The following is a 60,948-nucleotide window of genomic DNA, read 5'->3' as shown; positions in this document are numbered from 1 at the left end:
GCCGAATGCAGAGAACTGGAGCGAGAGGGTCATGTGCGTTACGCTGAGGAAGATGGGATTAAATGTTCATCACGATGTCTCCAGGTTAATTCACAGCACCAATGTTAAAACTGGAGCAACGTGACAGTGCTTTATTTGAACAGTTAATCATTTGGAAGCAAAAGCATTTATGATTTAGTTCTCTGAATATATAGATGCTGTAGGAAATACAAGAAGCAGCACTCAATATTTACATTATCTTCCTAATCAAAAAAGAAATATTACAACTCCTGAAGGACTACGAACTACTTGTTATAAAAAAGCTCCATGTTAGTTGCCTTGCCAATGAAAACACTCATCCTGCACTTGAATATTAATCTGTACTTTCTAAGACGGGCCCAATATGACACATCACATTCTGCTTGTAAATAAAGTACAGATGAGATACTAACTTTAAAGAGTTCAGAGTTTGATCCGGCTTTCAGTGAAGTCAGTAGGAAGACTTCAGAAATATAAAACGGCCTTCAGAAAGCAATTAGGATGGCCTCAGTTTCGGGGACAGGGGAGACTCTTGAAATGGTGAAATAAACTTCGATATCTGTTCTCTAAGTTTTCTAATCCAAAACCAAGTTAATTGATAGCAGTTTCTACAACTTTGTGGGACTGCACTTAGGTTTGGGCTGGACCTCATCTTTGCTTTGAAACCCACCCAGCAGACAGGGCTGTTAACGTGGTTAGCAGAGAGTGTCTTTGAAGCTTTATTTTTTTTCTTTTCTTTTCTCTTTCTCAGGCTGCTAAGAAAGTATGTAAAGCTCAAGTGAGAGGAACTGCCCCAAGTACCTGCTGGTTTCTGAGGTTTGGCAAGTTAAAGAGGGGACAGAGACTGGTCCTTGGCCATGGCTGCAGACACCATTAGGTCCGTAGGTGTGATTTCTGGACCTGGAAGTGCTCACACGAGTGTCATATGTCACAGCATGTTCCCTGGGCATCGCATCCTTCAGAGCCAGGCTGCTCTGCGCTCCTTTCTTTGGCCCACAGATACCACTTCAAGTAAAGATAGGTATGAGTGGTCAGGATAGAAATAACCCCAGCAGCTGAATGCTGAGTGAGCTAGCATTAATTCCCAGGGGCATTTCTAGGTGGCCAAGTAAAATATATATGGAGCTACTGGAGAGAGTCCAGTGAAGGACCACAAAGATGATGACAGGACTAGAGAATCTGACATATGAGGGAAGGCTGAGAGAGCTGGGACTGTTCAGCCTGGAGAAGAGAAGGCTCAGGGGTATCTCATCAATGCATGCAAATACCTGAAGGGAGGATGCAAAGAGGATGGAGCCGGGCTCTTCTCAGTGACAGGACCAGAGGCAATGGGCACAAAGTGAAACACAGGAGGATCTTTCTGAACACCAGGAAACATGTTTTTGCTGTGAGGGTGACTAGGCACTGGCACAGGTTGCCCAGAGAGCTTGTGGAGTCTCCATCCTTGGAGATATTCAAAAGCTGTCTGGACGTGGTCCTGGGCAACTGTCTCTAGGTGGCCCTGCTTGAGCAGGGGGGTTGGACCAGATGACCTCCAGAGCTCCTTTCCAGCCTCAACCGTTCTGTGATCGTGTGTGTGTGATTCTGTGTGAAAGCGAACAGCCTGAGGCTCTTCGCGACTTCTCTGTCCAGCCGCATCCCATATGCTCCAACTGCCTGCCGGCCCCAGGGCACCTCACCAGACAGGGACCCTGGCCAAGCTCTGCTGGGACAGGCTGGTGAGGGTCACGGCCACAGCCACCCTCCTCTGGCCGGCTGGCAGCTGACTACAGGTGGCCACTGTGGTTTGCTGTGCGTTGCGGCCCGGCGGCCAAGGTCCGACCAGCGGAGAATGGAAGAATGCCGTCCATAACTGTCGTCAGCAAGGGAGGCCGCTCCACTGAGGGAAGGGAGAGGCGTTCGGTGGCTGCACAGCAGACGCCTTTAGAAACAAACCCCGCAAGTAGGGGTACTGATGCAACGTCCCTGTGAGACACTCTGCCCGCCCAAGTCCCCGTGCCCAGCCATGGCTGCCCGCTCTCCCTGGGGAGCTGGTTGATGCTCTACAAACACTGTGCAAGTCCTTCACGTAAGCGCCGGGGAGGTCAGGCGCTCCTCAGAGCAGCTCTCCCACCCCGCTCCCGTCCTGCCCATGGTCACCCAGGCCCCAATTTTGGCTCCTGCGTGGCCTCGGGCCCCTCGCTACCCTTCCCCATTTGGCACGGCTCAGGGCTCAGGCAGCCCTGCCGAAAATGGCGGCTCTCGGGGTGTTCATGGCACAAAATGGCTGTGCAGCAGAGCTGCCGCGCTCCAGTCCGAACCGGAGGGATTAAGCCTTGAGCTGACTCAAACAGCCGCGGTTGTAACGCAGCCACAAGCGTCGGTCGGCCATCGTGTCTGGGTCTGGCCGGGACCCACCGACAGAGCAGGCGTTGCCTGGGCGGTCTGGGGGCAGCGAAGGACAGCTCTGGGATGCCCCAAAAGGGAGGTTGACGTCCTGCTGGCCGGGCCAGGCTGACGTGGGGTTTCTCCAGGAGGAAGGCAAGCTCAGGCTGCGAGGCGACACCGCACTGCCACAGATAAAATCGGATTTAGCGCTCGGCTGGGGGCACGCGCAGCTCCCAGCTGATTCAATTTTCCCTCCAGAAACGCGGGCAGTCATTCCCTGACAAGAGGAAATCAGTGCCTGGGTCACGGCTTCAACTCGTGACCGTAAAGAGGGGCTGGCGGAGCGGCGGGCACCCGGAGAGGGCCTGTCCTCGGGGGGGAGGAATGCCGGGCAGGCGGCTCCCTCCTCCGCCCCCAGTCCCGCAGGAAGGAGAAGCGGTGGCACTGCCCGAGCGAGGAGCTCGGGGTGGTTTAGACGTCCCTGAGCACGCAGGCTGGCCGACCAGGCATTAAGGCAGCGTGTGGTGGCAGCCCACGGACGCCTAGAGGATGAAGAGCTGCGCACGACTTGCAGCCAAGCCAGACTCCTCCTAGGGTTAAAGTAAGAAAATGTAGGCTAAAGATCAGGAAGAGCTTCTTGGCAGGGAAACGCGCTGAGGTGGGGGGGGACGGAAAGCGGTTGTAGGCTGGGGTGCGCAGCTGCGTCCAGCAGGCACGCCGGGGACCACCGCTGTGGAGCCTGGCACCGCGCCGACGAAGCGGCCAGCGTGGCTTACCGGGGCTCTTCGAACCCCACTGCGCTGTGCCATCAGCGCCGGCGTTACTGGGCTTTCAGGAGCTGTGCGAATACGTAGGGGTTTCAGCTTGTAGGAAAAGTGAGTTTCTGCTCCTTGGGGGTGTAGAGAGAAACTTGGAAGTGTCTAGAAGTCTAACCTAAAAGAAAAAAGCAGACGAGAAATCCTATTTTTGTTCTTTATATAGTTCTTACACCCATCATGTGATTGTCTTCAGTAGTCTGAATCACAGTTGGTTTAACGTTTGTCATTGACAGTAAGCGACTGAGGACTAAAAAGCAAAAGATGACTTTCCCGGCGAGGCACACTGTTTAGGAATCACACCGGGTTTCCCCTACAGTTATTTATCTGCAGGGCTCACGCAGAGACAGCCTGGCTTCCTACGAGAGAGGGGGTGAGCCACACGCAGGGATTTCGAGAGAGTTTTAAGCTTCAAAGTGTCACTCCCCCATGGAAGCTCTCCCACCGCCACCGCCGCCGCGTTGTGCCGTGCCGTGCCGTGCCATGCCTGCCTCTTCCACTTCCTGCTGCAGAGCCAGTTCTGCCGCTTACCTGGGAGAGGCAGGGAGAGTGTCGTAAAAGGAGGAGGAAAAAAAAAAAAACCACCCGGCTGGTCGAGGAAGGAGACCCGGGCACGCCAAGAGAGCGACGGGTTGCGCAGGAGGCACGCCAGCCCTCTCGCTTTCCTCGGTCAGCTCAGCGCAAGCCTCGCTCGCCCGCAAGGTAAGAAGTGTCAGAGATGCTGCCTTTCTCGGGCCCCGTTTGTAATTAGCTGTTGACCCACTTCTGGCTCTCAGTGGGGGGGGGTGTTCCCTCAAATTGTTGTCTCGCTCCCTTCCCCCCCTCCTCTCGTGTAACGATAGCCTGAGTTTCACAGATGGTTGCAACATGTTTCAGCCATTTCACTGCAGTTTTGTTGTGGGTTTTTTTTTTTAAATCAGGAGGGTTTGGGGGTAAACACTGGGAATGGATACACCTGGTGTCGAAATGTTGTCCTGCCTATTTACGTAGCTGCCTGGCAATGCCTGGCATCCAGGCCCGCTCCCGCTCCCGCCCTGCACGGCTGTGCAGCCTCAAGGTGGTTTGTGGGCCAATGGCCCTCTCCTCTCCTCTCCTCTCCTCTCCTTTTCTCTTCTCTCCCCTCTCTCCTCCCCTCCTCTCCTGCCCCTGCAGCACTGCTCAAGGCTGTGTAGGACAGGTCCACGGACCTGGTGAGAGAGAGGTGGCTGGAAAGCATGAAGAAAACAGGATCATAGACCCTGTTTGCACCATTCTCCATGGCGTTGGTATGGAAACAGTGGGAGCGAGCCGGTAGTACTTCTTTTTAATTAGAGTAAAATCAGCCATATAAAACCCGCTCCCATTTCACACAGTAACTGATTGTTCCAGGACTCAGGTTTTGTAGGGCAAATGTTGGCTGGGCAACGAGAATGGCAGATCTGAGCTTACTGGTCCCCGACCGCCACCACGGGCCACCAGACCATAAATTCCCATTTCCTGCAAGCCCCGGGCTTGTTCAAGGCTTGGCCTGGCCGCATCTGTGCCGTCTCAGGTGGGCGGCGATGCCCCATCACCGCTGGACGGGGCTATGACCCCCGCAGCGGGTGATGCCGAAGACGGGGGTGCGAGGGGTGCTGGCCGCAGGGCCGGTGCCCCAGCGAGCACTCGCCAATGCCCCTGGCTGCTGGCAAGCGTCTGATGATTGTGCTGCTGCCTGCAATGCCTTCAGCTTCTGAGGCCGGGCTTGCTCTTGCTGAGCACCAGCGATGTCTTGAAGCATGCTGTATTTTTTATTTTTTTTTATGGGGTTGGGTTTTCTTTTTGTCTTTCTAAGGCAGAAAAGAAGGCATGTGCAATTATGGCGTTCGTGTCTGTCTGTGTCCTCCACCCCCAGCAGTGACTTTTGAAGTTTGATAGAGGGTACACGTCTGAAAGAGATATAAATTTTTGCACGTTCCATGAAAGCAAGTGAGCGAAGCTGTTCTCACACCAGCCGAGGGAGACGTGTCAGGTCCCCCGGGCTTCCCCATGCCCTCCCACCACCCACACACCCTGCAGCCCTCATACTGCAGAGCAGGGAGAGCGGTTAGGGACGAGGGATACATCAGCCCACAAAATGCTGGAGGTTCTCCCTTATTAGGAACCACTGGTTCCTAATAAGGGGCCTTATTCATAAGGCATGAAGCTATAGGAAAGCAGACTGGAGAGATTTACACCTCTCGGGGTGGTCCCTCTGTCCAACCCCACTCAGCTAGCCCCAATTTTGTGCCAGCATTTTTAGACGTCCCAGGGCCATGGGATATCCCAGTTTGGGGGTTATTCAGTGCCTATGGGAGTTTTATCAGCATCAGAAATAGGTGGGAAACAATCTCTGAAAAACCAACGCATTTTTAAGGATACCTAAGATCACTGCAGACATTTTTATATTTCACAAATATTAGAAACCTAGCAGAGAATGCTGCCTATATGTGAGATGCCTGTTTGGATCCTTCCTGAAGATGTTTCATAGTACTTATTGCCTAGCATTCCTATTATGTGCATATCGAAGTCTACACTAAAGAGGTGAAAAATATCGGGTCTATGCTAGCCATTGCACCATGGATTGCCCAGTGAAGCAACATTAGTGCTGCAAAAGGGAACGTGATATTTGCCATGCAGGGAGGGTTGGAAGTATGTTCTCCTGTTCTCCCAGCGTATGTAGACCTTCATGCCATGGCTGCAGAAAATATGTAAAAGAGCAACATAGTCAGTGTGGAAGAGGAACATTGTTTTCATATTCTTTTTCTACTTTTTCCAGAAGTTGTAAAAATAAACATTACCTGCCCTAGAGGGCTTCAAATCTGGGCTAGGAATGTGACACGTTGCTTTAGTCTTCGCTGTGGAGGGTACCCAAGGGAGATGGTTAAGCACCTGTGATGACAGCAGCCAAAATTCTTCATGGTGAAGTGTGAAACTCTGGAGCTTGGATTTCCTTGGCTGTGTTTATTTAGGTTATAGACCCAAAACAGTTCCCACATTTGCACTTGCTCTTCCTAGAAGGATTTGTCTCTGGGTTTTTTTGAGGAAAGTTTCTTTCTAGTGTTTCTGTAGGGAAAGCTGCACTGAAGGCAAGTGTACTCACACGCTTAGGCTTATCTGACCCCATGGCAACAGCATTTGTTGTAATCGCAACATGTGCACCCTCACGGCAGCTTGCAAATTCTGCATCCGTTTACTCCCATCCTGCAGATGGATATCAGCAGCACCAGGGATTTTAAAGGATTCAGCCAAAGTACACAGGAATTATTTGGAAATCAAGAAATTCCTGTCTATCCCCACCCCTTGTGAACTCAGCTTTGCCTTAATCTATACCCGTGCCACTTCAGAAATGCCATGACTGGTGAATAAAAAAACCCTTCCCTTGTGTGTTGTGCACCAAGGAAGGTGAGGTTTCTTTCTCATCCTAATATTTTCTTTTTTAACAATGTAGACAAATATAACTTTGATCAAAAGAGCAAAGATATTTTCCCCCTCTCCGGAAGTGACAGGGACCACAGCTATGCTCGCATTGCAGAGTCTCTCTTCTGTTTCTTCACAACAGAAGTTTTCTAATCAAAAGCAGATAGATGGTTAGTGCGCGTTTTGGGACAGCGCACCCTGACAAGTCTTCGAGCTGGGAAACAGATGAAATACCTGACGGATTTTGCAATCAGCCGCAAGAAAACCTCACAGATGAGCCCGAGCCCAACACCCTTCCTCTCCCTGGGCAGCCCCTTGCCTCCGTCGAATGTTTTTTAGGGGAGTTGTGCCCTTGCTTCAAACTCGGGCGCTCAGGCCCGTCTCTACCGACCTGCAGAAGAATTTGTTCCCCTTCATTTAGGCTCTCCCTGCAGCCTCCTGGGAGCAGCCACCGCCAGCAGCGCCCAGCCGTGAGCAGGAGGGCTGGGCAGCCTCCCTCCGGGCTCCTTGGCAGGAGCAGCAGGAGAACCTCTCCAGGTGTGGGAAGCCTCGCAAGGGAGGTGGGATGGGGTTTCTTCCCAGGAACTTGAGTCACTGAGCACCCACCCGGGAAAGGTTATTTGCTGAATTAATGCATGTTGCAGAACTGGATGTATGAGCAGAGGAAGGAAGAGAAGGAGAAAGGGTGGGTTAAGGAGCTCCCTCGACATTTTTGAGAGCAGTCCAGGCCTGGCTGCTCTGTCTTTTAGGAAGGGCCTCTTCACTTTATTACAAGCAGGAATATAGGCAACAGCTCCAGCTGGTTATCAGTAATCTCCTGCATAGTCATAGGTGCAGGGGGGATATTAAATTCTCGAAGCTTTCTGGCAATATCATGATCTGACTTGAAGCTGCAGTGTCTTTGGAAATGAGATTGGGCACGATCTACGCTCTCCAGCGGTTTCCATGCCAGAAAAGGGATCAGGCTACAGGTTTCTGAGGGTATTTCAATATGCTGAAGCATTCCTTTACCCTAATTCTTCAACACGGGAGACCTAAGCAAGTAATTTTTGTGTCCTAACTATATTTGCAGGATAAGCTAACTAGAAAAGTCAAAGGAAGCCTAATGAAACTCTGCGGTACAAGGCAACATAAAATACCGGGATAATGGGCTCAGCGTTGGGTCTTTTTCCAAAAGCTGAGGGTCTTCAGCAGAGCAGAAACAATGTCTTGAAGCACTGCTGTTGGAGGAGGATGTTTCTGAATCATCTGTAACATTTCCAGCAACGTGGGGATTTCTCTCGGGAATTCCCATCCACATACCATTGCCAGCATTGCTCAAAAAAGTGTTCAGCACGTCCTGGGGTTAATTTATCCTCAGGGCCATCTCTACAGACAGAGCTCTGCTGTTTTAACAGCTTTTCTCTCCAACCAGAGCTACTGAGGGAGGAGGAGGATGAAGTCACTTTTTCTCCTTTTTAATGATGTGTCTGTTTTAACACCAAAGCCCTCGGCCCCTCAGTGCCTCCTACCTCCGCCCTGCGGGAGCAGGGGCTGTGCGTGGGTATCAAAGCTCAGCTTTCGCTGCTCAGCTATCCTGCAGCAGGGTCTAAGCAAAATCATATTTTAAAAAACTAGAAGCTTTTGCAGGTAAAAACACAAGTGATGGAATCAGGTCTTTCTTCTGTCTGACCAAATTATTTTTACTTAGATATTTGGAGTCATTTTCATAATGTTTAGCTCATGTTACACAGGAAAGAAATAAGGTTGTCATTTAAATATTAAATTGATTTGAGAGATAAAGAGGTATTTATCCTTTCAGAGGGCTAAACCAATAGGAGAGGCATTTTTAAACTATTCTGAAGTAAGCCATTTGAAGAGTTTGGTAGCTGATCATTTGCAATAAAGTTTAATAAAGTCTTAATATTCCTCCTCCAAAACACAGAGTAAATACACTAAACAACAAACTGAAGAAAACAAGCCTGAATTTTTTCTGCCCATATTGTGCCTTTCATTAGGTCCACACAGTCTGTGCGTGATCCATTTCACAGATAGCCAAATGTTAGCAATGGAACTAAAAAAAAAAAGACCCAAAACTTTGGAGGTTGTAGCCTCCAAAGGAATTCAGTAACTTTTAAATCCCATCTGACACCCAATCAAAAACCTGCTGAAGTCAATAAAGAGATTCCTATTTCCTTCACTGAGTTCTGGACTGAGTTCTCGGTTTCTCTGCGGAAATCTCTTCTTCTTGTCATGGTGCTAAACTAAAGGTGGTTGAATACAGAGGATCTGAGTTCAAAGTCTATTCTAGCAATTTGATCTGACTACTTCAGAGACCATCAAAGAAGCATCTCAGTGTATGAGGCATTGCAAATTTATTTCTGAAAAGCCATGTTTGGGTGTTTGCTAGGCATTATATCTAACAGGGGAGATGCTCAGACAACACATGTGGCTAAAGAGGTGGAGCTGTACCCCAGTACCCCACAGCTGAGCTTGTGCTTTGTGAACAACAGGGTGAATTTTGCACAAGGAACCAGTTCACTGGAGATGCTTGGGGCGGGGGGGGAGGGAAATAAGATTTTGCAATATGATTTGTGCTGCTCAAGTGCATGTCATTCAGCTTACAAGCAAATGGACAGAGATATCTACAAGTCAAAGCATGTCTGAGCAGGCACTTCGAGGCCAGATGATCCAAGGGTCAGGTTTACAAAGCTGTTGAGATGAGGGAAAGGCAGATGCCTTGCAGGGAGTTTGACACCTAACCTTCACAGGCTCTTCTCTAAGTCTGGCAGGGGACCACTCGGCAGCTTTACACCCTGATTTGCATAAATCTGACTTTGCGCTGTACTGTCCTGGTGAGTCACCACCACAGGACAGTCATCATTTAAATTGCCATCTGACCAAAGGTCCCAGGTAAGGGACATTTTGCCACCACCGCACAGGACAGCACAGCACAAGTCCCCGTCACGGTTCTGTGATTATGCGAGCTCGAGGTTTTCCCTTTCCCATCGCATCGGTTATGACTGTCAGAGAACCATGACTCAGCGAGCAGGGCCGGCGTTAGTGACGTGGCGTACAGGAAAAGCGATGCAACTGCAGGGAGACGTGTGTGGTGGTGGTGAGCTGACCGTCAGGATTTCAAGCCTGGGTGCTTGTATGGGAAGGAGCTGGTTTGGCACCAGACCCGGCGCGCTCACGCAGGGGGCTGCAGCTGTCAGAGCAGCAGCATGTTCACTGTGTTGGTGCAACTAATAGCTGCTCTGAGGACTTGCCTACATGGGAAAATTTACCAGCATAATTATCCCACTGTAATTATCCCAGGATAACTCTCCCTGTGGATGTGCTTATTATACCATAGGATATGTATGAATATATGGTAAATTTTCTGCATAGATGGGTTTTAAGTTACACTGAGGAGGAGTATTTACATTGCAGCCCAGCAGCAAAGCACAGTTTTTATCCTACTTCCCAGCAAATGTTACACCCAGAATTTTCTATGCCAGAGGTACTTTCAGTGGGAAATACATATCATTTGATCTGATCAGCATGAATGGAAAGCCTCACACTTGCCCTATAGCATGGGCACATCATTTGCTTTCACAGAATCGCTGTGGGAGCCAGGGTGAAGGTTGGGACACTGCCTTATACCTCTCTGTGATCCTGTTCAACTGTCTTTAATACTGTGGACATTTGAATATGTTCTTCATTTGACCTTTCTGTTCAAGCTACTGTGACTGAAGTTGGGAGAAATCCTTGGATAGCTAAAAGCTCCTCAAACGTGTTGTGGTTTTGACTTTCTTTACCAGGCTTTCAAGCCAGATCCTCTTCCCAAACGTTGTCATTCCTGTTGCTTGAGTGCTTAGTCCATTCTTCTCCGATAACTCTCCTGCTTGGGATTTTAGCTTCTCCAATGTGATAGAAGGAAAACAGCTGGGGAAATTATGAGCACTGGGCTTGTTTCTCTATACTCCACGGTAACAGATAAAATTTGCTGGGAGCAAGCCAATCGGCACCCCTGTATAAGAGGATGAAGATGGCTGCGCTTCCTGAAGCCCACTCAGCATTCACCCATCACTGCTGCTGTCATTCCAAGTGAAGGTGGAGCAGAGGCGTCCATCATCAGGGATCGCTTGGCTGGACCAAATTTGCTGACAGCACCCCCAAAAGGAAGTGGTAATTTTGATGTTTGGGCCCAAGCCAATTCCAAAGGAAGGGGGAAAAAAATCCAAACAGTAACTAATGTCTCTAAATTGTCTTTTAATTTTCAATAATTTGAAATAACAACAGCCATGTGGTAATAGGCTGGATGAAGTGGTTTGATAAAATAAGCAGCAACACTTGGAAACCAATTTGGAGTTGAAATTGCTCAGCTAGGTGTGTGGTGAAATTTAGATCCGAGGCATCGGTGTGAAGCTATTATTAGAAGGTCCGGAGTAAAATAATTGCAAGTGATTTTGTTCCCTGGAATATGCCTGAGCCAAACCTCCAGACCTAAGCAGCCTGCTCTTTTGCCAGGTGCAGAAATTACCTCTGAGAGACAGTTCATGTGCTTTTCCCCCCTCCAGTCTCAGCAGGAACAGTAAGTTCCAGAAATCCCATAAAAGCGTCTGTTTTGCGCAATGCGATTTCCAGAACTCTGACCGGTATGTCTTTTCCAGTCTCTGAGCTGGAGTTATTTTAGGATTATTGCCTGTGTGAAACTGTACCATGTTCACAAGACCCCTTTCTCTTGTTTTCCAGTTTGCTGGAAAATCCTGGCCTTGCAGTAAGGCAGCTGACTCTCGTTTCCAGTGCAACTACAAAACTTGGAAATGGCCTCTATGTCAGGTTAGTCCAAATTATAACTCTGTGCTAGCCACACTCCAGCTAACCCTCTGCTTTATTGCTTTGCCAAAATTCAGCCAGACCTTTCTTGCTGTTTCCTGCCTGTCTTTTTAAAAAACATAAAAATATAAACAATATAAAGCATACACATTGCTCTTCAGTATTCCAGCTCACAGTCATTGAGTTATGACTGACAACAGGCATTTGTCTGTATGGCTGTCCATCTACAGTGTTTCTTCTGCCACTTTTTCAGGCACTTTTGTAGGTCGAAGCATACCAGTTGAAGTGGATGAATCCATGCCATGGTCCCCACTTCCAGAACATGTCTTGGAAAAGGCTTTGCAGCCTTCTGGAGAGGATACGGAGGATGAGGAGTCCCAGAGGCCGTGTGTTGCTCAAACGTCTCAGCCTGTGGCCGATCCATCATGCCTCTGCAGAGCACCAGCACGTCATCAGTCAGCACCATCCGTGGAGGCGGACAGAAGCTTGTGGTCAAGATATACTGATCCTGATGGAGACGGACACTTCTGTTCCCCCGGTGAATCAATAGCTGTAGTAGTTCCCTCCAAGATGCATCTTGTAGCTATGGACAAACCAGGCATGCAGCCAAGATCACAGCTTTCAGCTGACACCGGGCACAACTCCAGTAAATCAGAGCAGAGCTTGTCTGATGCTCCCAAGGACTCACTGGAGGAAAGCGGCCAAGGGAGTTCACGGTCACAGCAACCCTCAGGAAAAAGACCCCCAGCAGAGCTGGGGACCGTGGACACAGGCTACAACTCCCAGTCACGAGACGTCATGGGCATCAAGCACCTGGAGCCCCCCTTACCGCTGGTGTCTGTGCTGAACCCCCAGGACCTCCCAGGACCACTGATCTCCAGAGAGTTTTTCGGACCTGAGCATCAGCAGTGCCCTATGTGCCAGCACTTGCCCCATCCCAATGCCTCCTCGCAAGCCCACGGCTGCTTTGGGCACCGCTGCCCGGCAGAGCAGCACCCCCAGGGCCCATGTGAGTAGCACTGGTCACCCCACGGGAGGTTTTCTGGGTGTATCACAGCCATCATTCACCAAGGTGGTGTTTTCCTGCTGTACTTAATGGCAATACACAGCATGCGATTATTAACCTTTTTAAACATCTATTTGCAGTCCATTTTGTATTTCCAGATTTTCGGGTTATGCAGCCAGACTCTCTGATGCAGAACCTCTGAGCCAGATAAAAAGTTAAAGAGGTCACAGTTACTCATCAAATGAAGGCTAATGATTTTGCCTAGAAACTAGCCTTTGTTGGTCATGCTGAGCATAGACAGCCTTCTCCCTGCTGTTATTTCATATTCTAGTCATTTCCTTCCTCCTTGCATCAGTCACTCAGCAGCCTCCTATACCGACTTAATTCCTGTTGTTTCCATAGATTTCCTTGCTCCCACTTGGATCCCCAAAGTTGAGAATTTCCTGCCAGAATCAGGATGGGCAGTTACCCTTGATCTCTGTAAATAGTATCTCCCAGCATTATGACCAAACTCACCCATGTGTTTTATTTCTATGTGAAAAGAGCGTGACATCCATCATCCTCATTTTTTTCTGTTGTCAGCTGAAATGAAAGCTCATTACTTAAAATGGAGCCCTCTCAGCTGCTGGTGATTGTATCACTGAACGCTGATGTGACTCCGTCAATATGGGTGTTTTGGCTCTTGGAGACTACGACGCAGTTTACAGCCTGCTATTAATTAGTATTCCTTTTCAGTCTCTGAGATTTTTATCTGTTATGAAGTGAGCTTTGAACATTCAACAGTAATATCATTGTTTTAATATAATTTATATTACATTAGACTCATGAGACCCCGACCTGTTTTGGGCTGGCTTTGTAATAAAAAGCTGTAGGCCTGTTCCGATAACCCTTTTTTTTTTTTTCTTAACCTTCTGTTGACTCCACAGCATTTATATTACATCCGTTTAAGGAGTTTTGTCATTCCAGCAATGTGCTATAATTAGGTATATGAAAGAGAGAGGGTATCAGAGCCTCAGTTTTCACCTCTGATCTTGGGACTTTGTAAAGGGGAAGGGGCTACAGATGGACTTTCGTCAATGTCTACAGCTGAACATTTGCAAAATGTCCTCTGGTTTTCTTTTCATACCTTCTCCTTTCCGTTCAGCTTTAGGCAGACAAAGAGCTGGTTGCACAACACCCCTCACTAGTTACCTCCATTTACCTCCTCCACACGCTGGCATCGTGAGAAGTAGGACATTTACTGAATGAGGCTATTTTGTTTTAAAGCAGGAACTCTGAAAGCCTTTCTTTAGAAAAATCACTACCGTTTCAACCACATCCAGAGGGCAAAAAGAATAAAATAAACTCAGATGGCTGGAGCAGATTTGGTCAGGACCAAGAAGCTGGCAACTGTACTCCTGTTTCTCACACGCCTGGTACAGCGTAAATCACCTCCTGACAGCTCCTTGCGTTTCAGATAATTGTTGGGCAGTGGCAACCCACAACAAAGCTCTGCAGTTTGTGTGTTGCAACACGCCTCTCCTGGGGAACAGCAATTGTGCCCGTAGGCTCTAAGCTGGCTCCGGACACCTGCTATTTGAGATACAACAGCAAAACTGCTTCTGAAGTCAAAGAAATCCTTGCAGCAACGCTACGTGCCCAGGGACCATTATTTCAGATACTTATATATGGGAGCTGTTGGTGTGTGCAGGCATGCATGCCTGGCCATACTGTGCTTCTGAATGGCAGTGGTTGCATCCGTTAAAATACTGTAGCATCAGATAGATCCAAAGGAAGCTGGTGAACCATTGGCCTAAAAACCTGTAAACCAAACTGAATCTCCAAAAGCCCAGACACCTTCCCTAGAGCTGGTCATGAGGAACCATATTTACTTTCAATTTTGCTCTCCCAGCCTCTTTCACCCTGTCCTGTTGCAAATAGTTAAGAGAGGGAGCAGGAAAATCTCCTGAAACAATCTCAACAGATTCGTCGGGAATCTCTTTGCAATTCTGGGGTTAGTTGGGTTTTTTTAAAGTATTGGCTCCTGGAATTGGACTATTTCATTGAAGCTTTGTCGTCTTTCTTTTTTTTTCATCCCCTTTAAAAAAAAATTTTAGTCCTCATGGCTACTATGAAAATGAAAGCACTACCCCAAAATAGCTAAAAGGATTTAAAAAAAACAGTCCAGGGGGGGAAAGGAAGAGTGTTTGAGTACTGCAGCTTTCAGAGCCAGCTCATAACACCGTAATCATGCAGCGCTAATAAGCCCTGCCAGGCTGGACTTTGATCTGCGCACAGCAGCTTGAAAGTGCACAGAGCTGCTGCCTAATGAACACTGCAAGCAGAAAGACTGAAAAAAAAAGAAAAATAGTTTTCTCCGTTTGAGAAACAAACGGCTTACATTGCTTTCTCTTTCAGTTTATGCCAACAGTTCCACCGTACGTTAGTTATTAAACAGCATTACGTGTGTGTGGCCAACAACAGTAAGGTTTTTCAGAATTACTTAAGCAAAACTGTAACTTTGGTCTTCCCCTACAGCCCCCTGGATAGCAACAGGAGCAGCAGCAAGACCTTAAAAGGTCACTTAGGCAGAAAATTCATACAGGGTGAAGTAACAAACCAAGAGATTATTTTTTCTCTTTTCATTTACAATAATCACAGTCTGTTTAGCCTTAGTGTTGCAAACTGATTTGTTCCAGGATTTTGCATCTGCTTTCATGAGAACGTTGGGATGATTCATTTTCGCAAGTTATTGCCAAAAAGAAATTAAAAAAAAAAAAACCCAACCACCAAAAAACACTGAGGCATGGTAAGTGCAGGGACAAAGCAGCCCTGAATGTTTAACTGTCAGTTGTCCCAACAGCCCAGCCCAGGGCAGGAATCTGAGCCATGCCATATATGAATGGGAAATAGGAAACTTCAGGCTGTAAAATGTTCCTTAATCTGGGTTCTTTTAGACCAAGATACCTGCAAATGCCTCCAAACTGCTCAGTTTCCCAAGACATGAAGGAGGACGTGCCTGGAAAGGATTAAACACAAACTGAGGCAAAAATGTATTGGCTGAACTGATAGTTGCTGCCTTTATTTTCTCACCCTCCCAGATGGCAGAGCTCCTTACCAACATTTTGCACACACGTCGCAACCGTTTCCTCCTGTTCCTGGACCTTGCATGAGAGTTATCCACCCAGCCCAGCAAGTCATCCCAAATTACTCAAACCTTCGTGCTCCCAAGGGCACCGGAGACCGACCACCCCAGAGGACATGCTCCTCCCCTGGTCCTCCTCGATTCCCGTAAGTACGCCTCGGGGGGGTGAGTTGTGCGCGGTAGAAGCTCCTCTGATCTGATTTTGTGGGCTTTCAACCAATAATTCTGAAGCCTTGTAATGTTAGCGTGCCCGGGCTGCAGGGGTACATGCGAGATGCTGGGTAGTTTTCTTTATTTGCTATTTTACACCCAACAGGGGCCTGACCTTACCCTAGAGAACTTCAAAGCCAGATACCTGATATGTTGTTACAGCGCACCCTGAAAAGCATGCATTAAGGAAGATAAACGCTTGAAGGTTAAAGGGATGAGGGGTTGAAAAATATCTTAGCTGAAACCTTAGAGCTCTCCTGCTCGAGAGCAAAGGTCAATTTGGTGGCTCACTGCAGTCTTCAGCTTTACGCTGTACCAGCCTGGGATGCCTCAATCACTGGCTTCAGTCATTTCCTTATCTCTTCCATAGTGCAGAGAAAAAGGGAGGAAATCTCGTCCATTGCTGATACATCTCTACCTTGCAGTTTGCAGCCTTTTCTATGATTTTTCATGTAGTAATAAACCACCCTGTCTAGCACTTCTCATCCAGGGCTTTTTGACTCGTTTTCAAATATTAACTTACCAGGCTTTATATCTCCCTCCTTATAAGGATGTCATTAACAGATGGGAAATACTATGCATGCAGGGTTTTCTCCAGACTCAGCTACTTGAAGACAAATTGAAGCTTCAGGTATCGAGGACATCTGAAATCAGACCATTTTTATTTAAGTGCCACAGTACTTTTAGAGGTGCTAAACTTACAGGTATCTGTGTTCGAAAATGTCCACTTACGTGACATGGTCTTGGAAGAAAACTGGGTGAATAGGTGGGACAAAAGAGGACAAATGGCTGAAATACCACACTGCTCTGGCCTGCGAAAAGTTAGGGGCTGTGACAGAAAAGTGACAGCAAGATAAGGCAGTACTTGCAGTAGAGATAATTGCACTGAAAAGTTTGTCTGAAAATGTAAAAATACTGAGGAATAGCGGGTATCCTTTGGAGTAGTAAAATTTAAAAATAGAGTCCTAATTTTTGGCGCATTCGTTAGATAAGGTGAAGTTTTGGGAAGATCTGTAAATTAGCCATAGGGTAGATTTTTGTGGCCGTTTATGAGGTACTTGTTGCTTTTCTTGGTATTTTCTTCTGCTAAAAGAAATCCATAATATGTGGGGTCTGTCCTGCGGCTGCGTGGCTGGTGTTTGAATGCTGATTCCAGGAACGGCAGTTATATGTTGGTAATATTTGCCTATAGAGTATTTTGTAACAGAAAACATCTGTACCGAAATGAATAAACCAAATCTTAATGTGACAACAGAAAACATGCTGTGACCAGCCTGTCATCATTCATTTAAGGAAGGCAAAGAAAAAAAAGAGAGTGGGCTTGATTGACTAAACATCACTGCTCTGTGGGGAAAAGCTCTCAGAGAAACCTGACACTCGTCCAACCGATTCAACCCAGCAGCTTCAAAGCACACCTCACATAAAAATTTCTATAGATTTCCCTTCCTATTGACTTAAACTGTGAAGCCAAAGTGTAGTGGGACAAGAACTGCTAAGCTTCCTAAAATCATCCCTTTCTGTTTGTCACAATGGAGAAGACATTAGGCAAAGTTATTGCAGGTCTGGAGCACAGATCCCTGACATGAGAAACCCTCATTGTGTCTCCTGTTGCTGGTCAAGAAATGAGCTTTGTTCCTTTTAGCAAAACTCTTGAGTTTTGCCCAAAAGTGGAGATGCTCCAAGCTGTGCCAGAGCTGGAGGTGGAGTGCCCTTGTACCCCAATTTTTCCCAATCCCCATCTTGCGCTGTGCCTCCTGTGCTGCACAGGACATTCTGAGAGCACCCGAGGTGCGATGAAGCACCCTTTAGATAATGGAAAGAGGTTACCCAAGTGCCACCCTGCTCCCATACATGCGTAACAACATCCATGACATCTCTCACTCAGAAACAGCCTTTGCTTCTGCTAATTGCAAACATAACAGCTTTCAGCTAAGAGGTGCATTTACTTCCTGTGGCTAATGCTGCTTCTGCAATAAACTGCTTCTTGTGGCAGACTGTCACCAAGGTATCATCTGTTCAAAAGATGCTGTGATAACTAAGTAGAAATGCCGAGCTAAGCATTTCTACAAGAACTTTTCCTAGCTAATATGCAGATAAAGTTCTTGGCATGTTATTAAAAGAAAGAAAAAATCTGAATTTTACCTGAAAATAAATATTTTTTAAATGTTCGCTTGCTTTTTTTGTAGAAACCAGCTATACAACCAGCTACCTAATGGTCAGCTGCCCCCCAAGGCATGCGGCCCAGATGAAGCATGCTGCTGTCCTTCTGACAATTTGCCCTCTCCAGCTGCCGTCCCGAGACCTCTCAGTAACCCTGCAGCCAAGGGAACTCTGAGAACCAGCAATTTGCCGGAGGAGTTGCGTAAGTGGTTAGCAAATTTGTTCTGTGCAAGATATTACAAAGCAGCCTGACAGCTTTAGGTGGGAAAGCTCCAGGGGGGGAGAAGGCAGGGGGAACAACATTAAGACACAAAGACAACAAGAAAAGAAAATATTGAGTGTCATCACATCTGTAGGGTGTGAGCATTTGTGTTTAGTGGGATGGAATTATCCCCTTGAATCCTGAAAACATAATTGTCATTAATTATTTGTTATTTTGTTTACAAAAAATAAACACTGTTTAGATTGCTTTGGTACTTCTTGCTAAACAGGATGTCCCTTTGAGGCAGAGGCACTGAAGCTTACAGTAAAAGACTAATAACAAACAAAGCCCTAGGGATAAAGTGTTTCTGCCTGTCCCAAACCAGACAAATATGTCGAGTCTCAACTTCAGTTTCTCCCTGACCTGGTGAGTGGAGAGGACTTTGGGCCGGGAGCCCACACGGAGGGCTGAGGGCAGCACAGGCGCTGGCTGAGGTGCTTCCCCTGCCACCAGCCCCTGAAACGCTTTCACCCTTCAACTCTTACGGGAAAGTAGGGTTTCAGAAAACTGGTTTCCTTCTTAATGCCGTGCTGGGTAGCAGGTGAGATATACCATTGCTAAGAAGCCTCCACATCTCTTCTGAGATTTTGATTTTTCCTGTATTCTTCATTTCGCACATCACCTTTCAAATCCAGAGACTTGCATCTCTCTGGCCTGTAGGAGTAAGTTATGGCACCGGATACCACTCTTGGCTAGACCCTACTTTATCAGTTAGTGTGTCCTAGATACAGGAATTACTGGATAAAACTGTGTCATTTGTGATACATGCACAGCTGGATTAGATTAGCCAGCTGGCTCACCCTGACCTGCAAACCCATGATTCTTTAGTTAGTAAGAAAACTCCTTCCACGATGGCAAGGACAGCTGAGAACATCGCTGTCATCAGACATCCTGCCTGCCTGCACAGGAGGGTAATGCTGCTCTAAGGTGAGGCAGTACGGCGTGCGTGAGGGTTCCTCCAGCTCTCAGTCAGATCAGTGAGGTCTGGAGGAAAGCCGTGCGGGGTTTGAGTTCAACACCAAGCCACTGCACCATCCAGCATCCATTTTGTAAATAATCCGAAGAGATGTAGGTGAGCAGAACCTGCAGCATGGTGGAAAAGGAGGGCTGCGAAAGTCTCACCCTCCAAATGGTGTATTTTAATGCATCACATATTCATATGGACTCTCTCTCCTAGGCAAGGTCTTTATAACCTATTCGGTGGATGCAGCGGTGGAGGTCATGAAATTTGTGAACTTCCTGCTTGTAAATGGATTTCAAACTGCTGTAAGTATTCCTTCCGGAGAAAATGACTTTCAACCAGGAGAGAAAAGAGACTTTTTTTTTAAAAAGCAGAGGCGATACACTGTCCATTTAAATGTTTTTCTTTTATCATCACATTTTGTAGGTTAAAGAAGATACAAATAGAACGAACTAGCTTTGGCTTTAAAAACTGTAACTTAAATGATTTGCCTTTTTGTTTGCTCATATTTTAACTGAATTTCATGCTTTGAAATGTGTTTTAATAATGACCCTGGAAAATTTCATTTCATGACACCAGATACCAGATGGGCAATAGTATGAGGTTTTGTGAGCTATTCCATTAACTTTGTCTCATATTTGATCTGTAATATTAATATTAAAAAAGGTCAGTTTTCATGTTCATCCCATTGCAGCTTTTTTTCTGTGATGCTATTACATCGTTGGTTCTTCAGATGTGAATACCTTTCTGCTAAAAAATCATCTAAAATCAGTGTATTTATTTCACACAGCTTAATGAAACAGCCCATCTCATGGTTTCATTTGCTTTGTTATAGTTTTAAAAGGGATTCTAAAATCACTGGCCTGAAAAGGTCTGTGTCCTACCGCTAATCCCATAAGCCCTCCAGATTTTCATTTAACTTCTCATGAGTTTGCTTCTTCATAACATCCTTCTCTTACGGGAGCCATCCACAGAGGCTCTAGGATTCAGTGTTCAACAAAATCTTGATTCATATTTTCTTATTTCAAGTGCATATGCTATCTGACCCCTCAACCTTCACTCTTTGGCTTCAATTCAGGAAAGCATTTAAGTAAGTGGCTATCATTAAACTAAATGAGACTCAGTGGGGGGCTTTGCACACGCTTATTTATTTCCATGAATCAAAGATTTTTTTGAGAGACTGCAATTATACTTCTATCCAGCAGTTCTGTACTATGACCAATTCATAAGAAAGCTTTGGGCACCATAGCAGTATGGAGTAGAAGGCTCATTAATGGCACCTTAGCTGGACAAGCAATTCTTGGAGCCTGCTGCAGCATAATAAATATAGCAAAATGGCCCCAAAGCAGGGAAACAAATATTCTCTCTACTTTCAAAAGGGGAAAAAGAAAGACTTGAGAGCAGAACATGACTCTTTTATCAAAAGGTTGGAGAAGTTAATACTTACTCCTTGGTCACAGTCATTGATTGCCAGTTTCTGGGCTTACTGAGTGTGCAGGGAACTGAGTGGTGTTGGTCGTATTCAGTCCTCTGAAGTCCTCCACCTCTCTGCTGTCGCTGAAGTCTGGGTTACTGCATCCAGTATCAGTAACCTGGTTGACTTCCCACCACACACCCTGAACATTTAGTTCAATATGAAGCTAAAACTTGACACTGAGTATATAACCTTGCAGCCAGAAAATAGTGGACGTTTGCAGCTACACAGATAGAAGAGGTGGGCAGCCATCCGCCTTCGTGAGCTGTTTAAAGAGGCAAAAAAGCCATTTTGCAAACTTCGCATAACTAACGTTCGCTGGCAGCGGCTGTTTCTTGTTCCGTTAAGCAAAAAATGCCTGGGAGTTGGGAGCTGGCAGGGCAGGGTGGCCGGTCGAACGGCCGGCTGCGCAGGAGCCCAGCAGTGTGCCTGCAGCAGCCCCACTCCGCCTGCCTGGGGTGCCCGTCCTGCTTGACTCCGGACTGCAGGGAAAGGGGAGAAGTTGTGCGTGCACACGTTTCTTTCCTAAGGGAATTAGGCACACATGTTAGAAACTAGGGAAAAGAGCAGGTGCCTTTTCAGTGCCACCAAATGGGGAGGAAAGGTGAAAGGATGCTCACCATAGGTTTTCATTCTCTTGCAGATTGATATATTTGAAGACACGGTACGAGGTATTGACATCATTAAGTGGATGGAGCGCTACCTAGGTGATGTATGTAAAGGCAATTTAACCTTGTGCATGGCAGAGGTGACCTGAGGAAAATGGTTGAATTATTCTAATAGTAACAGGAGCAGAATCAAAATGCAAGACCCTACTATCGTCTTCCCTGCCCCTACACAAATGGCAGAGGCCTTGCAGAGAGAGCATAGGCAAATCTCGCTCACTTCCATATCTTATGGTCCCAAAGCTCTTTCTTTAAGAAATGAAGTGCTAATCCTGGCATTCCTGCCAAATTCCAATGCTGGCTGTTACATTCAGCCTGAAGCTGCCATTGGACCAGTTGCTCCTCCATCTCATTTTTAAATAGTGGGGTTTAGCTATGCTTGGTTAAAATGATATCTGGTTTTCATCCCAGGCTGCATAGTAGTGGCTAATGTTCATTCTGCTTCTCACCAGTAGCTTTTACGTTGCTATCTAAAACACTAAAGGGTTCTGCTGGATAAACCATCTTATATCTAAACTGGAAATTGGTGTTCTGTTTGTTAGTCAAATGATAGATTTGCTCTCATCACTGTGTATCTATCTAAGCAGTAAAACAGAGATTTATGTTGCTGCCAGCACAGCCCCCCGCAGCAACAACTTCCTCTGAAGTTCAGCTGAGCAGTGAGTGCACATCTCCTTCAGGATCACGCCAAGTGGTCCCATTACCCCAGCACAGCTGGACACAAACTGGCGATTCTGTCTCTCGACACATGCCATCATGGGGTGGCTTCCTTTGATTCGTGCCTTGCTGGGTAGCCACCGGGCCTCTGACTCACTCTGGGCAGATCTCCATGGCTTGGGAACAGGATGACAAAGTGGTGGGCTCTCCCCCACCTGAGCAAGGAAGCTCAACCACCTGAGACAGCGGTACCCAGGTTTCCTAAAGGTATCCAGCAGGACACCTTGGCTCAGGTGCACTACCACGCAGGCATGGTACTACTGCATGTGGAGAAAGCTTGGGGCCTCTGTTGGGGCCATGCAGTTATCCCTTCTGGGACTTTCATCAGGGCAAATTAGGCTTCGGCTCACTATGTGCAATAGAGGTACTGAAATCAGAAGCCAGGGTGAATTTGCTTTTGCCAAAAACATCATTATCACTTAAAATGCAACCTGACAGATCTCCTTTGGGACTCCTGCACAGTCAGTAGGAGAGACCAATATGTGTAGGGAGCAATTCCCTGCCTCCAGATGAGGATCCTTCTCTGACTGCCCGCCCCAGAAATGTTTGTTTTCCTCCATTGACTGTAGAGGCAGTTTCTAACTTCAAAACCTTTATATGTGTGAGGAAGAAGGGACTGCTTGGACACAAGCAGGGGGATGTGTGCAACCGGGCATGTCTCTGCAAACCCTCAACATCTGTAAGTGCTTACATACATGTCAGGCAGAAGCAAAAGTAATTCTGGAGTATGTTAAGTTGGTGTAAGGGATAATGGCTCCTTACCGTATTTGACCCTGTGGTGGGGCAAATTCCCTTGATATTGCACAGAAGGAAGGAGTTAATTAGGTGCCAGGCTGACTATGAGGCACAGACTTGGAAGCCTTACACAGCCTGATGTGGCGGGGATGAAAGACAGGCCCTAGGTAAACACAAGTAGGAGGCTTTCATCTGCTGAGCCTCTTCACCGGCCCACCATTAAGGAGGAGAGATGTTTCCCAGATATGAAGGATGGCCCCTCTGTGGAAACCTGAGCTTAGTGGGGGCCTGGGATTAAACAGGTCACAGGCAGGATCCGGGCTGTCCCGGCAAGGCGAGGAGCATTGCCTTCAGCCTGCTGCGGCAAGGTGGGACAGAGTTGATAGGTAACCCTAAACCTGCCCAGGCCATCCCGCAGCAGCCCACCCCTCTGCACAGCCACCTCTCTGCACACTTTGCTGCTAAGCTCAGCAAGAAAGTTGTCATTTCTGTTGCAGAGAGCCCTAGATGCAGCTTCCATAGACAGCTGCCTTTAGTGGCTTTGTGCGTAAAAAGCCATAGATGGTTAAATAGATGCACTTTTACATAAGCTGTTGGAAAATATTTAGGTCTGAATTTGAAGATAAAACTTTTCTGTGTATGTACATAGACACTCTACACTGATAAAAAGTAGCTTTTTATTACAGGGATTCCAACTGTAAACTGGTAGCTGCTAATATATCTCTTGACATTTAGAATTTCTATATTATGAGATCTCGAGAAATAATGAGGAGAACGAGTGTGCGAGCTTCTCCTGTATTTCCTGCCAGAATGAATGAGATCCTCTCGTGTTTGCCAAGAACATAAAGATCACTTAAAACACAAACTGGCAGTTTTCCGATCTGCCTCTACCAAACACACTGCGTTTCCCAATTTCATAAAAGTGCTTTTCTCCCTAACAGAAGACGGTGATGATAATCATAGCAATCAGTCCAAAATACAAACAGGATGTGGAAGGGGCTGAATCCCAGCTGGACAGGGATGAACACGGCTTACATACTAAATACATCCACAGGATGGTAAGCAAGAACATGCATTTGCTGTTTTACAAAGACTCTGTCTCTTCTTCTCAAAAGACAAATCTGTCTCCAAATGGCAGGTTCTTTGCTTTGTTTTCCCTAATCCCCATAGTTAAACACCCCCCTTTGGAATTCATTAATCCTCCCTCTCATCAGCTCCGTATGCTCATTAACATCTGCTAAGAGGTTCAAGGAAGAAAAGTCCTATTAAACATGCTCATCTTGTTTCTCCATATTCTTTATTGTTCATTTTTTTTCCCCGCCTTCACCTTCTTGAGCCATTGTTGCCCTGCTGTGTAGCCCTGAGCACAATCTTATCTAACAGTGCCTGACCTTCCTCCCTATAAACGAGCCCCTATCGCTTCGGCCATCCTGTAACTGAGGTCTTTTTTCGGGCAGCAGTAAAGCTGGCTGAAAGGTGGAATTGCAAAGCGAAGGCCAGAGCTGCAAAGGGGGGGGCTCCTGGGGAGTGCAGGGTGGCAGGAGACTGGGGGGGTCACAGATTCCCATCTCTGCAGTCTGTCACGGGATGGACATTTAGCCCAGAAGAGCCCACAGAGCCGTGAAGCTCATCCTTTCTCCCTCAGTTTGCAGTTTGCTGCCTTTCTCAACCTATAACCCATCTGATTCCCCGGTTTGATCCTGTGGTCAGACTTCCCAGAAGCTGTCACCAACGAATGAGCTCTCAGCAGCACTTTGCTGTCCTTACCACCCACCCCCAGGATGCCTGTGTCTGGGGACATGGGGGACAGGCTGGGTCCCAGCTCAGACACGGAGCTGGCCTCCGGCTGAAATCTTTCACCCTGTTGGAGACTGAACAGGGGCCTTAGTCAAGTCAAGCTTCATCGGTTCTAGATGGATTTCATGGGACTGCAACTGCAGCTAAACCCACAATTATTTCACACCACAGAACTAAATGCTCAAGAAATGTTGACGGATCTTTCCTGTACCCTTTCTGTAGTAATGAAGAATCAGATTAAGTGGCCAAACAAAACGGTATCGAGTCCACCAGCAATAGACCAAATCAGTTAACAGAAGAGCAGTTTAAGTAAGCAACAAATGTTTTTACGCATAGGATTCAGATGCATGTGAAGAAAAATTAACATGTCATTACAATAAATCTGGCAATTTGTTCTATTCTAGATGCAGATCGAGTTTATACAACAAGGAAGTATGAACTTCAGATTCATCCCTGTGCTTTTTCCAAATGCCAAAAAGGTAACGTACATACATGCATATATACTTGTCACATGATTAAGCACATATTATTTTGATCACTGTGCACCAGATGAAATCTTAAAACCCAAGCTCTCAATTTCTTGGTTCTTAATATCCCACTAGTAATACTCCAAAGCTACATTTTACATTAAAAGTTTATAGTTCTATGTACATACAAATAAAAAACATTTCATCCACAATATAAATCAGCACATAAATGTATTTCTGATGATGAATGTACAACTAAAACTCACATCGTCTTGAGCATTGAAAGAATTTAAATGGAGAGAGACAATCTATCCAGCAAGCACGCTTTTTATATTAACCCTTTTATAATTTTCTCCAGATGTAATGCCGATGAGTGAGATGGGAGAGATTTATGACTGATGTGAAGTGAGGATCTGGAAGAGGGTGGGTTGAGAATACAAAAATAAAGAGGATAATAAATATTAAAGTACTAGGCCATTGCTTGAACTTTGATGGGCCCATCAAAGGCAAACTATAAGGTTTTTTAGGACTTGCAATTTCATCTGCCCTCCTTACTGGTTTTGAAGATTCATTTGAGAATAAGAAATAAGTAATGCAACAGATTCCCATCTCTTTTTCCTCACTCTGAGAGAATCTCTTGGATTTTTACAAGGCCAGAAAAGTTAAACAGGTTCAGTTATACTTGAGAAATTGCATTCTTCCCCAAACATAGAATGGATGTGTTGTATACATGTTCACTTTTTGTCGCCAAATGCCGTGCGCACTGTTGGGTAGCTGTCATGTTACCCCTAGGTACAGCTGCATATTGGAAAAGTATGGAAAGATTCTTTCTATTTCTTTAGGTCCCCAAATTTTGGAACGTGAGTCAAAATTTAAACAATGGTATCAATCACTGTAGGGCTGTGAAGTTCCACTGCACTTGTGGATTTTAGTGTAACAAAGTTCCTTATTTAGGCACTGATTTAATATAAGCTCAGAAATTTGAAATTATGTCCCTGGCTTTGTAAAATATGTGAGGTCTTCTGGAATGAGCGGTACCTCTGGTATTCCATGTCATTCAGCTCCCTTCCCGAATGATCTCAGTCTGGTATTTGCCTTAAGTGTGACAAGCTGGGAGGCAGCCCTGGTGGGAATTGGGCAGACCAAAGGCAGGGAACTGGTCAGCTTTTTCAGTCAGTCTTTGCAGCTTGGTCTGGGGGGAAAGGGCAGGACTGCTCCTAACCTTGGGGGCTCCTTGAGTGCCTGCTACATGAACCAACCATACAGCCTGGCCACTCGGCACCTTAAGGGTTGCAGAGAGAAGTGGCCCAGCAGGCACTACAGCTGCCTTTGGGCTTTGAGGCAGACACAAGAACAATACACTTACGTTAATTTTGGCTGAACTTTACGTATCAGAAGACTATTTAGCATATAGCGGCGGTTCTCTCAGACAGTGATCTATAAGGAATTTCCAGGGTTGGTTTATTCAGCTGCTGCTATCAAAGCATCAGGCTCCAGGCAGCCTTCCTGCCCATCCTCTGTAGTCCACATCACCCTTCAGTTTTTCAGGAGGTGCCTGTCTCATCTAAGTTATGCAGATCAGCATTTTCTATTGCCATTGCTTTGCTCTCTTTCTCCACACATTTCTTTGGTACATCATCTACCTTCATCTAACTAGTTAAATGATAATATAATTGAGGACGTCATGGGTGGAAGGAGAGCATCAGAGCCTGAACAAATTGCAGTAATGAAGTCTGTGGGCAGACAAAGCAAGGTACCTGAAAAATGCCATATCTATGTACAATTGGATGATACTGGTGGGAAAATCACTTTCGTTTTGTCTTTTTTGTGCTGTCCTTTACATGTTCAAGTACTACTGTAGCTGACAGTGGAAAAGAGCAGGAAAGCAAGGTTTGGAAGGTTTCATCTGGGGACGGGGCTATTATATGAGTTAATCTCATACGAAGCACATCATAAAGCACTGCTGGTATGTGAAAGTTAGTCAGCCTCCAACAGGAAGGGATCTATGTGATCCAAAGAGCATTCATTAGGAAATTGAATAATGAGGGGGAAAAGCACAACACACAGTTAAGGTGGAACTGGTATTTCCAGCTTCCCATCGTACACTGCTAAAGGAAACCTGGGTCTTGCTGGTTCAAGGCTTGCTTTGAGCCAAACCACAGAAATGCGTCCTCCTGACCTGGTCACCCCATGACCAAAGCATTAAGCCTAACTGCCCCACGCTGGAGGCTCTCTCTGGCAGAGCGGCAGCAGACGGCTGGGTGAGGTGAGCAGGGTCGGTGCCGGAGAAGCCAGGAGAGCTCAAACTGTGCTCCGCCAACATGGCCCTGAACACACAGCCCTGCCCTCTGCCCTCTTCCTACCAGTTTGATCCTCAGAGTTACCAAATAGTCTCTGTGGTGTAGAGAGAATTTCCTCTTGGCTTACATATACACAGCTGAATAAAAAAACATTAAAAGGGCAGTAACCATTTTCCCATTACTCCCACTCACAATGACAGCTGGTGTTGCATGGCAAAGAAAAGCCCCCTTCTCACTTTCTCTGCTCTCCTTCTGGATCAAAATAGCAGCTATAGTTACCCCTTTACCCCTACACACCTCCCTCAGGTTGAAATTCTTGCCAGAGTTGATAAGCATGCAGGTGGTTTTAGCACTGAGTTCATTATGGAGGATATTAAATGAAATTGGCCACAGGAGCAGTTCTGGAAGAAAGGAGCAGAGCCTGTCCCTGGATGTATAGTGCCTCTCTCATTATATTCCCACTTGCTGGTTTCTTACCTACTATACATTTCTCACACTAATTTCCATCTTTTCAAGCTTAACTAATGATTTCCCATGTGGACCAATATCAAATGCTTTACTGAAGTCCAGACCGACTATGCCTACCGCATTTCCTTCCTCCAAAAAATGTAGTTTCTTATCAAAGACAGAGAGACGGCTCATTTGGTAAACCCTTGCTGTATTTCATTGCATTTCCTTCTATAGCTCTTAACAAGATTCAGTAAAGAAACAAATTTTATGTAATAAGAGTGTGCACGTAAACATAATTATCTTTGTGTCTCCCAGTAACGTTCGAATCTCCTGGCCAATTTCAAACAGGTTTGTCAAAGGAGTAAAGTGCATAAAGATTAAAATCCATTCCTGTGCAAAAACAGACTTGCAGGTGGAGGCAAGAAACGTTATTCATGCTCCTACCAAAGGGAACGCTGCAGGATCTTACCCTTGTTGGGCAGTGAGGTGTCCACCTGGAAGAACAACATTTTAAAACCTCCACTTTGCGGAGATGGTTGACCAAAGCCTATACTTTCTCAGTCACTGGAGAAAGAGGAAAGCCAGGCTTGATAGATATCTCTGCCACTCACCAAGCTGCTTGCGCAGAAGCCTAGGTGAGGTCAGACTAATGGGTCTGTAGGTGCCTGTGTGACTTACCTCCTTCTTATACAAAAATCGTACAGATCTAACAAAGCGGTTGCATCAATTAACACAAACCGCTCCCTGCGCAGTGGAAATGATGCAGCCTCATTCCTACGGCTGTACAGGCCAAGGAAAAGACAGCCAATTTGAGAAGCATGAGGCTTTGGAATGAAAAATTTGGACTGCAGCTAGGCTGTTTGCTGGCAGGCAGGACGTGTGCTGCCCCTGCCAGGGCATCCCCTGGCGAGGAGCCAGAGACATGGTCCACGCCAGCAGCTTTTTTGCTCTGTCCCCTTGGAGCTAGCTCCACTCGCTTGACAGGGGTTGTGCTGCTCCTAACAGGGGCCACCCTGGGAGAATACTGCCCTGCTAAATAAGCTCTCCAAAAAGAAATCTCCACCTTCACGGTGGACATGAGCTGGTTTTGATCAAGGATCAGTCTTTGACCCTCTTAATGAGTGGTATAATAGCCCGTCACTCCTGCACATCCAGGCTGTCCATATGGAAGCCTCCCAAGGCTGTGGAGACATGAGAACATGAGGTCTGAGCAGGCTCCTCTCCATCAGCCCGCTGTCACTGTCCAAGGGCATGGTGGTCCCAGCTTCATTGTCTTAATGGACATAGCCAACCCCTCTGAAAGACTGCATCTTTCCAGGATGCAGGGAGTGGTGGAGGTTTGACCCTGCTAATCTGGAGATGCATTAGTCTCTCCTCGAGCTCAAGCATTGGCCTCAACCTCCTGCTGAGGAGGTGGCCAGAGGACACCACACTTGGTGAAGGAAGGTGCAAGGGGAGGGGGAAGAAGGCTACCAGGATAAGAAATGCTCCCCTGAGGTCCTGCTCTTTCCCTATTGATTCTCATCACAAGGTTGAACATGTTGTGTAGATCCTTCAGCAGCTACTAAAGTGGCAGCCTTTCCCTGGTAGGGGCACTGAAATGCCTCCCTTCTCTTCTCAATGTTTATTTTCACAAGCCTTTAGTTGCCTGTCATTGAGATCAGATTGCCTTTGAAACATGGTGAAATTAGCCAATGTGATGGCAGGAAAGAAAGAGAGACAGGCAAGCTGTGAGATCACACGAAGTTCATTTATTTAGGAACCCAAATACAATTCTGAAGCCAAATTAAAATTTCTTGTTGTTACGGGAAGTGCCTAGAACAGACAAAATGAAATCTTGCTTGGCAGAGTCTGATGGAATCTGCAAGGTTCTGGTACAGATTCAGGAGGATTTATGGGATTTTGCTTTTTTTCCATTTGTTTTTCAGGAACACGTGCCTACCTGGCTGCAGAACACTCACATTTATAACTGGCCAAAGAATAAGAAGAACATCCTTTTGCGGTTACTGAGGGAGGAGGAATACGTTGCTCCTCCAGTAGGACCTTTACCAACACTCCAGGTTGTGCCATTATGAACGTTATTACTTACAGTGCACGACAAGCAGTTGTTAAAGGGTTGTTCTTGGCAGAGAGCCAAGGCTCTTCCAGATGGCTCTTTTTGATGACAGAAGACACTCTTTCTGCAAAAGGAATTGGTTGTCTTGGGTAACTCAGGCTCAACTTGTTCTCTACCATGTTAAACATCTACTTCTGAAGCTGATGGGACAGAACTCTTTTCTCTAGATTTTTAAATAAGCTGCAAATGGAAAGAATGCCCAGTTTTATTTTAACATCTGTTTTTAACATATTCCTTTATTAGTTGATATAGCAAACAAATACCAGAAATAATGTTGCAATAAGTGTAAAATAAAAATTACATCCTCCTTTTTGCTCAGGGTTTCTTTAAAGATATTCCTGCCTTGTATAGCATTATCGAACAGTTAATTTGTATAAACACTATTAAATATATTTGCCTTTTGTAAGGCAACCTTATATATTGCGTCAGCTTTTATTATTGCTGGGAACAACGGAGGAATGGTAACTGTTGGGTAATGCAAGTTTTCCTTAGCCTGTCTTGCATAAAGACGCTGTCTTCAATTAGAGGACTCTCAGATCTGAAATCTCTGGAGTTCCATTTCCTTACAGCTTGGCCCCTAACACCTTCAGCATGTTGCAGCAATAGTTCACAAAAGGAGAGCTAAACGCATGACTACGTGTGTGCTGTCAGTACCGTGGAACGCTACAGTACTTTTTATAGCAGGCCTTTAGCTTCATTACTGCTCTTCGGCCATTATTTAAAACAGAGCATGTCAAAGGACAATTGGCATTTGGAAAGCCAGCAATTGTTAAGAGAAATAACATTGACTCCTACAACTTGTATGCAGTATGAAACAATAAAATAATCAAAGATGTTGGAGAGCCATGGGGTGTTAGCAACCAGGAAGGTTCAACAACATCACATCTGCTAAAATTTGAACTTTTTTTTTACAGAGCACACGACTTTGGTGAGGGTTCTTTTTTTAAAACTGCCTTAACCTTACTGAGGTAACAGTGGACCGCATTCTCTTAAAATTCCGCAGCCTTTATTCTTTAGAGTAGTTGTACAAGAATGTCCTGCTCTGACACAGAGCACTTCATGCCTGCTCAATGCAGGCTCTTTCCAAGATCCTCCTCAGCTTTATTATTTGTCATAGAATGACTCAAACACAGCTTTATAAAAAAGTACATGTGTTTGGTAGTCCAAAAGTAAATTAGCCCAGAAGTTGATACTCCTGCTACATTACCCAAATTATTTAATTAGCTTTCCATGAAGGTGATGCCAGTGTGGTGTGTTGATACAGGACGTGCTTTGTGGTGCTGATGAGAAACAACTGAAGAACCACATTGCAGATATATTCAGATTTTCCTTTAGCAGGCTTTTGCATAAAGAGTTGCAGCCATTTAAGAGAACTGGGAGAAGGGTGTAGCCAGTGTTGCCAACTCTTATAATTTTGATTGAGGTATTTATTTGCTGTGCTTCTTACAACTCCGATTCTAAAGGGAAGCTCAGCAACTGACATAGGCTAATACCTACCGTGCCAGCAGCTTCTCGACAAAGCACAATAAAGTTGTGTTAGGTAGTGGTACTGCTAGTTACCTACTTGCGTGTGGGGAGGGGAGATCCATTTTCCATGTGATAAAATGAAAAACTAAGCTTCCAATTAAGAAAATAACTTTCTAGTATATGGTGACAAGCCTCAAATCATGACAGAAATCCTTCTTAAAAGGTCAACAAAGTGAAGACAAAAGGAGTGGGATGTGGGTATCTAAACATCGACATTTAAGGTCACTTGGAGTGCCCTACAGTATTGAGCTCAGCCTCCAGGTTGAGCAAGTTTCCTGAAATGCTATGGCGTATCTGCCAACTCGATATGGCCGTCTCCGGTATTTTAAGATATCTCTAGTGTTTTAACACTGTGAACTAATCTGTCTCAAATGGCTTCTGAGCCCCTTAGCCAAGTTCTACCACATTTAATAGGGAGAAGCTCAAAGATACTAAGTGCCTACGAGTTTCATGGAAATACTTAACCTGAGCAAAGAGCTAGCGCCAAACCTGCATGCTGCGGAGGGAGAGGCTGCGGGGGTTCAGGCCAGGGGAGGTCTCTTCCCAGAGGTGGGCAGCTGGCCGGCCAGCGCTCACAGGAGTCACAGCTGGCCACCCTGCCCCTGGACGGGGCTGGCAGGGCGCTGGGAGGGCTTGCGGGGTGCACAGTCTGGGTAAGGCTGGAGGAGAGAAATCTGTAGGGCATGAGGCTGTGTCGGTTTTGCTGCTTGCAAAGCAGCATATTAGGGAGCGCAGTTAAGCATTCAAAATGATTAGCGAGGCTGGGTAGTAAATTCCTTTCATCATTTTGGCTGTCATCCTAAAATATGTGCTCTAGATTTACCACAGATTTGCTTGGTTTGGGCCAGGGAATTTCATTAAGTAACTCCTGCATCATGTGATACACAAGGTTGCATTAAATGGTCCAGTGATCATTTCTATTCTTCTGTTTCAATGATCCTTTTCTGAAAAACAATACTAGCAGAGTGAGGAAGAAAAACTAAGCATTAGTGTTTAGGAATTACAAAGACCCCAATCTATTTAACTGCTGGGGCATTTTTTTTTTTTAATTGAATAACAATTCCCAGGATTCATTGATCTTTACATTAGTTAGAGCATCCTACAAGGACAGAAACCATGATGGGGAGAGTGTGAGTAATGAGCTAGCAGCCTAGTGAATCATTTCCCCTAAAGCTTTGTATTTGTAGAGAGACAGATGGTGGGAGCTGTGAAGAGGGAGAGGGAGGAGAAAAGCCTTTTTTTGCAAACAACAGAAGTAGGGATAGAGGACAGTGAAAAAAAGAAATAATCAGCAGGTAAGGGAGAAGAAGAGGCTGAGAATACACCAGCTGTTTCAAAACTAATGCATTAATGTTAAAAAGGATTAGGGTTAAGGGAAAATATAGGAAGGAAATTACAGAAAACAAGAGCTTTGTGGCCGAGAGGGGAAAAATTTACCAAGAGCAGCCCTAAAAATATGTTTGTAGATGAACTCTTGAGTCAGTTATTAACTTTATGTGTAAATAATGGGGAAGTAGCTGAAAGTATGCAAGTCTCCCTCCCGCAGGCTGGCAGGTACCCACAGAGGCAAAAGGCATTGCTTGAACAGCGACAGCAACGCTGGGGGTTTCTCTCACAGTGCCTGTACATTTGCAAGGGGCATGTGGGAGAGGAAGTACACTGTCCCTAATGTGGAAAATAAGAAGCAAAGCAAGAGAGTTACATACATAATGCTGGAATGAGTGCAGCATTAAGATAGAGACAGAGATCATTGAGAAAGAGCCTGTTTTGCGGGCTTGCCAAAGCTGAGATGACATTAATGCACGTAAAGATTTTTTTATGCAAGTCACCTCTGTGACAAAAATATGATTGTAAAGTTTTTATCCCAAAGTTAAGCTAGATCGGCCTCTCCAGTGAGGGAAGCGTTCTAGTACAAAGTTAATCCAATAAAGCCTTGCATGCAAGACATGAAATGCTGCCCTAAGAGCTCATTTTCTCCTGGTAGGCTCTTAACTGCTATCATTTGGTGCCATTTAAGAACATAAAGCAGCAGACGTCCCTGCAGCCTCTCTGGGACCAGCAGCAAGGCAGATAACGAAGCTGGCTCATTAGAGCAGCTCCACCGAAGGGCACCTTGCTAGGAGCATGCCCCTCCTTTGACTCCAGCCAGCGACTGGGCTGCACGTACTGGAGATCCAGGCACCTTCATAACAGCATCAGTCTGGGCAGCAAACTTTGGTGACATGGTCAGCTCCACAATGAGATGTACGGATGGAGGAAAAGGAGCAACTGCCACCATTATCATGCTTCTAAGTTGTCCGATTGGAGATGCTGGTAAAGCTGAGGGAAATGATACCTGGTCTTAAAAGGTAACGGAGGGGGAGAAGGGGGAGCTACGTGGCCTCACAGTGCAAAAGGTCTACTGTGGTAACAAAGGAAAACACGCCTAGGAGAGTTTCCTCACCCTCAGCGTGCAGAACAGGTGCACGTTATCTTCCAAAGCAAACACCTCTCTTGTTATGCTTTGGCTTTAATTTAACAGGTTCCCCCATGCCCACACCTGCGGGAGTCTGCCACTGTTTAATGCGTGTTTGGGAAACAGATCCTGCCTGGAAGGTCACGGCTTTCAGCGGTCTCTCCCTCCACCACCCTTTATCACAAAGTTGCTGCAGGAAAGCACTCCCTTAATACTGGGTTTGCAGTACCGATGGGCTAGTGTTGATCCTTCTCCCCGCTCCCCGACACAGGTCTTCTGAAGTTCAAGGCTGGCACACAGCACATCAGTGTCATTAGAAATCTCCACTGTGTCATTTCTGCTCGAGCTGTGCCACTAGCTGCTCACACGGGTCCCCGCAGCCAGCAGGAACCACGCTGGCACACGAACACCTCACAAAAGCCACTTGCAAAGCCCTCTCTGAGATGCTAGGGCTTCAGACGCGCACCTCTCCCACCTTGTCTAATGCTGTCACAATTAGTAAAGAAGAACAGTATCTGTGTTTGTGCGATATTTGTATTAAAACAGTTATTGTGAACAGTGAGAGGTGTTCTCTGGTCCGCAGGAGAAGCGTGTCTGGAGCAAGCAGAGGCATCCATCGTGCGCCTGCTCTGAGCCACGGCCGCAGACGGGTGCTGGATGCTGCTGCCCGTGCAGGCAAAGCCAAACCAGGCTCCGAGACGCCAGCCCGCAGGACGAGGCAGCAGAGTAGCAGCCTCTCCAGTGCCAGCTCCAAATTAAGCCAGGGGTAAGCTGGAAGAGCTCAGCCCCACTCCAGCTTTTGCAGGCTCGGAGCCCTGCCTCAGCCTGATCAGAGCCGTGCACAGACCACCAGCTGTGTGTCCCTCTCTGTGGCCAACATCACTTGTAAACAAACAAAAAACCATCTAAAACTAAGTTTCCCAGCCTGACCAGATCTGCCAGCTAGGCTACATTTCAAGAGCTTGCTGGTGTAGATGGGACCAGACAAATACAAATGCACGTATCCTCCGTCGCGGCTCTGGGCACTGCACACTGTTGTGCCGATCTGTGCAAACTGGAAGAAATGCCACCAAAAGCAAAGGCAGGATTTTTTTTAACTATTTGTTCTTCATTGAAAGGTATCAGGAACTTCTCCCGTTTCCAGAGGCGGAGAGGGCAAGCATCTGCTTGCCCACCTAACCTTCAGGTCAGGGGAGCTTCACAGCAACTTCTGCAGCCGCCAAGCCCATGGGGCTAATGGACGGATCCAGGGAATCTCAGGAGAAACACAGATGGACCCAGTGCGTGTAAATCCCTGCAGGACTGGCTGTTGTGGGAAGGGGAAAGGGGTGGCCTAAATCCTGCCAGGGAGTAGGCAACTTCCCAGCACCTAGTTTGCAGGTTGGGCAGATGAAGTCCTCTGTTGTATCGTACCAGTCTTTGAAGGTGGGGGGAAATGCATGCTGTGGGAAAGCCCCAGAGAACCACAGAAGTGTGGGTTTTCTGGGGCTGCAGAAAAAGGTACTGTAATGGCAGACACTGAACAAGAAACAGTGATTAAAATAGTTAATAATTAAAATTGATTTAAAAAAATCATGACCAGCACCACCTGCAGTGAGTTCATTCTGGCTGAATTTCATTCTTTGGATTTTCCACTTTTTTTCTAAAGGAGTGTATTCTGGAAATACTATCTCGGAGGCTCTCTTCAAAGCCACCTTCCTTTACTTGGGCTGACAGCCCTTACAACATGCCTGTTCTGTTTTTCATCAGCTACCTCCAGTGAAAATCTGCTAAATGTGATGCTTTGTGACTGGCATGTTTGGCACTGCAATGCTCTCATGTGCCAGCCTCAGGATTTCCAGCAAGCAGCAGGTGCTGCAGTCCACTGTTAAAAAGCCTGCAGTCTTCAAAAGAAGCAATTTAGCAAGAAAGATTTCTAAATAGGTAACACTCCTGGGGATTGAGTTGAACGGTCCAGGAGCAGCAAGTGCATCAAAGAGTCTTTCATCCCTAGGCTGGGAGAGAGAATTGAGCCTGGCTTGGCACTGATCAAACCCAGTCAAGTTAGTATCTGGTTGCACCACTTCAATTTTCAGTGGGCGTTGTGTACATCTCACTCACACATGTGAATGCATGCAGCCAGATGCACACAACACCCATCATAGTCTTCCTCCCAGATCTTCCCTCCAAGCAGGTCGTGCAGAGACGCCGAGATCCAGCCTCAGCATCAATACGGGCGCTAGTGGTTCCCGAATGCCAAATTAACAGCACGCAGCAGACGAGTGACCATTTCTCTTTACAGCAGACTAAAGATATCCCTACCAACAATGATCCCAGGTGCTTGGTACTGGCTTTCCCCATGTACAGGGCAGTGGGTCAGGCACTGAAAAATCATTTGGAAAACAGAAGTTTTATTCTCCACTTTACCACTGCATTGCTGCAGACAGCAGAAAGTTATCAACTCACTCTGCTCCAGTCTCCTTACCTAAGAAGCTGAGACGATAGCAAACTGGCCACTCAGGTAAAGTTACTGGAGACTTACTGATTAAAGTACTATGTACATACAAACAGTATTTATTTTTATGGGTCCATTCTCCTCCCAGCCTTACTAGAGAGGCACTTTTTTCTTGAAGCACCGGCTGTGTAGAAGCTGAAACAGCAGAAAGCCAGCATTAAGACTGTCTCAAAAGAGAGATGAAGCGGGGGCTCTTTAAAAAGGCACAATAGAAACTGAGAAGACAGACAGGAAGTACGATAAAGAAGTGAGAAAGAGGAAGGGAACTATACGGTAATAAAATTCAATGAAGTAGCAAAACTAACCATAGATTCATCTTTTTTGGCTTCATGCTTTATTTTAAAAGAGGTAAAATAATTTAGCATTTACTATTTTTAAAATGAAGAGGGAAAAGACAGCAAAACAGTATTTTCCTCCATGCTTTTGTGTCCTGTTTCAACTTATTAGTTGGAAACCAACCTATTAAAGCAGCACAGTCCCTCCTGAGGACACGGCCATACCGACGCCAATTTGGTACATTGGTATATAAGCAGTCAAGAGACATCTTGCTGCATCAAGACAAGACAGCCAGGTACAAAGTACATGGAAAACAAAGAGGTTTCTTCTAACACAACGAATGAAAACTGCACATCTCAAACCCTCACATCTGTTGATTGATGCAGTCCAGACTCCTTGCTCATTCCAGGCTGAAGTTAATTACTCCCAGGAGAAATCAACAGGTTGAATTTTAAAGCTCTGGGCTGGATGGACTTCAGCATCCAGTGAAACAGGTCACAAAATTCACGCCCTTGTCAGGGCACTGCTTTGCGGGAATGGTGAAATCTGTCCCCGGACAATGGCATGAATTTTGTGACCTGTTTCACTGGAGCTATGCTAGGAAAAAAAGTATCATCCCCATCAAACCAGCTTGGGGTTTTTTGTTTCTGTTGCCCATATTTCTCAGGCCTGCACACTTCCCTGTTTTTGATGTCTTACGGAGTAGCTTGTCTTGAACTGCCCCATGCTCCTTGCCCCAATGGCAGTTTCCAGTACAAAAAAAGGTTAACCTGGAGACCCACATCAGGCTCAGCCTGTGCGTCCCTACACAAAATCAACATTTGGTCTGGTGTGACCCCGTACTGCCTTCACAAGAGCTTGGGAGGTTAAAGAGGTGTAGCCAAGCAGCGCTATCATATGGAGACAGACAGAGTGGTGCTTGGGAAAATTATTCAGGGCATTTCTACATTAAGGTTGGTTCAAGCTTACATCTGTGGCGGTACCCAAACCGGTCTTTAGTAGATAGCAAGAAGGCAAGCCTTTACGAGATACTGTCTGTGAAACAGCATTAGTGAGAAAATCCAGTGAGTGCCAGAAAATCTGGTCTCACATCGTTCGTGACAGAGCTCAGAAAAATGAATGCCTTCAAGGAGGCAGAGCAGCCCTTGACCTACCTGCACCCTACGACCAGAACAGTTCTAGGCCCATCACAGGGAAATACATTTTATCCTACCAGATGTACAGTGTACAAACACAGGTTGCAAACAGCATGTCTGCGAGCTCCTAGCTTGTCAGACAAGTCTCAGTGTCTCAAACCCTAGCACACGCTGGGATTTAGCAGGCTTTCAAGGCATTTTGCATCAGCCCAGATATTGGCTCTGCTACTATTATGCAGTGTATGTGCGATCACCCAGCTAAAAGCATGGTTTCAGTTCTGATTTCTCTTTTTTCTCACATGCTTCCATTAGCTAACCTCTAATCAAAAGAAGCTAATAATTTCTCATGTGTCATCTGTATTTTACAATATTAGAGCCAGCTACATAGATAGCTGCTCTGTGCCTAACACTGAAAACCAGAAGGCTGTTCTTACGAAGAGCTTACAGTCTGAGTCTATCTGGGATTTGAGTGGCTAACTAAAATCCTTTGCAAATTATCTGTCGCTTCTTTGTAAGCCCTGCTTCCTTTCTTTACGTCTGAATTTGGACTGGGGATAATGAACTTCCTGTATCATAGACCGGGATACAAGGAAACTCATTGTACACTCACCAAGGAAGAGTATATCAGTAAGTAGCTTATAAGGCAGCTCTGAAGGGTCTTGTTAGAATGACTTATTCTCCGACTTTCAGTGGTTTGATTAAGTGGATCATGTGATAAACACTTATAATGAACTTCTTCAGATGCTGCCAGGGGAAACCCAGCAGATAAAATGCTGAATCCCACGGCATTGCTCTCTGCATAACAAACTGATTACAAAGACGGAAAAATCATGCAATTCACTGGCTGCTTCTCCTACTCAGGACAGCACAACAGTGTTATACAATTTTCTCTCTGCTGCCCCAAATTAAAATATCCTTGCTACTAAATCCAGTTCAAACTAGTGCAATTTTCCTCCTACAACTCACCAGGCAGATTACAGCTAAATGTAACCACCTGTGAGCAAGCCTAGTCAGGCTTCTGAATGATTTCTTTCTTATTAAAGAAAACAAAATAATACAAACAAACAAAAAAGCCCCAACCAAACAAAAACTGAACATAAACTCACAAGTAACATATGCTAGTTTCATTTGTTTAAAAAACCCAAATCTAAGTCAACCTGAAGCACCACAGGGTAAGCCTCATTTCATTGACAAGTGAGAGCGGTCAAACAGCAGGCCACGTTCAAGAGCATCCCTTGCAGTTTTCGCCAATACTTGTAGGACCAATGACCAGGGTAAGATACCAGCACCTGCTACGCTCTCTCCTCACCCCAGTTAGCAGCTCATTGTTTCTGCTTCTCAGCAGCACAGCCTCTCATCTTTAATGCACTCTCCCAAGCTGTCTCCACAGAACAAGCTATAGTGCCTCTGCAAAAGGCATCCTGGCTCAGGGACGAAGCATGGGATGTACTTGTTCCTGCCCCGTCAGCACAAATTACAGCGCTGCTTCTCCAAGGCCAGTGCTGTATCACTGACTCAGGTGTCAGCTGTAGCACGTGTGATGGATGGTGTGTCTTTAAGAAAGTCTTCTTCAGGTCCTGGGACTGAGATGAGGGAAAGACCCCAATAGCCTCTGCTCCCTGAGTAGCAATACTCGCGTACTCCTGCTACCACGGGCGATAGCTGTTTGCATCAGGACACGCATGTTGGGCTGGTCCGATACCTGATTAAAGGATCTGTAAAGGCTCTGCTATGCAGAAAAGGGCTACGAGCTCTGCTGGCTCTTTCGGGTGTCAGGGTAGAGGGGGCAACCATTTCAGCTGGGTATGGTACTGCTGTCAGTGAGCATGTGGAGAGATATACAAGTGCTGGGCCCTAAGTGAGGTAACTGGTTTGACTTGGGACCCTTAATTCAGCAAAGGGGGGGGGGGTACGGGGGGCGGGGATGATGCCCCTCCTTTTAGCTCCTTACTGACACCGGCTTTCCCCCAGTCCAGATCCCAGACCTTACAAAGTGGTAGCTGCGATGGCAGAAGCTGCAAAGCCAGCCCCCAGTAATGCCTGTCCTCAGGCTCCCTCACTCCCTATCATCCCACTGAGTAATCAGCTCTTCAGGGTCACTGGGTGAATCACCTTAAAGGGAACTGCTCTGGGAGTTCTGGTGTCAGGAGAAACAAGGAGGTAAAGGGTGGTAAACGTCACGCCACCTCAGCAGTTCTGTCCTGACGTCACCAGTAGGTCTGACATCCATCAATGACGCACAGCGGAACCAAACTGGCAGTGCTAATTCCTCCACCGCACATACAGCCCTTGCATTTCCCTCCTGCTCGGCAGCCAGTATGCACAAGGCAAGAGTGCCCAGCCTGGCACAGAAGTGCAATTGCTTGTGCATGGTCACTAGAAAGCCTGTATGGCCAAAAGCCTGCTTTTGCACAGCACTTCGGAGAATGATCTTGGTTTTATGGCTGGCATCTCACTGTGGTCCCCACTCCGTCTGCTCCTCATGCACGTGAGCAGCCCCACGTAGCCTGTCCATTGTACTGAGCAATGTGTTATACCACCCCACTGACTACCAGCGTATTAAACCACTAGACACGCGCAGATATGCAGACAACCTTGCAAATGAGATCCTGCGCTTGTAGTTTGCATGGACACTAGAGCTGGCCCAGAGCCAAGTCTAGGAGCATCCTTGAAGTACAGTACCAACATATTAACACGCTACATGGGATGACAGACTCATCGCACCTAGTGCAGCTGTTATAGAGTCCTAGGGATGAAATAATTGCCAGATGAAGAACACATATATGACTAGCAAACTGACCTGTCAAATGAATCACAGCATCAGAGAGGGGTGTGTGGGGGGGTGCCTTGCTCCCTGGCTTGACCCATCAGAATACTTATCCACCAGTTCTGCTTTGAGGAACAGTCCAGTGGTTATGGCATCTCACAGAAGTCCTAGCGGATGGTAAAAAACATGTTTTTTTCAAGCAGCCAATCTGTAAATACAACTGCAGTTTAAAATGTACACCAAGCTTTGTATATCAGCTTTCCTATGCACCATTACTAGCCATTAAGTTTCCCCAGGTCATGACATTTTTCAATTAATGGGATTGTACAGGTGTAATCAAAGGGATAATATGATACCAATCAGCTCTCATCAGTTGTGATGGCATGTGAGAAAGAGGGCCTTATCTTGATTTATTTTACAGCCCAGGGGAATTCATGCATGTAATAGTGAGAAAAAAGGTATCTTTAAAACACACTTTCTATGCAACCAGTAAGAATCAATAACAATAGCAATGCTGCTATTAGTCATCAGAAAACAATGGAATTTTAATTCTGTAAACCAAGTTAGAATTTTCTCTTTAAATTATGTTCTTTCCACTTGACAAGGAAGACTTCTGGAAATGTTGGCTCATTGTCCTTCATCACATTTTTCTATTTTGAACTGAATATACCCCCACAAAGCATTCCCTTCAATTCTACTTGCAAGTTTGGTATTTCAGATTAGGTACGGATGTTGGACATGAAAGGATTTTTCTCCCCCAGTTCACACTTAAAACAATTAAGGTAAAAATAATTTAATTCTAGGAAGCAGCTAAAGAGGAAAAAAGCCAGTATGGTTTTGATGTTAAATCTGTGTGTCCCAAGCTCTGCGTGCCCGGTTTTAAGAAACGGAACCCCTCAAATTCCCCAAGAACTAAAGGAGACTTTTGAAAATGTGAGACGTACAGAAGCTAGGTATTCCAAACAGAAAATCTGGTTACGGTACTTCATTTTTCACTCGTCTAGCACCACAATAATTATCCTATTGTATCCTATGTAATAATCCTATTACAAAGGTCTATTGTGAGACTTTAATATTTAAATATTTAGTAGCCGAAGAGCATCAGTGAGTGTTAAGTAACATTTCTTTCCCACTTACTAATCTTTACCACGTCTCTTCCTTCTGTATGACAAAACAGATAAAGGTGTTCGTGGTTTAAACCACGGACACTAACCTATCCACAATCCAGTCTGAAATTTTGAATTAGATCAATCTGGAGTACCATTCAGTAGCTGCTTTTTCACTAGTCTCATACTTGTATGTATTAAATATTGTCTACAGATTTCCTGTGTAGGCCTGTCCCCAGGGACTAAAAACCTGATGTACACAACTCATAAATAAAGCTAGTGAGACATGAGCAAGAAAAAGCATAGCATACTTCTGGGAATCACTCCAGGAAAATAAATATGCAAGATGGCACATCACCCTACACAAAGCTGGCAAAGGTAAAATAACATTTGGGTTTGATCATTATGGAAAATAAAATAATTCTGTGTTCATATGTACATGCTGATCTTTCACTGAAACAAAAGGGCAAAGGCAAGACCGGAGTTTGACTCACAAGAAAACAAACCTGCTGGTAACAGTTGTAGCTTATTTAACTAAATTGGGGGATCAGGTCTGAATTCAATCTCTGGCTTTCATAAGGCCCGTGAATTCTCTGGAAATGACCACCACAATTTATTTCCTATCTCTGTGGTTCATGACTCTTTCTATGGCATATGCTTGCTTTTAAGAGCCTATCTAAATTCTAGGTATACCTTTCCCTCAACAGTCACAACGCATGACTCCATAGAAAAGTAGTATCAAAACACAGTGAAGAACGAAAGAGGAACAATAGTCTTGCTTTCCTATAACAGGTTTGGATGAACACGCCCTCCCATCTCCATCTGTGCTTTACTCTTTTTTTTTTTCTTGAGAGTAGAATATTACATTTACTGGCATTGACTCTTTCCTCAGAGCTTATTCTTTTGCTCCCCTTCTGCTCTGCTCTCATTTTCCCAGTCTTTTCTACTTTTTTTGTATAGTCTCCTGAATCCTTATTTTCCTATCAGGTTTTGCACTACCTAGTCCTCAGTTTTGTTTACTGTTGTTATTTATTAGACAGTGAAAAGTTCAAGCCACTGTATATAAGGTATGACAACAATATGATTGCACAGAAATGCTCATTATTTAAGGGATGAATTGGCAGAAGAGACATCCTGCAACTATTTAGATTATAGACAGATGTCTATGTGTGTTTTCCTTGGCTGTAATTTGGAAATGTACAGAATTCTTCGAGAGCAAATGTGATGTATTGTTGCCAAGTTTTATTTCATTGTGGATTGGTCCATATTTTTGCTTGCAGGGAAGAAGGCTTACTGTTGTCTTATAACTGTTTGTTGGTAATTTTGCTTGGGTTCTTAAATATTGTAAGTGAGAGTAGAATTGCACACTTCCTGTGCAGATATAGCTTTAAAACAAGATATTTATTGATGTTACATTTCATTAGAAAATTTTAAAATTTGGAGTCTGAGAATAATATCTTAAAAGCAGTAAATAACACTATTCCAGATGTGTTTTGTTCAGGTATCTTACTGTTGCTTTGTGTGTGGGTTTTAAAATCGCCTTATCATTTGTATGATTGAATATCCTTATGCTATCAGATATCACTACTTTTGCTGCACAAAGAACCTGTAGGAAAGCTTTTCATGCCTCTGATGAAAAGTTACTTACAATATAGGAGCAGAAGTTAGATGAGAGGTATACACACGTATCTACTGGTGTTGCACATTTGCTTATGGGACTGCGGGGCCTGACATACCTATATAGCACATGTAAGCCTTGAGGCTCCTTGAGATTTTAATTTGGGCAATAGCACACTCAGTGCACCTGATGTGTATGAGAATCCCAAGTGTGCAGGACTGTAACGAAAAGAGAATGGGGCTGTGGGGGATATGCACACATCTAACACTGATCAGTTTACTGACAGGTAATTCATTTTCTGTTCTCCTCCTGGCAGTTATCTGTATGCAGTATATAACCATATTTCCACCACAGTGTACTCAATAGCAATCATTAGTTTCTTCCATGGCAGGCTCAGATTCTTAGGAGGTTGTGGTTCGAACACTTTATGTTGTATCCCATCAAGAGTTGTTAATATACCCTACATAACATCTGTTGAAGTGGGAAGACAGAGCTTCAGGTTGATACTCTGTAGATGTCTAAGATAAATAATTTTCTTGGTGAAATTGCCAGCACAGATGCTGCTCTGACAGCATATGATCTAACGGTTTACCTGGAATTGCCGTAACAATCTTAAAACAGACTTGCAGTCTGGAATGTAACTAGGTAGGAAAAGCAAAGTGAGTATCTTAAAACACTTCACTTTTTGTAGTTGACAGGGTACCTGTTACATCCCAAGTCTGGAGAGATGACTCTGTCTCCAGGAACATGTGGTTTGAGGGAAGAATTCAGAAAGATGGATTTTCTAGTTCAGATGGAGCTCCGTAACCCTCACTGTCAGAAATCAGAGGATGCCATTAAGTGCTCTGTATCCATTTAGAGGAGAGAGATCTGCTGTACTCCTTCCTCACTCTTGTCACTGAAGTGATGGCCTCCAGGAGGTCATCCTAGCTGACAAAAATCATCAAGGGCATAAAATTTTTGTCAAGGATGGGGACTCCTGGTAGCTGACATGTCCAGACACAGGTTCCAGTCTGAGGTGGGAGGACAGCCATCCAGCATGCAGGCTAAGAGAGGGAACAACTTTTAAGTACATATATCAAACCACTCCTTTGTCCAGTGGCTCCAAATGCAGGAAGTCCATAAATTCTGCAGATACTCTATTCAGGGTATTTGGAAGCCAGGACTCTTTTGGCAAGTGGAGATTAAAATGACTCTTACTTGATTTTGCCAAGTAATCTGGGAATTAGAAGGATTGACAGGTAAGTATAAAAGGAAACGGCTATCCCTGGGAACACAGAAATCATTGTCTTGTTGACCTGTGCTGTGAAGATGTCCATTCAGAATCAGTCTATTTTGAGAAGACGCCTTCAAATGTATTTATTTCCTGTGTTTCGAAGAGGAGCGTCTGCTGAAATCTTTTACCCAGCTATTCTGCAGACTAAGCACAACACAAAAAAGGAGATTTTATGCAAATGACATAATTTAATTTCTTCCTGGCACAGAGGGTAATGCCACATTCTCGCACTATTGACATGAAGCCGTATAAAATCGCTAACAATCATGATGGCTTTTCTGTTTTAGATATTTGTCCACTAGAAACTGGTTTAAGGGTCTGACTTAACTGTAAAGAGGCCATCCAAAAACTATCAGATGACCGTAACTTTCTGCCAAGGCTTGTGTGGTGTCAAGATCTAACCTATATCCTGTGAGTATCCATTTCCTACAGGAAATTCATCTTTGCTACTATCATGTAACAGAATAGCAACCACCTATTCTGCACTGAAATATTTGTCTGCTTTCTACTGTTTCAGTCTAGCAAGCATAATTTTCCTGAATTGATGGTACTTTTAGAGTAAAATGAGAGGTAAGGGTTCTGTGGTTTGAGGAAGTCCAAGGCAAGTTCAATGTCTGATTCAAAAGCAAATTTCTTTGTGACAATGTGCCAACTGATGGGTTTCTTTAGCTCACTGTCTTCAACAAGAAATAAAAATCGAGGGATGAATTGATTTGTATTTATGAAATATTCAGCTAATCTTCCCCCTTGACTTGTAAGAAACCAAGTGATGTATATTGGGTTTGTTTTTTAATCCTCAATATTTGGAAGCTCCATCTCCCAGGGTAAATGAGACTACTACAGCTATGCCTACACGGTAATGGGCCAAAAAGTCCTTTGGACCAGAAGTAAGCATGGCATATTCCATACCACCTCTCCCCCAGCCCTATCCACTCCAGATACATTATGGTAGCAAGGACCACCAGCAGACTGCCTGTAGCATTAGCATGCTAGCGCTACCCACCAAACTCATTCAGGTACCCAGATGCCAACACGCTCTGAAGAAAAGGCGATGTGCCCATCTGAGGTCAGTTCTGTATGCTTGCAGTATAAAATGTGGGTAAGCGTGATTTTCAGCAAGGTTTCAGGTCTGCTTTCATTGGAGTACAGATGAAGGTCTTAAGTGATTATGTAAATGTAGTAATTATGTAAATCTAGAAGACTTACAACAATTGGAATTAAGGCTGAGAATGTAAATGAGGACCTTGCTATCTTGCATTTGGTGAGAGAAGTTTTATTTTTCTGAACAATGTAACACATGAAAACCTCAACACAGATCTTTACTAACAAATCAGGTTGATGGGTTGTAGGATAAAGGTTAAGCATAATTTGTTATTTGCAGTTTTCAAAGTCATATACAAATCCTGTGTTCTGAGTGCTAAACTCTTATGCCCCATACATATGTTGTTTGTTTCATTAGACTACATGTGAACGAAAAGAACAGCTGTGACCTCCCCTTGTACTTCGAAAGGGCCCTGACAAAAAACCAAACAAATCCTCTTTAAGAAAAAACCTCTTAATTTTAATTCATTCATTCTGCATGTAAGGACCCACAGAATTATTCCACATTTTCACTACATTCAAAATTAATAGTGAAAAGGCAGCTAAGGTACAATTGCACACCTGTTCATATTCAGTTTTGGAGTTCTCTCTTAACAATTTGGTTACGCTGCATAGCTCTCCACCACTGTTTTCTAAATCTAGAACCAGACTCATTGTAAACTGATATGACATTCATGTAAGCTTCTACCTGGGCTGAAACTGTGAGTTCAAGTAATGCCATTTCCTCTTAGTACGATCTTTGGTTACCTAAAATATGTTATTAAAATGATTTTTCTCTTTCCATATAATTTTAACAATTCTTTGTTGTAATTTTTTAAGCATAATCATTAAGCTGATACAAGTATTTAGCTTATTTTAATAAATTCACTAATATTACTGTATCTGCACTGCAGGCTTATGTTGCTTTTATTACACCAAATGATTTGTTCCAAATAGCTAAAGGTATGCAAAACCCAGGTGTGTGTACCCCATAGTTAAACTAATGCAAAGCCCTTTTAAAGGCCTTTTAAATCTTTTAAAGATTTAGCTTAAGTCGGTAGATGAAATAATTAATAAGTTTTGAATGTGACCAAAACATAATGATACATGTATTTCACTGCTCAGCACTCACAGCTATTATCAATCACCACCCCCTTTCTGTGCCTCCTGGACTGCATGCACTCCTTTTTTCCCCAGAAAATACAGATCTTCAAATACAAGCACAACTAATGAGAATACACAACAACAAAACAACAACAACAAAAAGGCCTCTGAACTCAGCTGGAGAAGGAGGCTGCTGCCTCCCCATCAACAAGACGGTGTTGATCAGCTTGCCTTTCTGTGAGGCGGCTGCTCGCAGCTTCTGCTAAGCTCCGCACTCAGTATGGGACGTGGAAGAGCAGAGATACGGATGCTGGGATAGGAGTCTGGAAACAGGGAATACTGTAGTTCATATTATGGTGAGGAAGGAGGTAAGGAAGGAAAATGCAAGCAAACAAGTGATTTGTGACTCACTAACACTGTATATTTTATTTGCCTTGTTCTTGGCCTGTGCAAGTTTGACAATCTCTGTCTTTTGGTCTTCTTCCACATACTCCCACTGCTGTCTAAGCTTTCCCATGTGTTAAGTGACCCAGATGTTTCTCCTCCACCGTCTTCCCATTTGACTGAGCTACTCCTGTGATTAACAGGCAAGAGGTACGTGAACAGTGTGCATCTTCAGTAACAAATTCTGCAGCTCACTGAGAACCAAAAGTTAATAAAAATATTTTTAACATTTGGGTAGTAGCAGAGTCTGATTTGGTGTCTCCTAATTTTGTTAATTTTCATATGTAATCATATTTAAAGAAATTGAAATTATACAATGAATTACCCAAGTCTGTTACAGAATCTCTCATTTTTAAGACAGGAGTAACAGAAAATTTGTTCATGCTTGCTGTATCACTGCCTGAAGAGATACAGGAACAGGCAAAGAAAGGAAGCAGAACGTAGCTGTAGCTGGCTGTGCTCATGTAATCCAAATAATCCAAATATTTAATAGCCAAATGTTCCCAACAACAAATAAGCAATAATAATCTATTCTATATCAAAGGATATATTTGAACTCCCTGGGCAAGTTTTGGCTTAAGCTTGTGAGGCATGTGGTATTTGAAAGGAAATACACAAATAAAAGATAAACATGTTCTGAATTATTTTACCAACAAAGGGGAGGGGGCAGGAATGACCTACACTGTTCTGGACTTTGTTTTTGAAACAAGCAGAGTAACTATCCTCAAAGCACACACTGTGAACTGCGCAGTCTGTGACAAGGTACCAGGCCTGGCCAGATACCCAAATCAGCTCAGCATGCCCACTTGGAGTCACGTAATGTCAGCAGGCGTGTTAGCTTAACGCTCAAAGGAGTGATAAGAATGTATTTATCCAGCCGTGAGGAAAGTGCAGTAAATCTCTCTGTGTCATATTCCCCCATGTTCTTCAAACACAGTTACATAAACCCAACCCACATTTCGCTCTTACTATGTGGCAAATATAATCCTCTCTCTAATAAAAAAAAAAAAAAATTGAATCTGAAATAACTTGTTAAATAATTTGCAGGAATAATTAATAGTTCTGCTGACTGGTAAAAATCTGGGTAGAGCAGCTAGGGTATGATGACTTTTTAGGAGCAGGATAAAGTTTATTTGATTCTCTGTAACTGAGTGTCCTCAGCTGAACTTACCAGCCCTTTGCTGTGCGAGGATTATAACTCACGCTGCAGTTGGATCAGCCTCCATTTCTATTTTTAGTGCAGATCTTGCTCCTTATTTAGTCCTGATTGCATAGCCAGAACTGCATTCTCAGCAGCTCAGTGAAAAGCCTGCCTGTTCCATTTTATAACTTTTCCAGACAAAAAGATGGGAAGCCTGTAGCTTTCCAAACAGTCTTATTTTAGGAGCTTGCAATACGATACAGTCCAAAACCCAAGGGCCACATGAATCCCTGCTGAAATACTATTGACTTTCCTGGAGTTTTACACAGCAAGAATTTGGCTGCTTCTAAGTTAACCAGGATACTAAAAAAAAAAACAACACCAAAACCCAAAACCAAAAAAACCCCAACCCAAAACCCCCAAAAAACCTTCTTCACCCTAAATACTTAAAAGGTATTTATTGAAACCGTAATATACATCTGGATCAAATTCTCCAGAAAACATTTTATCCTCCTTAGATTCATAGTTTATAAATCCAATTCATGGAGGCAACTACTAGCCAAGAAAGAAATAAACAAGGAAAAATGGAAAATGTTGGTTTTAAAGAATCTCTTAGCAGGGATGACCACACAGAAGTAATTTTCTGCCATTCAATTAAAACCATAAGAACATTTTTAGTTTTGAACAAAGTTTTCCCACTACAGCAAGGAGTTGCTGTAATTCTGTCAGAATCAGCTACAATGCTTCACCTTCACTTCTAGGATTTGTTTCTGGAGTATCTCCTTAGTCATATATACTTAGTAAGCTATATTTCCATGTGTTGCACATAAGTGCATGACTAAAAACCAAGATCAAGATGATCGAGGCCATTGTGAGGCTGTAAACACACAAAATGCAAAAAACCTACACTGATAATACATGTAAAATATATTTTTATCTACATGTACTGAAATACATTGTCAGTAATGGATCTTATTTCCATGTGTGAAGACACTTTGCATCTTACTTTACACTGAAATTACACATACGTCCAAATAGATCATTATTCCTAACCCAAGATAGAGAGTCATATCCTCGCACGCACAGATCTCTTCTTAGATGTAATCCTAAACCCTTGCTCTCCCAACCTGCCACAAATTGCTAAGAAATTGTTATGCTGGTCAGGGAGTGATCACTGAATTCAGCCATCTTTATTGTACATGTAAGGATATCCAGCATTCCTCCTGCAGTGGGGAGATTGATTGCAGATGGAAATTTCCCTCGACTGCCCCTGTATTCAGGCCGTTGACTAGTCCTTTTATGCCACACTGAGAACACAAAGGCAGATTTAAAAGAAAATTAACTGGAGGAGTAAAGAATAAAAATCAGTGAAGGGAAGGATGGACTAATATATTCTCATTGTAAATTCAGTAATTTAATTAGCCCTCAGTCAAACACTGGACAAATTAAAAAGCCAATACAAAACAGAAGGGCCATAAAAATTATGTATTCAGCAGGTCTGAATTTGCATATTCTGTGTTCCCCAAATATCCTATTAATTCCATGAAAATGGAGGGTATTCCAAATACATGAAGTCAAGTTCTGTATCTTGATTTAAATGACACAAGCTTGAGAGAGAGAAGTTGAATGCCAGAAGAAGTACTCAAGATCACTATCTCAAAGGCAGGAGGTTAGAAACTGAAAGGACTGGAAGTTGTTAACTGAAAACAAAAGGCCTAAGTACTTGAAAGCCTCTTCATCCTAGCTATCAGGAACATTGTACCCTTGTACCCTAAATGGAGACTACTGAAATTAGGGTATTTGGGATATGGAGTGTCTTGACTGTGCTTCTCAATCTGATACATAAAGTTGAAACTCTAACGCATTTAGAAAAATATAATCATAAAATACTGGCACTGTGCTGCCAATGCTTAAATCAGGGCAATGGAATCATGACGTGTGTGCCTATAAATTAGGAACAAAAATTTAGGCGTGACCATTCTGACACAAAGGTATTTAAGAACAAAGCTTTAATCTCAAAGAGCCATGAAGGCCACTCAGATTTTTTTCAAGATTACACTGAAAGAGACTAAACTGCACATGAAATCCTTCAGAAAATGTCCAAAAATATAACATATGCAGAGCCTATGCTAACTTCCTTTGAGCCCTTTTCAAGAAGGGGCTTTTGAGCTGATCCATGGCAGAGGAGCCCAAGAAGCTGATGCTGAACTGCAAAGGGCCAAGATATAGTGTGGAAGTCTATACCTTTAGGAGAATATGCCATATTCCAGGAAGGTTTGGAGAAATCTTTCACAGGGAGGCTCTACATCTAAGAATAAAACTTAGAGGAAACACCTTAAGGAATCATGACAAGATTTTCTCTAGCAAGCCACTGGCATGGACTTTCTTGTGAAACACCATAGTATAGTGCAAAAAGTATCAATTTGTCCACAACTACGTTCTGGATGTAATTTTTAATAAAGAAAGTGACTGCTGAATCCATTTGGAAGAAATACTGATCTAAGTGTATATAGCTTTGTTTGTAATTCAACACTATAAAGAGTACCTTAACAAATTACAAGTATTTTGTGTCTGATGTAATAACTATTACTGTATTTTCAGTTAGGAGTGACCAGTTCTGTGTTTTGAGTTAGGAAATGTGCATAACATTAAAATAAATTATTCAAGTGCGATTTTAAATCAAAATGAAGTAGGTCACTTTGAAGTCAGCTTTGATGGGAAGTTTTGTTGTTGGGTTTTGTTTTGTTTTTTTTTTAAATGAGAGCATGAGTCTGTTCCCTCAGCACCACTTAATCACTGCTAACTTTCATGAAGAGCAAACAAAAGGCCTCTTTTATTTATCCATTATGTTCCTAAGAGGTGAGAACAGCTTGATGCAAATGAAAATCATTAAAGCATTCTGCACTACCATTAACTGTCGGAATATCTGTCTATGCAAATGCAGCACATAAGCCAGTGAAACTGCAGCCTCATGACCTTCTGCATTGAAAATCCATGCCTTATGACTCTCTTAACTCAACAGTTAAAATACTCTCTATGACATGCCTTTGTATAAGTGCTTGTTTTGGATAGGCATGGAAATGGAGTGCAAGCCATTACACAGAAACATATTCAGTTTCAGATACCCCTTCACCCTGACTGGGCAAGGGGTAACATCAGAGGTACCTGGTTTGTAACAGTGCTACAGTATGAATAATAAGCTAAAATGCGATTGCCCAGATTGGATCCTGCATGCAATTACACCCATAACTTCACTCAAATGAGTACTTCCATTTAAGACACAATGAACATATAATAATGCAAAACCATAAGTGGTTTGTAGGATTAGAGGCCTAATTAGATATAAAACCTATTGACCTAATTCTTTAGAACTTTGTCCTTTGTGTAGCCATTTATGCCCATGCGAACAGCATACAGAACACTGCTATTCTCACCAACCAACCAATGAAGATGGGTGAATGTATGGAGCTAGAGAGTTTAGTCCTCCAACAGCAGTACCTAGCAACAGAAATGCACCACAACTCCAGCATTCTTAGTTTCAACCGGAGACATACTTGTGATAGCTCAGACAGCTGGTTACAGAAGGCCATTTATTGCTGTTCACTCTTGTCTCTCTCCTTGGCGAAATTTAGGTCAGTCATCAGGCACAAATTTACATCTGCTGCCTAAGAGCTTTTCTAGAACTACGTCTTGGCAAAGGTTAAGGGTATCTCCCCCTCCTTCGGGACACATACCTTTGTTGCATACTCTTACGTAGCAGCAGAGTGGTTAGGACACTGCATTATTCAATACCAGCTGAAGAGGCAATAGTAGATTGGATTCTAGGCTTTCCATTGCTTGAAGGACACCAAACCAGACTCTCTTGTCTCCCAGGAGAGTGCCCCTATCAGCAGGTGGTTGCACGTGAAGCATCTCTTACCTCCAGCTTGGGTCTTTGCCAACCAGCACTGAGGAATGGAAGACTTAGAGGCCAAAAAGAATAAGGAAGCTTTAATCTCCTAGGCCTGCTTATGTTTTTTTCATTAAACAGTAATTATACAGCTTGCACGTGTAGTACTGAGTGCAGGGACTAAAGGACTCTTAAGCGAGGGCCCTTCTTACTCATTTATTTAGATGTTATGAAAAGTAATTAATGTATTTGAAGCACTTAGGAAAGAAAGAAATCAGTGGAGCTGAATAACCCTAAAGGTCTTGTTCTGAATTTGGCAAATTGGCACATTCAAAAAACCTCATCTGAGACACTGCTGCTCTGCCTACACTGCTTAGTAAAATGGTACCAAGGAATAAGCTTGAACACCAGCTTGCTCGTCACCCACGCTGTTAAGCTGCTAGCACGCTGTGTGGCAGTTTAGGCCCATAACAACTCGTACCATGTGAAACAGTGCTCCCACACTGCGCAGGGGACAGCATTCGGAGGCAGAGGGACATAGCAGTCTCTCTAGCCCTGTTTTATTTCACAGTATAGATGTAATATATGGTAAGGAACATTACGAAGAAGCCAACGAGGAAATTATGAATTCTACTGTCACAGAACAGTTCATGCCAAATAATTTGGAATTTTTAAACCTTTGAAGTAGCAGTGTTAGCAATTTATACACAATTAAATTAAAATAAGCTTAAAAAGTTTTGTTTTTATTGGGGACATAGAAATAAATCATGCTAACAACAATACAATATTTACAGAAACATTGTGCCTCTAACATGCTCATTCATCTCCTTTTCTGTCAGAACGTAAGAAATAAAGGATATGTTTCCAGGTAGTGCATTTTATCCCTTTTGGCAACTACTGCTGTATTTTCTCTTTATCTGAGCGAAATTTACTTCAAAACAGAACTATTTAATTTAAAAAATGCTAATACTTTCAAAGTGTGATAAAAGATAAAGCTACCCTGGATAAGCTTGAAAAACATGGATGCTGTTGATTTCTTTTGTTTAAAATAAGCAATTTCTGAAGTACTCCAGGCAAAAAGCAATTCTGTGCCAGTCATGAAAAGAAGAAATAAGGGAACTGACTAGTAATTTCATGCTGCAGCAATAGAGAAACTCAGGTTACTGGTAGTGAAATCTTTATCACAAAACAGGTTTAAAAAGTTGCAGCTAGAACATGGTCTTTAAACATGTATTTTTTTCTCCAACTACAACTACGAAAAGGTGGAGATATTTTGGTAAGAAATTCAATTTTCTTTTCAAACAAATAGATACTAAAAAAATCTTAGTGATTTTAAAAGCTTATTCCTTACAGTACAAAAATACAGTCTCATTTTTAATGTGTACCTAAAGATTCACCCAGAGCCACCACAACTGCTATCTTTAGAGACAATGATGAAGAAAAACAATCAGGAGATGCAGGAAAGGTATTGTTTAATGAAAGACATGCCCATTTTTCTCAAAGCACAAGAAGTCTTGGCACTGATAATTCTTGTTTCAAATGTCCAGTCTTAACACCTTATTTCAGAATGATATGATTTTGCAGACAAGCCCACAACTACATTTGATTTACTGACTGATTCTCTTCTGTTTCCTTTTAAAGATAAAGAATGTGTTTAAAGCCGAGTGTGAGAATGTGATCACTCCTTGGAAGGCTCTCTTCCCTCTCTGAACAATCTGAGACTCTTTTAAAGTTATTTTTACAGCATAATCATTTCCTACTTTTCCCTGCATATTCGTACTTTCACTCAACAATCATTTTCTTTGAAAAAAGCATGGTCCTAATGTGAACACATCACTTAAGTATTATCACATCATTAATTATTAGAGAAAAAAAATGAAATATGTCAAAAGCCCAAGTGCTGTCCTCAGAGAAACAGCTATGCACAACACTGTTTCCACAAAATAGTTTAAAAAGTAGCATAGAAAAAGGAAGGTGGAGGTGCAGTGGGTGGGGAGACTGGACTATGGCATAGTGCTTAATACTTTACAGATTTTGGGGCAGTGTTGTATAATCTTATTAGCCAAGTCATCAAGTTCCTGCTTTTCGACAAAAACAAGTATTACTGATTTTCTAACTAAAGCAGCTGCAAGATTACTCAAGAGACAGCAGGAAACACGCACCATATTATAACAGAATCCAGTCTCAGTCACTTAACTGCACAGCTTCCAGAGAGAATGTATCCGATTTCTGTACTCGACTAGGAGTCTATAAGCAACACACCCAATTTTCCCCCCAAGAATCTGGAAACAGAATTATGGTGTCTTTACTTTCAATGATTCCTAACTTATCACATTAGATTAGCAGATCTACTCTATAAATTTGTTTTCTTCCCAAGTTTGTATCTCCAACTGTACTTATCTCATGCTTTGATATATAAAATGACCAATACACTGATATGAAAATTAATTTTATTTGCAAGACTCCAAAATTGTTGAGGTAGATCTGTGTGCTGATGGGGCCTGCATTTTCAGTGTCATCCTTTAGTAGGTACTACTAGAATTGGTAGATTAATAACAATAACAAAATAATGATAATAATATCATCTCAATACGTAATAATAATAATAATGTAATAATATCATCCCTTCAATGTGAGTACTGGGCAAAAAAGAATGCTAGCAAAAAGTCCTTAGTAAATGAACATTTTTGAAACTAGGTTTCAGTAGTCATAAAATTAGGTTTTTAAACATCTAGATAAGAGCACCACCTTTGAATTTCTAAACTACACTAAACTTAATTTCAGGACACACAAGCCCAGAAATGTTAGCCTTTAAGAACAACAGAATACTAGGCAATATTTAGCCTATAATAAACCAAAAAACAACACTTTCCCCCAAAGCCAGAACAAAATACACAGTCCAAAGGAAATCTTTAGATAGTACATAATTCAAATTTACGAAAGCATTTGGTACTCTCATGAAACCTCAAAAATCACTCAGAATGTGTTGGATAGACTATGATGCTGAACACGAGGTACAAAGACGCAATGACTGTGTAAAAATTCTGAAGCTTAAGGAAAACAGTGAATATTGTAGGGCTCAAGATAAAACTGTGAAAACTGACAGCAAATAAAAGAATCCTAGGAAAAAGGACAAGTGGCAATCTGTCTATATGTGTGGTGCCACAGGAACTGTTGTGAGGCCTTGTTTTATTTGACATCTTCATTAATCCCTGAGAGGCCACCATGCAGACAACCTTTGAGGACTGATACACCTCAAAGTAACCTAGTGTGGCTGAAATGCAGTCAGAAAACAGTAAAAAGAAATTAAGTACATGAAAAAACAAGCTGCTGCTATGGAAATGACTGAGAGAAATATTCTGGAACAGATTCTGGAATATATTCAATAGGATGGAAATACCCCAAAGGCATAATATTTGTAAAGGATCTAAGGATAACAAGCAAGCAGGAACTACAAATAGATTTGTAACAGAGTACCAACAAAGAGACTAATTTAGATTTGACTTGCATACTTGGAAGCACTGTATCCTAGAGCATGAAGGTAACAGTTTACATACAGCGGTAGGGCAGGCTGTAGAACATTTTATTTGTGGACAACTAACAAAGTCCTTCAAGCCTCTTGGTGGACCAGACATTAATACGCTCAAGTAATTAATTTTCCCCAACACATAGAGGTCATATGGATGCCTGAAACAAAGTAAAAAACTCTCTGGACATAAACCATAAATTCTTCATCCACGCTCTTTACAACCATGCCTGGAATTCACCAACGAGTACTAGGCATATTACAAGAAAGATCTCTGCAAATTGGATGGAATTCACATAAAAATAACAGAAATTCTTTGGGAGCTGGAAAGACTCAAAAGGAAATGTTACAAACCTATGGAAGTGTTACCTTACTTGCTCAAGCTAAGCAAGTAGGAAGTTCAAAATGCTTCCTTCTTAACATTCAGTTTGTTCTGGAAAACTATTTCAAAGGAACAAACCACAAGAAGGAATAATAATTATTCGAGGTGATAAAAGGTTATATATACATACTCGATTGGGAACAGAAAGATTTAGACAATACAGGAAACATATACTGAGTTCCAAACTACAGGTAATTGTCCTAATAGAAAAAAACAGTAGGCATCTGAAACTGCAGCGTAACATATACGTTCATGTATTACAGGGATCAATGCTGACAGACATGGACAAAGCATTTAATGGAGCTCTGCCATCTCTAATCTAATCTTAAAACATTTTAAGTTTACTCTTATGGAGATACTCCTCCCTCCTTTTGGATAACAGATGGCTGTTTGTGATCTACATATTGGACTGAGGTTTCTTTCACTTTGTCTGATGCATGAATGAGGAATGCCTCCCATAAGTCAGGCTACATTATAACTACAAATATAGCATCTAAAATTAAATGGATTTCACCACTTACCATCCAGCCCCATTTCTGTGATTCATTCAGAGAAACACATTTCACATTTTAAAACAACAAAAATTCAAATAATAACCACATACTCATGTATATTTGGCTACATAAGTTATAGGAGATTGATAGGGCTTTTGGCAGTTACAGTACTTGAAAATTTTCCATTATGTCATCTTTTTAATTACTTACTATTTGAACCATTTGGGCTAAGTCTCTTCACACCAGACATTTCTCAGTTGACAGTTTCAACTAAATGCTTCAGCTGTTTATTAGAACTAGAATATGAAAGATTATGTTTCGCTTGCCTGTTTAAAAACAATTCTTACAACCATTTACCTGTGCTGCATCATATGGAATAGAAATTTCAGAGTTTGGTAGGGATATGTACACATGCAGAGATGATGGAAGGATCAACCGCATGCAGCCTCAACTGGCAGCTCTGTTGTAAAAATAAACCAATTACTTTTATTTTTACAACAAAAGCTATTCAAATGCTCAACCATTTTTCCCTTTATACTCCACTACTTGCCAGAAACTCTCATTGTTGAACATACCATTCCCACAAACAGTATTAATGTTCAAGTGTTATATGCCATTACACACAATTTTCTAAGTCCATATCCAACTTTTATAGTCATTAGACCAAAGCACTAGACATCAGGTTTTTTAATTACGCTGATTCAGCAATGCCACTCAAAACCAGCTCTAGCACCATTCCTTATCTAAGACTTAATCAGTGCATCTTAACCAAATTTCATCTATGAAATTCTCGTTGTCATACATCCAATCACTAAACTTCACTTATTACTATACTGTTAACTGTTCCCCAACGTGTGTGTTCTTGTTATACTAAACTTAATTCCTTACGCAATCATATAAACATTTCATTCTTGACAGTAGGTCATTCTCCAAAAATGGGAGGGAACCTCAATCAGTTCTTGACGTGCAGAATTCTGTCAGCATAGGACAGACCAGAAATCTCATATTTAGAATTAAAATTAAGTGTTTACTGATAATTTTCTCTACCTTATGCATATGCTGCCTCTCAATTAAATACATTTTCTCAACTTTAAAATAAAGTGGTATAGTCCTACATTGTTACATGTGTAATTCTTTATTAATTTTTATATTTCAGTTAATATTATTTTCTTGAATACTTATGCACTTTCCTGTATGCACATTCACTGGTAGGTTTTTCTGATATGAGGCAACGGCAAGACCTGAAAATGTTGGAAAAAAAATTATTACTTTCAAAACAAAAAATTGAGTAACTTTCAATCAAAACTTCTGTTTGAAATGGAAGTTGCTAAATGCAAATACAACCCAGGAAACAAAAATGGTCAAAGGCAACTTTTCGTTTTCAGATAAACATTATGTATGTGAATGCATATACACAACTCATTTACAGATATGAACATATACATAAGGCCACAATACATGTTGTAATGGTTGCATTTGTGCTACAGTCAAATTTTCTGAAATAGAAAGCTATACCATATGCATGGTATACAAGGTATTTTGTACAATGATGATGAATACTCATTTATCCTAATGGCTAAATTGTCTGCATCAATTAGAGGAACCCACTGTTGAAATGTTCAGGGAACTACATGTAATTCTTCTAGAATTTTGATCATCAAGTGCAGTCATGTGCAATAACCAGCAAATATCATATAACCCTTTCCATAATCTCATCAACTTCCATATTAAAACTTGCTAAAATGCTCTGCCCTCCTACTTTCACCGAGAGAAGAAATTCATTCCTCCATTGGTTAGAAACCTTCTTTCATGGCAAGTTAATTTCTAGTTTATATATCTAATCATTCTACATCAACACTGTTCTTTGGCTTAAATAATTTTTTTTTTCTTGCTTACTCCAAAGTTACAGATATACTTACAAAGTTCACTTATATTCTTTCATCTTTTGTTTTTCTAGATGAAGCCAACTGATTTTTATCTTCTTGATAGATACATAGAACCCCACTCTGTACCTCTTCTAGTTTAAATTCATCCCTTTTGATGACTTAAAAAATAGTCCAAATAAGGTATGACGAAGATGTATAATCATATCGATAGATCACTTGCTTTGATAGACATAACTCACTTCATGCAGTTTAGGATTGTACTTATCTTTTAGGACCCATCATGGGGATAGATTCATACTACCCTGACTCCCAGATCTTTTCTTCTGTCATTTCTGACATTCTAGTTCGGAGCAGAAAATTCTTAGCAATTCTGAAGTGCAAAATCTTGCCTCTCCTATGCAAGATGTTATGACATTCCTATTATTCCAATCCAAACCACACAATCCTTCCTGTATGATATGCCTGTTCTCCTCCAAACTTAAGGTTACCAGTAACTTTTATTTATATGCTAAATAGGACTACGCTAAAGACATTAAATGGGCGGACTCTACCTGTAGCCAGCTTCCAGTTTTATAGTTCTTCTTTCAACACAATCCACTGTCACTTCCCATTAGCAATTCTTTACGTTACATATTCTACTTCATTTCTCATATGGCACTATACTGAATCTTTTTATGAAGTACAGATTAAATCTCCTTCATTTCCTTTGTCAATAAATTGCTTATTTTATCAAAAAACTACCCAGTTACCCCAACAAAATCTACCTTTACTACACCAAAGTTACATTTTTTGCTATTTCTATGCCTTTGCTTATCCTACAATTTGTTTCCTATGTGCCATATACTGCAACAGTTGCATGTAACACTTCCTTGGGCTGGCCTTAAATACACCTTACTTTCCAATCACATGGCACCATTCTTACCCTGATAGGTTTATTGAGAGTCTTTGCTAAAAGACGGCTTTGATACTTCTAATATTTTCATACTTGAGACCTAGGTTAATTCTCCCATCAGGTTTCTAGTGGTAAGACATTGTTGATGTAAGGCCATTGATTAAATATGTGACTGCCCTGGTTCTGTCAGAATTTGACTACATTACACTTCAGAGCCTATCGCCTAGCCTGTATCTCATCACTGAGAATTAAAAAAAAAAAATTAAAAAAATCTCATTAATTAGGATCTTAAGTATTATTTACAAAGCACAGTTACCTCCACGAATGAATTCAGCAGCCTAAGTGGCGCTTTAGGCCAGTTTGGTATCCACAAGTTGCTCAATTCCTTGCTGTTCACAAGCTGTCCTAGGTTTTTATCTGATAACATCCAGACAGTACTTGACTTTCTGCTGGTATGATGGGCATGTACAATGTTGCCTCAAATTCTGGCATAAATGGGCCTAACTACCTGGAGTAAAACAAGGCTTGTCACGACTCTTATATGAGGAATCCTCCTGTGTACCTTGCCTATGATGTGTGGTTTAATAAGCATTCTTAAAACATGAAAGATCACCAGAAATGAATCTTCCCAAATATTTAGCATAGGTGCATTAGTTCATCCATTAACCTACTGTTAAGGCACTCATGTGTGAAATGCAAACCTGTTTTCAAATCCCAGATCTGCTCGACTTGGAAGAAAGAGCTATCTCTCCCTGTTCTTTTATCTCCCAAATAAGATAAAAGTTGTACTTGCTTAGGTACCTAACTCTAGGAGAGGACTCCAAACTGAGAATTCTGGGAGAGGACTTCAGCCTTACTCCTTTGGGCAGGGGAATGCTGAGTTTATACTTTATCAGCATTTCTAGACAGCTTCTCATCCAGTGTACTCATTTTTGCAGACTAAGAGGACTACTTCTTGCACTGAGCGTTTAGGGAGCCCAAGAGCCTAACATGAGACTATGGATTCTTATACATGGCAAAGTACATACAGGTTTGGCAGTCCAAAATTACACAGTGTAGCACCAAGTCTTTTAGTCTAAAGATTTAGCCTTTTTTTCATTCACTTAGTCTGTGGGGCACACCGGGAAATAAACTTCCAGTGTTTGGACAGTCTGACTGTCCACATCAGGATACCAACTGGGTGGACCACATACTACTACTGATCTGTGTGCCCAGGTTTTCTCCCCGCAGAAACCATGTTTCTGTCACCTGGAAAATCAACACCTGAGAATATGCGGGCCACACTCAGCCCTCATTCTGAAATATAATTTGGATAAATCCAGGGCATCCCCAGACTGAGAGAGTACTCCAAGATTTCAGACCATAGACCTCAGAAATACTGAACATCCTGGAAATCAATAGGAACTCAAACACAGATAGAGAAGTCAGTTTTGAAGTTAAGATGTACTGTTTGAAATTCTACCTTTGTGTTATAGCCTAAACTTTTATCATCAAATTGTTGCATCCTGCTACTATAATTAGATATTTGAAAAAATGTGGCTTTTCCCTGGCCCCATCATGTTTAGTCGCTAGATGATTCTGTGTCTGCTCA

The 60,948-nt window shown here is 43.3% G+C and overlaps 1 protein-coding gene across 1 annotated transcript; it reads left to right on the top strand.

Annotated features, from left to right (window-relative positions):
- The first annotated feature begins 3,800 nt into the window (after positions 1-3,800).
- TRAF3IP2 (TRAF3 interacting protein 2) lies at positions 3,801-30,142 on the top strand. The gene is made up of 10 exons (XM_010561669.1): positions 3,801-3,902; positions 11,337-11,423; positions 11,674-12,429; positions 15,507-15,696; positions 17,947-18,122; positions 19,360-19,448; positions 21,261-21,329; positions 23,676-23,792; positions 24,936-25,010; positions 29,677-30,142. Exons 2-10 carry the CDS (start codon positions 11,408-11,410, stop codon positions 29,821-29,823), a joined length of 1,635 nt encoding a protein of 544 aa, XP_010559971.1. The 5' UTR covers positions 3,801-3,902; positions 11,337-11,407; the 3' UTR covers positions 29,824-30,142.
- The last annotated feature ends 30,806 nt before the right edge of the window (positions 30,143-60,948 follow it).

The sequence above is a fragment of the Haliaeetus leucocephalus genome, unplaced genomic scaffold (genome assembly GCF_000737465.1).
Source record: "Haliaeetus leucocephalus isolate CR32 unplaced genomic scaffold, Haliaeetus_leucocephalus-4.0 Scaffold149, whole genome shotgun sequence".
Lineage (NCBI taxonomy): Eukaryota > Metazoa > Chordata > Aves > Accipitriformes > Accipitridae > Haliaeetus > Haliaeetus leucocephalus.
The sequence above is the reverse complement of the archived record's forward strand: the minus strand, read 5'-3'. Positions and strand labels throughout refer to the sequence as shown.

Excerpts from the sequence above, each read along its gene's own strand:
- TRAF3IP2 (XM_010561669.1), top strand. Across the intron at positions 21,330-23,675 it reads TGGAGCGCTACCTAGGTGAT|AAGACGGTGATGATAATCAT; the intron begins GTATGTAAAGGC and ends TCTCCCTAACAG. Across the intron at positions 25,011-29,676 it reads TTTTTCCAAATGCCAAAAAG|GAACACGTGCCTACCTGGCT; the intron begins GTAACGTACATA and ends TTTGTTTTTCAG.